This window comes from Prinia subflava, chromosome 13 (genome assembly GCF_021018805.1).
Source record: "Prinia subflava isolate CZ2003 ecotype Zambia chromosome 13, Cam_Psub_1.2, whole genome shotgun sequence".
Lineage (NCBI taxonomy): Eukaryota > Metazoa > Chordata > Aves > Passeriformes > Cisticolidae > Prinia > Prinia subflava.
The window spans coordinates 106,766-178,854 of NC_086259.1; the positions used below are offsets into that span (position 1 = coordinate 106,766).

A 72,089-nucleotide genomic window follows, 5' to 3' on the forward strand; every position below is an offset into this window, starting at 1 on the left:
AAATCCCCACAACTCCCTCCACCACCACCGGGTTTGGGAGGAATTTCCTCAGAGGAAAAGTGGAAAAAACTTGTTTATTGAGAAACAACGAAGAAACACTCCCCAACACAAGAAAAACAGTCCGAGATGACAACAAATGTTTTCACCAGTCCAAGAGAGGGTGAGCAGTCTCTGCTGGGGAGGGTGCCAAAGCTTCTTTCAGGTGCTGACTCCAGGGGGTTTTCCCTTGATGTTCCCGAATCAGGGCCCGAAGCAGGTCCGATGTCTTCAGGGAAGGGAGGGATGAAAAAAAGGGGAAACACAAAAGCAGAAAAATGGCAAAAAAGCAAGCAAAAAGTAGAAAGCAAGAGAGCAAAGCCAGCAAAAAAGCAGCCTAAAGCTAGCAGCAAGCAAGCCAAAAGCAAGCAGCTGGGGGAGGGGCTCAGCTATAGACAAAACAGACTGAGAACATGGGAACAGAAAAAAACACAATTTGGGATACAAAGCATGAAAATGTCCTGTCACCCCAGGACATTCCACCCCTTATCCCATATCGTGAACATGTTACTGAACACCATGAAAAAAAAAACAGAAAACAAACAACTTTCTTCTCACTTGGCAAACCTTCCACACTTACACATTTCCTTCCATCTTACTTGCTCAGACCTTTGACACTTTCACGTTTCCTTTTGTCTCATATCTGTATGATCTAACATACAGATAATGGTGGTAACGCTCAGCGAACAATGATATCATCCCACAATCAGATCTCCGTGAGGTACACAACGGGTTGCCCCATCTTTCTGCTTTATCCACCAGGTATAACCTGGTCCTTGAGCAAAGACATTCCCACGAATGGGTTTGCCTGTACTCAAGGCAGGATTAATCCATACTGTCTTCCCCAACAAACCTCTGACATGGGCCACTGGGACTTTTATCTCCATCTACTATATTAAGGGGCTCAGACTGGGCAGGACCTGCTCGGTTGGTGGAACCTCGAGTGTTAACTAACCAGGTGGCTCTTGCTAAATGCTGCTCCCAGTTCTTGAAAGACCCCCCACCCAAAGCTTTCAAAGTGGTTTTTAACAATCCATTGTACCTCTCCACTTTACCTGCAGGTGGTGCATGGTAGGGGATGTGGTACACCCACTCGATGCCATGTTCCCTAGCCCAGTTCTTAATAAGATCATTTTTAAAATGAGTCCCATTGTCTGACTCAATCCTCTCAGGAGTACCATGCCTCCAAAGGACCTGCTTTTCAAGGCCCAGGATGGTGTTGCGGGCTGTAGCATGAGACACGGGGTAGGTTTCCAACCATCCCGTAGTGGCTTCTACCATGGTTAGCACATGGCGCTTGCCTTGGCGGGTTTGAGGCAGCGTGATGTAATCAATCTGCCAAGCCTCCCCATACTTGTACTTGGACCACCGCCCCCCATACCAGAGGGGCTTCACCCGCTTAGCCTGTTTAATGGCAGCACATGTCTCACAGTTATGAATAACCTGAGAAATGGTATCCATGGTTAGATCCACCCCTCGATCTTGTGCCCACTTATAGGTGGCATCTCTACCCTGGTGGCCTGAGGCATCATGGGCCCATCGTGCTAGGAACAGCTCTCCTTTGTGCTCCCAGTCAAGATCTATCTTCAACTCCCCTATCTTTGCAGCCTGATCTACCTGCTGATTGTTCTGCTGCTCCTCATTAGCTCTGCTTCTAGGGACATGGGCATCTACATGGTGAACCTTCACAGGTAGTTTCTCTAACCGGGTAGCGATGTCTTTCCATTCTTCAGCAGCCCAAATTGGTTTTCCTCTGCGCTGCCAGTTCGCCTCCTTCCATCTCTTCAGCCATCCCCACAGAGCATTGGCTACCATCCAGGAATCAGTATAAAGATAAAGTTTTGGTCACTTCTCTGCTTCAGCAATGTCCAGGGCCAACTGAACGGCTTTGAGCTCCGCGAGTTGACTCGATCCACCTTCTCCTTCGATAGCTTGTGCAACTTGTCATGTGGGGCTCCACACGGCTGCTTTCCACTTCCGGTTCATCCCCACGAGGCGACAGGAACCATCAGTAAAAAGAGCGTAGCGTGTGTCTTCTGCCGGCAGTTGGTTATATGGTGGAGCTTCTTCAGCACAGGTCACTTGCTCTTCTCCCTCCTCACCAGTGAGACTGAAGCTTTCACCCTCAGGCCAATTTGTAATTACCTCCAAAATCCCAGGACGATTTAGTTTCCCAATTTGGGCGCGCTGTGTAATGAGGGCAATCCACTTGCTCCATGTAGCATTGGTGGCATGGTGGGTAGAGGGAACCTTTCCTTTGAACATCCACCCCAGTACAGGTAGTCGAGGTGCCAGGAAGAGTTGTACCTCGGTACCAATCACTTCTGAAGCAGCTTGGACTCCTTCATACGCGGCCAGGATTTCTTTCTCTGTTGGGGTGTAGTTGGCTTCAGACCCTCTGTAGCTCCGACTCCAGAATCCCAATGGTCGGCCTTGGGTCTCACCAGGCACCTTCTGCCAAAGGCTCCAGGACAGGCCATGGTTCCCAGCTGCAGAGTAGAGCACGTTCTTCACCTCTGGTCCTGTCCTGATGGGGCCAAGGGCTACCGCATGAGCAATCTCCTGCTTGATCTGGGCAAAGGCTTGCTGCTGTTCAGGGCCCCAATAGAAATCATTCTTCTTACGGGTAACCAAATAAAGACGGCTCACAATCTGACTATATTCAGGAATGTGCATCCTCCAGAAACCTATAGCACCCAAGAAAGCTTGTGTTTCCTTCTTGTTGGTTGGTGGGGACATAGCTGTGATTTTGTTGATGACATCAGTAGGAATCTGGCACCGTCCATCTTGCCACTTCACTCCCAGGAACTGGATCTCCCGAGCAGGTCCCTTAACTTTACTTTTCTTAATGGCAAAGCCAGCTTCCAGGAGAATTTGGATGATTTTCTCTCCTTTCTCAAACACTTCTGCTGCTGTGTTTCCCCACACAATGATATCATCAATGTATTGTAAATGTTCTGGAGCCTCACCCTTTTCTAGTGTAGTCTGGATCAGTCCATGACAGATGGTAGGACTGTGCTTCCACCCCTGGGGCAGTCGGTTCCAGGTGTACTGCACGCCCCTCCAGGTGAAAGCAAACTGAGGCCTGCATTCTGCAGCCAGAGGAATGGAGAAAAACGCATTAGCGATGTCGATTGTGGTGTACCACTTCGCTGCCTTGGACTCCAGCTCGTACTGGAGTTCCAGCATGTCTGGCACAGCGGCGCTCAGCGGTGGCGTCACTTCATTTAAAGCACAGTAATCCACGGTCAATCTCCATTCTCCTTCAGATTTACGCACAGGCCAGATGGGACTGTTGAAGGGTGAGTGGGTTTTACTAACCACCCCTTGGCTCTCTAACTCTCGGATCATCTTGTGAATGGGGATCACAGCATCTCGATTCGTTCGATACTGCTGGCGATGCACTGTCGAGGTGGCAACAGGTACTCGTTGCTCTTCTACCTTCAGGAGTCCTACTGCAGATGGGTTCTCTGACAGTCCAGGCAAGGTGTTCAATTTCTTAATGCCCTCTGCCTCCACGGCAGCTATTCCAAAAGCCCATCTGAACCCCTTAGGGTCTTTGTAATAGCCATTCCTGAGATAGTCTATGCCCAGAATACTCGGAGCCTCTGGGCCAGTCACAATCGGATGTTCCTGCCACTCCTTCCCAGTCAGGCTCACCTTGGCTTCCAACAGGGTCAATTCTTGTGATCCCCCCGTCACACCGGCAATGGAAATAGGTTCTGTTCCCTCATGTTCTGATGGCATTAGGGTACACTGAGAACCGGTATCAACCAAAGCTTTATATTTCTGTGGCTCTGATGTGCCAGGCCATAGAACCCATACTGTCCAAAAAACTCGGTTTTCCCTAACCTCTACCTGGCTAGAGGCAGGGCCCCTCTAAGCCTGGTTATCCTTCTTTCCTGAGACATATGTCTTGGAGGTTCCTTCAAGGGGATCGGACAAGTCATCATCATCATTATGCCTGACAGTTCGACTACGGCCAACTGGAGCTGCTTCCCTTTTCCTACCTTCCTTCAATACATGCACCCATTGTGCCAGAGCAGCAGTAGGCTTCCCATCCCATCTCCTCATGTTTTCTCCAGACTCACATAGGAAGAACCACAACTCAGCTCGTGGGGTGTACCTTCTCTCCCCAACAGAGGAACGTCTGTTGGATACTAGGACCTCTAATTTGTACAGCTGAGATTTGGAGGAGGTCCTCCTTAATCTCTTCCCTGAGTTTCTTACGACTTTCCTCTATTTTATCTTCTAATTTCTGCAGTCGTGTTTCCACAGCTGCAATTCTGGCATGAGTCGGGCCATGTACAGCATCTGCATATGCCCGAAGCTTCTTTGCCATATCGAGCACAGTCTCATATACCTCATCCCGCTTCATTATTGCTAGAGCAGAAGCGTATTCAGGTGGCCCAAGGCGCACAAGTTTCCTCCACATTACAGGTGTGCACGGTACGAAGTCTGGATTCCTAGTTGTTATATGTAGCAGGAACAGGATAACTTAGATCATAAGGCAGAGCTATCCACAGCTGGGCCTCAGACCAGGCCTCAGGCCAGGGCCTAGTAGGCCTAGTACGTCCAGCATACATAGTACCAGATAAAGTTATCTGTTACTGGGAATGTGTTAAGGTAGGGGTGCTACTAGCATAGAACAGTTACTGGGAGGACACGGTGGCTACCTTAAACTGCAATAGCTTACATACTTCTGTATGTCCACTGCCTATCACAGTGCACCTGCTAAATGTAAACGACTCACTCTGTATATAACCCACGATCTGGGTGAATAAATCGGAGTACGTGCTTAATCACCATATTGGTCTGGACTCACATTTCTCTAGTCCCCGATCTTTATCTGATCCCAGCTTTCAGTTATATCATCTGAAAAAATGATCTCTACCACTGCCATCTCCCTCAGGCGTTGGATCCCCTGTTCTATGGTCTTCCACCGTGTCTGCTGAATATAAAGGTCATCTGCACACAGGTATCTTTGTGCTACGCTGTCCAGGACCTGTTCCCAGAGGCTGTGAGGGCTAGCCCTCCTCATCATGCCTTGGTTGATGACAGGATCATGTGACAGGGATCCTAAATGCCTCGCTTCAGTGCCATCCAGAATGGTAGCCTCCCCTGCTGCATCCCAAAGGCAGACTAGCCAACTAATTATAGACTCATCGGGCTGTCGCCTATAATCCTTCCTTAGGCCTCGAAGGTCCTTCAGGGAGAAGGAATCAATATTGGCTCCGGAATCTATGCCACTTGCTGTGGTCTCTGATTTTGGTGATGGTCCTTCTCTTGGATCATCATCATCCTCCACCCTTTGGTCAGTCTTGCTTGTACACTTTCCACCTTTTGTATTTGCAGCAACAGCCATTGGTTGGGGCTTACTCTCTGGTTTAACTACTGGCCTGGAGCCTGGGATGTTTACTGCAGCCTGAGTGACTGGGACAGTAACTAATTTATCTCCCTGTTCCCTTTCCTCTATCTGCTGCCCTACAGTATCTAGCAGGGTGCGATAGGCATGTGCCAGGGCCCAGCTCACAGCAATGATCCTTTCCTCCTTAGTGTTACCATGGCACCTCTCTTTCAGATACTTTACCACCTCAGCTGGGTTCTGAATTTGTTCAGATGGGAAGTCCCAGACTACAGGGTCAGAAAACTCCTTTAAAATTTGGCACATATCCTCCCATTTCCCACGCCACTCAGAATTCTTCACCCTTGGTTTTACTCCTAAATCAGGAGTCTCACCAGCCCCTCTAGAAATCTCAGCCTTCATCTTATATAAACTGCAGACAGTATAAAGAAAGCTTACTAAATTAAATGCCAGAAAGATGGTGTCCTTGGCAGTCAGGGAGGACCAAACATTTTCTAATAGAGATGTAAACAATTCGGAGGAGAAGAAGGAAAGCAAAGGCTGAAAAGCCTCCTCCCCTGCTTCTCCCCTAACAAACTGAGTACACAACCACAACCATGAACCATACATTCCTGGAACCGATAGCAACATTTTTATAAACCTCTTGCAAATCATCACAACCAAGCCCAGCCTGATAAATATTCTGGTTAGTGCCCCACGGTTACAAAAGCTATGCATCAAGGACAATATCGGAGCTATTGCTGGATAAGAGAATAAATCTAGGGACCACAAAGGTATTAAAACTTCAAAGAACCCTAATGACCAGAAATAGAGGCAGGCTTTACTCCAAATGACATTATAGCTTCAAAAAGAGACATACCAATATGCCCACAAAACAACAGAAACCAAAATATTATTAGAATAAAGTTTTTTCCACTTTGTATGATCGTCTCTCCCCATACGGGCCACCAATCATGTTTGTGCTAGTTTAGGACAAATTTAGGGGAAAATCCCCACAACTCCCTCCACCACCACCGGGTTTGGGAGGAATTTCCTCAGAGGAAAAGTGGAAAAAACTTGTTTATTGAGAAACAACGAAGAAACACTCCCCAACACAAGAAAAACAGTCCGAGATGACAACAAATGTTTTCACCAGTCCAAGAGAGGGTGAGCAGTCTCTGCTGGGGAGGGTGCCAAAGCTTCTTTCAGGTGCTGACTCCAGGGGGTTTTCCCTTGATGTTCCCGAATCAGGGCCCGAAGCAGGTCCGATGTCTTCAGGGAAGGGAGGGATGAAAAAAGATGAAACACAAAAGCAGAAAAATGGCAAAAAAGCAAGCAAAAAGTAGAAAGCAAGAGAGCAAAGCCAGCAAAAAAGCAGCCTAAAGCTAGCAGCAAGCAAGCCAAAAGCAAGCAGCTGGGGGAGGGGGCTCAGCTATAGACAAAACAGATTGAGAACATGGGAACAGAAAAAACACAATTTGGGATACAAAGCATGAAAATGTCCTGTCACCCCAGGACACCTTGTCATCTCTGGGAAATCTGTTCTTGTGTTTAGTAAGAACCACTCTCTTTATTCATGTTCTGCCTTTAAATTTTGTTTTCATTTTAATCCAGATATTTTTGTGTTTAGAGCTGCGATGTCATGGCGGCTTGATGGGTTCCATGTTGATATTTCTCAAAGATTATTCAATATAATTGTGCTTGTGTCAATTAGTAAGTGGTATTATCATGTTTGAACACACAGAACTTACAGAGCATTAAAGTAAATTAGCATTTCACAACCCTTATAAGGTGACCAGGATATTAATAATTTGAAATGCTCATGTGGTTTGCTTTAATTTTTTTAATATAAACTTTCAAATAATCTACTTTTTTAAAATTAAAAGGAGTTGGTAAACACTGAATAAAGCGAGTATTTAAGGACTCTTTATTCTAAAGTAAGTTAACAAAATTCTTATATTTTAATGTATACTGATGTATGTTTAGGGGCAAAAAATGACGGTTTACATGGAACAACACAAAAATTAGATTTAAGGTTTTTTTCTTCCAACAGTACCTCCAAGAGCTGCCTGATAATTTCCCAGGCTGAAATTTCTGAATAGGAATGAGGAGAAGTATCAAAAACTGAGGAAAATCCTGGATAAAATATCACCAGAGGGATCCCAGCAGGATGTGAGGACAGGGGACTGGGCATGCAGCTGAGACAAAAATTCACATATTCTAGATCATAATTTCTCTACTGTTGTTTTATTGTTAAGGAATTGGGATTGTGTGGTCATTCAATCTTTCCACCCTCTTCTCTTAACTAATGCCAAAGGAATCCTTGGGCCAAGTTCAAGTACCTTAAAAATCCATATGGATTTTGAGTATCCATTAATGAACATTTAACATGGATAAAAGGAAACTAGGATCATGTAACCAAAAGATTGTAAATTTATCCTTATAGTATCATGACTTATTTCTGCTAAGAAAATATAAAAAATAAAGCAAAATATAAAAATAGTGTTATAAACTACTCAAAACCTGGGTGGGAACAAATAAATAAAATTTATTTAGAACCCATTAAATTACAAAGCAAAAGGGGAACAGCGCGGGGAGCTTGATGGGACTCCTGCTCACCAGGGGCTCAGGCTCACAACATGGCATCTCTGCTTTTTATCCTCTGAGACTGCACCAGCCTCATTAATATTCATAACAGTCCTAATATGTCCTTCTGGCCCCTCCCACAGCCTGTAGCTTTGCCCACATGTGGATACTTGTTTCCTCCAAGGCCTGTCAGTCAGTCCTTCCGTGCCTTTCACTGGTGGAGCTCTTCCTGGTTGGTGGTGCCATGTTACCTTGCCAGGCTTTCCAGCAGCAAGTGTCCCCTCTCCCTGCTGCCTCTCACAAGGGTAAGTATATGTTCCCCCCCAACATCGTTTTACAGCTGTGTCAGCCAGAGCTGCCTGGCAGTAACCACAAAAAGGGAGGGGAGGATTGAAAAGAGAACAGAAAAAGGTTCAAGCCTATACTGGAACACCAAAAGTACATGTCAAAAGAACTGCAAACCACAACAAAACTTCTCCCCACCGTACTTCACAAATCCTCCTCATTTACATGAGCCAATCACCACACCTTATTCGTAACAATTAGAAAGAAAATGATATGCAAAGAGTCTGTTCTGTTACTGTCATTTTTGCAACCTCTTGACCATTGGACAGCGTAGGTTGCACAAAAATTGAGCCTCTCAGGGATCATTGATTTGAAGACTGCTATCATTAACAGTTAAAGAATCTTTTCCCTTTAAAAACATGCCCTTGAAATTTGAAAAATAGTCACAAAGTAATGTAATTTGTATTTTTTGTAAGGTGTGGTGGTTTTTTTGGTTTTGTTTTTGGTTTTTTGTGGGTTTTTTTGGGTTTTTTTGTTTGTTTGGTTGGGTTTTTTTGTGAGGTAAGAGTGAAAAAATTTCTCTGAAAGACATGTACACTTTTAATTTGATCTACTAACAGCTACAGTAATGAAATTAAAAGCAATGTGGTTACTGCTTTCTTTTTTTGTAAAAACTGTTGCTAATGATAAATACATATTTATATAAGTTCTTATTTCTATAAATAAATAAAATATTAAGCTTTGTAGTGGAGAAAGTTCAGCATGTTTAGACAGGGTAAGGTAAACTGATCAGCCAGTAGGAAGAAAATATCTCTAGCTTATTTCTGAAAATAGGAGTCTGGATTTTAGAATTTTTTTCTTTTCATTCTTTTTCATCAACATTTTTAGTGAAGTTTTCTTATGTTATGGTCCTTTGGCTGCACCCCTGAACTCAGCTTTGAGGTCTTTGCTCTGTGGTTTATTCTGCTGCTTCTTCAGATTAAAAGATATTATTCAGTGTGATTAACGAAAACCAACAAATAGTAGGAATGCTACCATTCAAATTATATTTTCATGAGGGTGTGGAAGGGTGATAAACAATAACATCATATTCAAATTCTGTCTAATATTGATGTGTTGATGTGACTGTGTGATTGTTTGCTTCTGTTCGTTATGATGGAAGAAATCAATGTATTTTTCCATGAAATGGTGACAAAAAGAGAAGAAAACAGGAGATGGAGCAAAGGAAGGCCTAAAACAACTAAAACTAAGATAATTAAACTTAACTAAAGCAAACTAATTTTAAACCAATTAAGCAAAGTTTAGCTTAACTAAATCAAACTAATTATCTTCCTGGATATACAGAAATTGCTTATTAGCAGTTACTCAATTTGATCCTTTAAAAATAACCCATCTGAGAGGAAACTCAAAACAAGAAATACTTGAGATTTTTTCCTTTTTTTTTTTTCTTTTTTTTTTTTTTTTTTTTTTTTTTAAAGACTCACCTTATAAGTGAAACTGTGTGAATTGCTTTGATTTTTAAATAACCAACTGATGGTTGACTAATGCCCTGAAAGAGGAAAATGCTCAGAGGAATTTGAGGTGCAGTGGCTTTGGTTAGAAAATGAGTTTTGGTATCATTTTAAACAAATCCTTCAGTATTCTCCCCAGTTTCATGAACTGGGATGATTTTACTCCCTAATGCATTCACATGTTTGGACTCTGTTGTTAGAATGAACTGAAAAAATAATATTCTGTCTCCACAAATAGTACAGTATTTCAGCAGCTGTTTTTATCGTAAATTTTAACAAATGCTGTAGTTAAAATATTTTTATGAGTGAAAATAGTTGAATGTAATTTGAGAAATCTCAGGTTTGTTGAACCAATAAATCAAATTAATAAAAATAAACTTTGCTGTCTGTTATTATTGTAGTGCTGATTAATGTGTGCCTTTGCTCTTTTTACTTTTTTAATTATTATGAAAGTGTCACTCTTTGTGAAAGACTGAAGGGTGGCTTCAGGTTTGGGGAGACCTGCCATGACTCTCCTTTGACAAAAGGTGGTCTTGTGATCAGCCAAGATGATTTCAGTGTTTCAGATCAGCATTCCCTGGCTCCTTCAGCGCCTGACCCCTGTGACTTGCCTGGGAATGCTTGAGTAGCCATATGGTGCCATTTTATATAATCAGCTAAGAGCAGGCTGGCAGAGTGTCCAGCTGTTTAATTTATGATATTTGAATAATTTAGAAGAAACTCCTAGCAGTTCTAGAGTTGCAGGTGCTTCGATCAGCAGTGCCTTAGAATTTGAGCCCTTTTTTGGTGGAAAACTGTCAGAATTCAATTCTTGTACCATAGAAAGTTGTGGTCAAAAGTTTCTGTCTGACTGGTTCATCTCAACAATTCCTCTCTGATTTATATGACATGTTTAAGCAGCCCTTCTTCCACATATGATTAAGTCTGATGAGTTGCTATTGATCAAAGACTGACATTTACTCAGAGCAGTGTATTCACAGTTCCAATTCTCTAAACATAAATAACAGTGTTAATGATTGTGCAGCCAAGTCTTTAAAGATACCTAAGAAAGCAGCCACTTCAGGGATCACTCTGAAGGGACATTTGCTGATTAGTAGATGAGATGCTGCTGAGATGGAATTCCAAAATTCTGCACTTCAAATAAAAATTGAACTCATTGATATAGATACTGCTGTTAAAATTCATACGATGACAGGATATCCTGAGTTGTGAGGGACTCACAAGAATTACTGAAGTCCTGCATGGAGTAGTGCAAGTCCTAAACCTGCTGAGAAAAAGGAATGATTCTTAAAAACACGGAGCAGAATTTCTCCCTCTGGAGTCGCCACTTCCTTTAGTGCTGGGGCTTTCTATCTAGATTCTTCTTCTATTACTTGTTTTTTGCTACATGAATTGATGACAATTCTTGGACCCTAAGTTATGTTGTAGTTATTTTTCTCTCAGTGTAATTTAATCCCACCCTTAGTTGTTTGGATTACCCGGTCTTTGCTTTGGCTGTGAGCTTGCTAGGTTTCTCTGGGCAGCAGTGTAAGCTTGCTGTGAGACAGCAGGCATTCCCTCCTTCATGAAGTCAGGACACTCCTCATTCCCATGACTAAAGCCAGAAATATTTTTGCCCCTTGCTTATTTTCTGGGAGTTACATGAATTGTTTGTACACTGACTTTTCCTTTTTCTCCCCTCCATATGAATTTGGTAGTTCTTTCTGGTCCATCTGAATATTCTTTTGAATCAATACTGCTTCCCGTCTTTGCTGTGCTTACTCTACTGTTGGTCCTGAAAATGAGGCTAAACCAGCACCAGAATGGCTTTTCTTGAATGTCAGAATGGCAATATTTGCTATAGTGTAGCTTTGAAAGGATCAAAGGATCTTTGGCACTTAAGCTTCATTCTGCCGTAGGTAACTTCATGTATTTAAAAATCTCTGATTGAGTTGTCAAGGATTTGTTTTGGGGCTTGTAGTTCTCTTACGTTTTGTCACAGATCTTGGTTAGGGGTTAGTCCTTTCAAGACTCTCAAGTGTCCAAAAGATGAACCAAGTGATTATGTTTTGTTGTAAATAATTCTCTACCTTTTAAGATCGGGGCTGCAAATTTGTGTGTGTGTGTTTCTGTCACTGGGGGTTTATAATTTGGATTTGTAATTCTCCAACTTTGCCTCAAGTTTACTTAGCAGTAAGGGTTTAGTATTTGCTTAGTCAGTGACAAGGAACTGTTTTCACAATTTTATCTTTCTTTCCCTGGTATTTAACCCTCAGTACAGTGTGGTAGTCAAACTTTTCAGCTGTTCAGTGTGCCACAGCTTAAAATGAGGTATAACTTTATGTTGTAATTCCTTTCTTGTGCTTGGTTGTAATTTAGTTTTTTGGCAGTATTTTGTGGTTCAGCTCCACCCAGCACTATGGAATCAGAGGTTTGTACTTTCCCTAATAGCATCATGGTATGTGGAATTTCATAGTTCTTCCACAGCAAAGAAAAGCTTTTGGTCTTGTTATTTTTCTATAGAATATCCACATCTGACTGAAATATATGGTTCTCACTCCCAAGTTACGCAAACTTCACTAAATGCACCTGTGTTTTATTTGCCATTGCTTGATGAGTTTTGTGCTGAAAGAACAGACCTGTGCAAGCTGCATCCATTTTCTTCTCTCAGGTACTCCTCACAGAGGAGCAAAAGAAAAAGAAATGGGTATTGGGGAGTGAAGAATGTGTGAAATTACTGGAACCATTTTCATCCTAATTGCTTCCTAGCAACACTGACACATCTCTAATGATACATCTCATACAACTGGGTAGAACAACAATAAAACAAGTAATTCCAGTCATACAAGCCTGGCAGCAGTTTTGAGGTAATTTTATGCAAGTTGGTCAATAAGAAGTTCACATCCTATAACCCATGTTGAATTTTTTCTGTAATACATCTTAACTTCTAGAGGAGCAGTGGTTAATTGCTAATCCATATTCATTGAAGAGAACAAATGAGGACAGCAAGGGTAGATATCCATGCACCATCACATCAAATGTGCAACTTCTGAGTGCAGTTTTTCACTCAGATCTCTGTTTGTGTAACTTCTGAGCCCATGACTTCACAATGTCTTTGGAGATTATCAAGGAATTTGTCCAGCTGCAGCTGGTGCTTTTGTTGACAATGTCTGGTATTTGCATAGATGTTAATTAGATATTTCAAGTTGTAAAAGTCTTCTGGAGTGCAGCTATTGTTGATCACCAGCATGCATTTGCATTTTATATGATTGATTGTACTTAGGTAATTATTCTTCAGAGTCTCCTTTCAAATCTACATTTCTTTCATCTGCAATGTATTAACCTTGCAGTGGGAGCTGCTGGGTTGTTCTTGGCATAGCAGACATTTTATTTTAAGGTTCACCTTTGAGCACAGCATGCTAAGTTCATCATTCAGTTTTTAGGGTTTAATCAAAAGCCCATTGAGGCTGACATTAAAAAAAAAAAAATCCCTTCTTTGACTCAGCTTTGGATTATGTCCTGGTCTTGTCCCTTATGAGTACAGCTCTCAGATTGATCCCAGATGGGCAGGGTTTTATCAAGTATTTGCCAAGGAGTTTATGCATTTCAGCAGATAAATTACTTGCCATGTATGGGGATGCATGAATCACTTTCTGAATTTTTTTCTGTTCACTCTCACTGTTGCTTGATTTGTAACAGAACAGGAAAAGTTTTCTTTTTGGTAATGATCAGAGCTTTTAATAGATGAGGAAGAAGAAATCATTCACAGTAAGCCATAAGCAAACAATAGCCGTGTAGAAATATTTTTCCTCTGAAGAAAACACAGGTATCAATATGAAGAACTGATTAAAAAATGAAATTAATTTATGTGAATTTATGGAGGACTCCAATAGTGATCGTGTTTGTGGTTCATTCCTTATAAAATTCAGTTTCCATTTTATCACAAAATAAAATGAATAAAAAAGTAAATGAAATAAATGAATAAATAAAAATAAATGAATAAAAAAGAAATGAATGAATGAATGAATAAATAAATAAATAATAATAATAATAATATAAATGAATAAAAAATAAATTAATAAAAATGGAATTAAATGGAATTCTGTTCATATAATTAAATCCATGAAATACATGTAAAATGAATCCAATTGAATAAACTTACAATAAAATATGACCTAAACTGATATTTATATTTTAAATATTCAACACTTGATTCCCAAAATCCCAGTAGAAAAAGAGACTTCTTATTTGGACAAAGAAATGAAGAAGAGCTTATTTGTTATGGACAGATAAACAAGAAATACAGATAAATAATAAATAAAATAGACAGTTTTGGCTATGGGATTAGCAGAGGCTTTGAGGATTACATTTTTTAAAAATAAACAATGCATTCCCCTCTGAGTTTAAAGGAGCAAATATTTTTGTTGGAAGTGTTTCTCAGATTGCCCCTCTCCTGGTACTCCAAGTTTAGGAAGAAGTTCTTACTTTCTGACCAGAAAGTATAAAATATCTTCAATGATCACAGTAGAGTTGTATAAGTCTGATGAAGAATTAATCCTACTGCCATCACAAGGGGAAATTGCCATATCCTATGCCATGGCTCAGTGTCTAATACGCAGTTTTGTTTCTGAGTCTCACTTGAACAGGATATAAAGCAAATCTGGAAACAAAAATTAACCAGATGTCTTGGGTTGAAACAAAAAATAATCAAAAATGTGTATGCTATTTTCATCTGTTGAAACCAGCTGGGAGGTATTGTTCTTTATCTCTTGTAACTCTAGGGGTCGTGGGGGGGGGGGGAGGGGGGGCGGGGAAGATGGTGGATGCCTTCTGTTAATGGGACAACTGATAACACCAGATAAGGCACTGCCTTCTTATCTCTTCCTCCTCCAAGGGACATCACCTGTGAATGGGCCATTGAAGGCCTCTCACATGACTGATAACATCATCTCATTCCATTGTGAGATGCTCCACCCAGTGGGAGGAGCCAAAGCCTTTCCACCAGCATAAAACCTGCAATCCCAAATACCAAGGGAGCCTGTTTCCACTGGATTCCCAGAGGGACACTGGGTGCTTTCTTGAGGATCATCTCTACTCCAATGGAGCCACATCTGTCACTCCAGGAGGACTTTCTTCGGGCTGCTTCCAACACCCTGGCCAACAGGGTGTCAGGTTTGCATTCTGACTCTGTCATTAGTCCTTTGTACTATTGCATTTATTTTTATTTTATTTTATTTTTACCTTTTTTGTTGTTTGTTTCTTCTTTCTCTATTAAATTGTATTTCTGACTTGAAGTCTCACTGGTTTTGCTTTCAAACCAGTACCCCAGACTTCACTTGGACTAATCTAATAGGAAGTGTAACTGTATAACTTTTCCTCTACATCTGTGAGGAGACACCTGAGTTGAGGAATGATAACAGGAGAGAGGGGGGCAGGGCACTCTACGGGCAGTGTGCAAATGGCCAGGTTGTAGGGAAGGAGGTATCCTACAGAAGGTAATCCTCTTTGAAAGGTTGCAAAAGATCTTGAAGGCAATCCTCTTTGAAAGGCTGTAAAAGATCTTGGAGAAGTAAGAGGAGGCCCACAGGCACACTGTAAGGAAGACTTTGCATGGTTAAAATGGGTTACAAAGAAATATTTAAAATACTGATTTGAGATGTTGAACACCCAAATTGCATAAGAGGAAATGTAGGTCAGATGGACAAAAATTTTTTCCTGTGAGGGTCGGGAGGCCCTGGCACAAGGTGCCTAGAGAAACTCTGGCTGTCCCTGGATCCCTGGAATTTTCCAAGACAAGGATTGGATGGGGCTTGGAGCAGCCTGGGACAGTGGAAGGTGTCCCTGCCCATGGCAGGAGATGATATAAGATGAATTTTTAAGTTCCCTTCCAACCCAAACCATGCTGTAATTCAGTGATTCTGATACAAGAATCCCTTGATTCCATAAGAATGGATTTGACAAATTGGGAGCTGAGCTTTCATTGCCTGTGTCTCTGAGCACTTTCGGACTACAGGAGGAGCAGAAAATTTGTAAAACAAAATTATTGTGTATTTTCATTTGAAATGCTGATTCTGAGTAAAATTTCCATGACTCATGGATTCTGATGATTGTTCATTTCCCCTGTTTTTGTCATAAAAAGCTTTTAATTATTCACTAGGTGTCTCGAGTTTCCTGACCTGATGGATATCTGAACATGTGCTGTGGTTCAAGCAATAAGCAGCACCACAGAGCAAACCACAGAAAGCAAACAACATGATTAAAAAGGTTCCTGTGCCTTCAGATCTGTAAAAAGGTTAATGTATTTGTCATAATACAATGTTCTGACAGGACTTGTGTTGGCATAACTTGAATTTAGCAAATGAGAAAAGCTTACATCCATCTTTCTTTGAAACAGTGAGGTTATTGCTCACATGGCGCACTTTGCCTCAAAACTGTGCACATAAATATTCTCAGAGCATAAAATGTACCTTGCCTAGGGATGAAGTGTTGGATAGAACAATATTTTCTGTTTCAAAAGGTTATAAGTGTTTAGAGTCATTATGATCAAGTGGATTCATTGCATGACAAAAGTTCTAACTTTTGTTAGTTATAATTTCCTGCTTCGTGGGGCAAGCCAACTCTGCCAATATTTATAAGAATGGAGCTGGTGTTGAGAAATTGGTTTTAAGTGAAGGGTACTTTTAATGTTTACAGAATTTCAAATTTCTTCTTCTTTCTCTGATTTATGAAGCTCAGTAAAAAACTTTGATTAGAGTTTTGCCTTGCTGCAAAGCAAATCATTGTAAACTTCAAAAATTATTATTTAGACTTTAAAAAATCCCAGTTAATTTTAATTGACTGTGTTTGGTTTTGACTGGAAAGACAGAAGAACATGTTTTATAATTCACAAATAAAACAATATGTTTTTATATTTTAAGTAGAAGTAATTTGGGCGGTGGGTAGGAAACTGAAGACATGTAGGAATAATTGGAAGGGCAGTCTCTTTTTCACTTGTTTGAAAAGGACCCTGAATTTTCACTTCCACTATGGTACATGAAACTGGACTCACACACAAAGTTTTTCATTCCAATATTCCTTTTTTTTTTGATGATTATCTATACTCTTGTAAGATACTGAGTATATAAACAAAGCAAAAGTAAATAAATGAAATCACATAACACTAAAAATGTCAATATAAGTAACTTGCTCTTAACTTTATCAGCATAGATGCAGCCTATTGCCTTGTCTGATTTTTGGTGCTGTGCGATGAACTTTTCCATGGGAAACAATGCAATATAAACTAATTTTTATAGAAATTATCATGAGAATAAGAATGTATTACTAAACTTGGTCATATTTCCACAAAACTACCATCTAGCGTAACAATTGACAAAACGATACAGTTGTTGTAGTCTATTGAAAGATGTGTTATGTATCTTCTGAGTGAGAAAATCATGGAATATCCTGAGTTGGAAGGATCTCCCAAGGATCATTGAACCAGCAATCCTGTCCCTGCCCGGACCCCACAACAATCCTCCACTGTGCATCCCTGTTAGTGCTGTCCAAAGCTCCCTGGAGCTCTGGCAGCCTTTGGGCTGTGCCCATTTCCTGGGGAGCCTGGGCAGTGCCCAGCACCCTCTGGGAGGAGCAGAACCTTTCCCTGCTGTGCAGCCCATTCCTGCCTTGGGCCAGCTCCAGCCCTTCACACATAATCCTTTTAGATTATTAAAGTAGATACTTTTATTGCTACCATTAGGATCACTGCTGAACAGTGCTACACTGACTTGGTATTTTTCTGAAGTGATAGTTTTTATACTACACTAGTGTTTTTTTTCAAAATAAGAAAAAAATTAACTTTCAGATTTCAAACCTGCTACATTCTCTCTGTCCTTTTCTTTACATTGAGATGTAACGAGTGCTTTCAGTCTAGCAGAGAGACATAATTTGTTGCCAGGCTCTGCTATTGTGAAATCCTGGTGGCTTTATTTTCTGAACCTAACCTGTGCTCTGTGCTCCAGGGAACAGTGGAAATGACCAAGTTTGTGCTTTTATAATATCCTTAGTGACATGATAGTATTAATAATACAATGATAGAGGCCCATGTGTTTTGTTTTGCCCTTTCTTGCATTCATCAGTGCCAAAAATATATTCTTTCCCTTACCAGCATTTCTGGTTTGTTTCTAATATGTTCTTTTAAAGTAAAGATAAAAATTGATTACTGGGCCTATCAGACTTTGTTTTCTGCTGCCAAAATGGAATATATCCTCAATTCTTGTCTTTCTCAGAAGACACTTTCATAATGGCATTAAACCCAGCACACTCAACACAGTGTGTGACCTGCATGTAAATAATCCAGTATGAATTAAGAATACAATTAACAGTTTGGAGAATCTGCAAATTTAAAAGTGTAAACTGTCTTCAGATCTTGACAAAACATCTGTAATGAATTCGGCCTCTGAATTTACTTTGAGGAGACACTTCTACATAAACGAGAGGATTTATTTATAGCTACTCAGTCTAGCACAGTGAGGTGATGAGCTAAAATTCTGCTAAAGAGGAAATAAGGTTTAGTGACTTACTAAATATTTACAATGAGATTTGAAAACAAGGGATTTTTAGCTTAATTTTGTAGGTAGGAACAAGAAATTCAGATTTTGGATTTTGGTATGAATCTCTATCTCTGGTGAATGAAATTAAAAACAATTGGCAAAATGATTGGCAATTGGGGTAAAGAGCAGCTTTTATGAATTATGGATTTCTGTTGGCCAAGAAAGTCTTTATATGAGATTCACTTGTGTCCTGGTTTAGGGCAAATTTGGGAGAAAACCTCCAAAGGGGCCCTCTCTTCCCACCCCAGAGAGCAAACCCATGTGGCCCCTCTCCCAGCTGGTTCGGGAAAGACTTCCTCTGAGAGAAGTGGAAAGAAACCTGTTTATTGATAGGCAGAGCGCTCCCCAGCACGATAAATTTAACTATACCAGATGACAAATTCAGAAAAGGGCTCTCCTGTAGATGGTTGTGTGGGCAGGACATTGACTTTTTTTGCACTTTTATTAAAATTTCAGCTCCAGGGTGGGGGCTCAGGGCCTGTGCACGGTGCCGCCGCTCCCACGAGGTTGCCAGGCAGGAGGTGTCTCAGTCCTGTTGACCATCCTCTGGCAGGCTTGGGGCTGCCATCCTCACGGGGATACCATGGAAGACCTACCTTTGTCTTTTGTGTGCAGGGGTGTCATCTGTGTGAGGTGCTTTTGAAGTGATGGTGAGGTCTGCAGAAGTTCCTGCACTGGTGTCCAAGAACACTTCTATTTCTTGTCTGCCATGTCTTATTAATCTCAGAGTTCTATTTTATTCAAGTTCTTTGGATTTAGGAGTTCTTATAACCCATAATCCTTTATGTTTCATTTACATATAGTCTTATTCGGGCACCATTTGGGGAGCGGCAGCAGTGTTGACCTAACACCGGGGTACATAGAACACTTAACACAGGTTACATTGGAACTGGTTAAACTTATATTGCAACTTTCTTTATAACAGTTGCTCTGTTCTCAGTCCCTCCGGCACTAAGAAAAACTGCTGTGCAGGGTCGGCCCCGGTGGGTCCCAGGTGTATGACCCTAGTACTCCCCCGGGTCTCCAGTCCAGAGCAGGTTTGAACAGTTCCAGGAAAAGCAAAGAAAAACAGTCCAGCAAAGCTTTTCTGCCCCAGCTAGCTAAACTGACTAAGGAAAAAAGGAAAACAAACAAACAAAAACTCTCTGTGCCTGCTGCCACTGTGTTGCAGACAACACTCCAGGCCAGAATGTGTAGGAGGGACTACAGTCGCTGAAAACAAACTGTGCACTTCTTCCCCCGCAACGCAATCTTAAAGCACAGAATGCAATATCCAGCACAAACCCAACAGACGACGGGGATACAAACATCATAATGTCATGTTGTGGTTAGGATACGTTAAACTAGTGTTTTTGAAATCATCCATTTTATCAAGAGAAGAAGAATAAGGAAGTTAGTATGATCCAAAACCTATTCCTGGTTCATCAGGGGTATTTTATTCTTTCCCCATTCTGCCTTATTTTTCTGCCTGGGCCTTGCTGGAGAAGAAAGAAACAATCAGTTTTAGTCTTTCATGGAAACCTAAGGAACCTGAATTGTTCTTACACCACAAAACATGACCCGAAGAACACAGCTGGGACACTTTTAACTATGGTTACTGCAAGGCAAATATTCATTCAGTTTATTTGGAACTACATTGCCCAAAAAAAGATTTCTAAAACATACTATCTCAATGTATCAGAAGGAAAAGTCTTGCTGATCTTTCACAAGAAGAAATATTTGCCATCTCTCTCTCTCAGTCGAGAAAAGACTATTCTACTCACTTTGTTACAGCAAGATTTGAAATGTCAGCCCTCATAGAAGATTTCTGTGGCATTGCCCAAAATAACTTCTTTTCTTCTCCTGAAAGATAACAAATGTAATGGTCCAATAGAATATAATGGAAAAAAGACTTGTTTGTGTATTTAGAGACCAAGATGTTCTTTCCTGTTGAGAGGGGGTTCCTGTTTAGACCATTTTCAAATGGAGGCACACAAAAAGTGGGAATGCAGATATTGTAAGCAGCTGATGTAGTGATGTATCCAAATATGTCCATCTGTGCAGCTACATTTTCACATGGGCTCCTTCCAAAATTCTCTATATGTTTGCAGGGAAGTAAATTCTTTTTAGAAAAAAAAGTCAATCAAACAAACTAAAAAAACACAAAAAAAGGTCTTGACATAAGTGGGAAAAAGATTCTACAACAGCAAAGGCTAAACCTGATAATATATTTACTCACCTAAATAAATATTAAATGTACATAAAGAAATTATGCATAAATTATGTTATCATTAACAAGCACAACATTTTCTACTTCAATTTTTAAGGGGAAAATAGGTACACTGGAGAATTTGGTGGGACTGTTTCCCCTTATCAGTTAAAAGGTGTCCTGAAGTTCCTTTCTGTGATAAAAGAACTTTTGCTCAGAGATTCTTGTTGTCCAGCTTTTTATGAGCTAGTTTAGTACAAGACAATGTGTCTACTTTTCCAGATTAGATATTAGCATGAAATTCATTGTGACAGAATTTTCTTTTCACTGAAAAATTTAATATACTTTTTATCTACTGTTTTTCAAACAGAAGTGCCATTTAATTAGAGCTGTTGAATTCTGCATGACCTTGGCTTCACTTCTTCTAAATATTTGATGCATTTTTAATAACAATCTTCAAAATGTTCTTAATAGAACACTGCAATCTGAGTAGCAATATAACATCCTTTGGTTTATATTTGGGCTTTTATTTGCTGTAAGTCTTTTGCAGTCATGCTTTTGCACACTATAATGCTTTTACTCCAGTTGAGCTCTGTGTCAAGAGTCTTAGGTTGCTTCTCTACCAGCAAAATACAAGCATAAGACGTAGGAGTCAAAGTAGCTTCATTACATAATGTAGCAGATTTATTCCTTATGCAGTGTCAGCCATAAACACACATTCCTGGCAGGTGTTTGCAGAGGTTCTGTACCAAAGGATGCACATGATCTCCTCAGGTAGTCTGGTCTGGTACTGCATGGAAAACTGCAGTCAGAACCCTTCTCTCTACTACTTTAGTATCAGAAATTTTATTGGTGTTTAAAAACAAACAACCCCCAATTTCTTGTTGCACCTTGTTTTTTGCATTTTTTTTCACCCATAAGTGCTGGAAAAGTGTGTGAGCTTCTCCTCCATATCTTTGGTCAGTTTTGCTTTTATACAGTCAAAACCACAATAAGAAGCTACGATAGCCACAAAACTGCAAAATGGAAGCATCACTTCAACCTCTGTATGAAGTGATTGAAGTCAGTGTTTTATAGATTGTCCATTCCTTGCTGTGGATCCCCAGGACTGGTACCTGTTCTTTTCCTGACCCTTTACCCTCAGCCATTTGTGCTGAGCTCTCTCCATGTTTCCTCTGTCCCTTTTCCACCCTCCCTGCTGCCCGGCCTCTGTTTCCCACAACCAGCAGATTTTCTTCCCCCTTGCTTGTTCTCTGGGGTCACTGATTAAATAAATCACACAAAAGCGGCCTGGTATTGATCTTTAGAGCAAGCTGTTAGTGTTTTCCCTCTGCTCTGAAATGAATTATTTTATAAGCACTTGTCTTTAATAACTGAGCTGGTCTGTTATCCACAGCAGCAGCTCAGCAGTGCTGATATTATAATTGTTCTCCTTACAACACCATTGTATCAGATTTCTCCAAGATCAAGCGAAACATGTCTGTGATTTCCTTCTCTAAGTGCTTTTGTCCTTGTTGTGTGACCCAGAGAAAAGTCCCCTCTCAAACAAATCCTTGAAGTCACTGCTCTGGGCTTTCTTCATGGCTTTGGTTTTAAATTCAGAATAAGAAAATTAAGTATTTGTTCCTTTTATTTAGCACTGCTTGAAGTTTTATTTCCTTTTATTGCAAGTGATATTTTGCTTAATGTAAAGGAAGAAGAATAAAAAGGGTTTGTTTATTCATTCTTTGAAAGAGTCAAAACCTCAGGTGAGAAGTAGCAGTTTCCCTGTACACCTATTCTTTAGTATAATGGTTTAGAGGCTGTAGGGAGGAAATAAAAATTATTGATGGGGAATTTGTTTTTCAAAAGCACCTTTTTGGGATGTAATGCTTCTGCCCACAGGAGAAGGAATAGAAAGCCTGTAGGAATTCTTATTCATGACCTGGGGAGACTCAGGTTGTGTGTTCACAATAACCATGCAATGTATTATGTTTGTATAATGCCACTGTTAGTGTAGGCTCTGAATTTAGGTGAAAACATTGCATCTTAATATCTGATAATCTGTCCACTTAAATTAATTCCTTAATCAATCAAAGAGCAGAACTGAGCCTGACATTTCCAAAATAAAATCAAGCAAATGCTGAAACAAAGAGATTAAACAAAATGCCCCTCAACCAATACCACTTCAGTACAGGCACAGGTGTGAATCACATTTCAAGGGGAAAAAATGCTTTTTGATTCATCTTAACGTGTAGTCTAAATTTTTGTGTGCTACTGGTGACTAAATGATGTTCCAGTCTGAGATCTCATGATAATTTTTAGGAAATGTTGTCCTTACTTTCTGAAATCAAGCTACTTTTCTAGTGGAAAAAAGATTTGGCTTCAAACATGTGTTGCCCAGTGAACAGAATATTCTGGTGATGTATTTGATTGTATGTTTCTATGGTTGTTTTATAGCTCAGTATTGAGCTGGATTACAATAAACAGACTGGGAAACAAAAACTAGATGCCAGTATGTTGAGCATTAACATTGCTAAAATAATTTAACAGTGCAAGTTTAGCTTATTAAAAGATGAAGGGTAGTATAGACAAGGCAAGAATAGTCTTAAATTATTTTCCATAGCCAGCTTTCTGTGTTCCTTTTCTTTCACTGCAATTGATTCTGTGAAATGAAGACATTTTCTATGTACTGTACAAGCCAAATCATATTACAGAAAGCAGAATGCAGTTAAATGAGAGTTAAATTACTCTCAAATGACAAGGAAATGTTCAGCTATGAAATGTGTTGTGGAATTAATGTGCTCTTCCAAGTCAGATTGGTCAGGAAAAGGGAATTAAAATAAAAATCTGGGCTTGTAAAATAGAAAAAAAGAGGTCTCTTCTAGGACAATCTGGGAGAGGGCCTGCTTGGCAGGATTTGGATGAGGGATGCTCTAATGGAAATGATCAGAATTAAATGAACAAAAAGGTTGATGGTCAGAATTTCTAAGTCCTGGTGTTCCATGTGTTGTGTCCTGGTTCCAGGCTGAGGCTCTGCTCCCACAGCTCCTCAATTCCAGTGGCTTCACTGGGCTCTGGGCAGAGCCCTGATGTGGCCATGTGTGGGCTGTGAGCAGGGCTTGGGAAAGCTCCAGGGTTCTGACAGGTTGCTGAAATCAAGTTTTATAATTGAAATCACAGATGGAAAATCATGACTCTCTTTAGTTTAAAACTGCCAAATTTAAATGGCATTTAATGGGACCAGCAAAACACATTTGTTCAGTGACCCCAAAAATTACCTTTAAGACAGAGTCCAAAGCTTTGTTGGAAACATTCAGTTTTAAAAATCATACTGGATAAAATGAAATTTATTCATTCTGTGATGAGAAGCATTAGGTGACTTTGATTTGAACTGTTACCACTTCTCAGGCTCCCAATTGCATTTTTATTCCTCTCAGCACCAGTTTGATATCTTTGGCATCCTAAGACAGGTGAGTATTAAGAAAAGGCTGCATTGGAGATGCAGTGCTTTGCAGAATCTTCCTACTACACGTTTCAGGAGAGCTGGAGGAAGTCCCAGGTGAGGAGGGGTGATTTTGAAGCAAGTGCAGAGGTGGAAGGAGCTGCCTAAGTGCCCCTGCTGGGAGGACAGGAGGACAGAGGTTGTGCAGCAGCCATGGAGAGAGAAGGCACGTTAGCAAGCAGGAGCACCTCTGGGTTTGCCTTGGAAGAACTGACACCTGATGATGAAGTGGGAAAAAGGAAGTCAGGAGAATTACTGAAGGAGAAGCAGTGATGAAAGCCAAGAGGGCAGGAATTGGGCACGAGTCTGGAGATCATATTCTGTCTTGTTTCAGACTGTTACGAATGAATTCAGCAGAATGGTAAATTTAAAACAAAGACACAATCGAGATGATTACTGAGCATTTTTACCTGAGAAAATTTGCTGGGAGAACGCATCAAAACTAAGTCAATCCCTAGTTCTATAGGAAGAGTCAGGGATGCATCAGGTAGTACAGACGTAGGTAGTAAATTTCAGTAATAAGGTCAGCAATGAAACTGGTAAAGTGTGGAGGCGAGAGAAGACTCGGTTTCCTCTGGAGTTCACCTCTGCCTGTGTTTAAGTTGATGGAAAGGTATGCCAGAGCAGGATACACTATATCTACACAACATAACTAATTTTGTATCTTTCTGCTGTTAATATATCAATATTTATATTTCTTATTAAAGCAATATGGATATTCTTTTACTTGGGACAGTTATTATATTTAATAAGTTTGATCACTGATTAGCAAAACACAGGTCTCATGAATCAATAATACATATTTAATCTAGCTGATTCTGATAAATATTAGTAGACTTACCATTTGATGCTTCAAGATCTGTAATAGCTACATATATTTATTTATACATAAATCAAAAAATCATAGAATGGTTTGGGTTGGAAGGGATCTTCGAGCTCATCCAGTGCCTCCCCTGCCATGGCAGGGACACCTTCCACTGTCCCAGGCTGCTCCAAGCTCCAGAGTCCAACCTGGCCTTGGGCACTGCCAGGGCTCCAGGGGCAGCCACAGCTGCTCTGGGCACCCTGTGCCAGGGCCGGGCCTTCCCACCCTCCCAGGGAACAACTCCTTCCCAATATCCCATCCAGCCCTGCCCTCTGGCACTGGGAGCCATTCCCTGTGTCCTGTCCCTCCAGCCCTTGCCAATTGTCTCTCTCCATCTCTCCTGCAGCTCCTTCAGGCCCTTCAAGGCCACCTTGAGGTCACCCCAAAGCTTCTCCTGTGCAGGTGAACAATCCCAGCTGTGCCAGCCTTTCCTCCCAGCAGAGCTGCTCCATCCCTCTGCTCATCCTGGTGCCTCCTCTGGGCTCTCTCCAGCAGCTCCAGGTCCTTGCTGTGCTGGCCCAGCTCTGCAGGTGGGGTCTCACCCGAGGGGTCAGAGGGGCAGAATCCCCTCCCCTGCTGCCCACACTGGGGCTCAGCCCAGGGCCTGGGGGAGGTTCTCAGATTGGGCATATTCTATTCTCACCTACCAGCTCCTGCAAATCCTTCTGCCAGGGCTGCTCTTGATCTGCAAATCTTTTTACATTACGAAGCTAAACCAGCAGCTTTTAATAGTAATCAGTTAAAAAGGAATTAATTCTTAGGAGGAACATATTTCTTATCCCTAAAATACCCTCTCTGAATTTCTCTGGAATCCCTGGTTCAACCTTTGATACTTAATACTGTCAATCAACACCCATTATCTTGTGGCCAACCTGGCTGACAAGCAGTTGTGCTCCATCTGACACAGTGTGACCCACTTCTATTTGGCTTATTTGAAAAGAATACATTAGACATCTGCTCACCCATTTGATTGATTTAGCGTGCACTGTGAAAGTGCTGATAACATGGTGAAACCCTTGGTAATGCACTGGGAAGTTAAACTTAGATCACCATTCTTCCCACCTTTCTAAATTACTTATTGGAAACAAACCCAACTGATTCAAGATATAAATTTTAAAGATATCTTGAAAAGGAATTATTTCATTATGTGCTTTATTACTCATTATTAATTTATAAAGGCTTGAATAGGAACATCGTGGTGTAAGATGTTAACTTTTTGGTGCAAGGCATAAAACAAGGTTTGACAGAACCATTCGGCTTTTAAGGCAGTATTAGAAATTATATCACCTACCCCATTAATTCTTATGTAAGAAAGCACAGCTCTGGTGCTCTCAATATAAGAAGGACATGGAACTGTTGGAGCAAATCCAGAGCAAGCCATGGATAAATGAACTAGATAAATGAAATGGATGTGGAGCCAGGCTGAGAGAGCTGGGATTGCTCAGCCTGGGGAGGAGAAGGTTGTGTGGAGACCTCACAGCTCCTTCCGGGGTCTGAGGGCCTGGGAAACCAGAAGGGGACAATTCTTCAGGAGTGATGGGACAAACGGAAATGGCTTCAAACTGAAACAGAGGAAATTTAATCTAGGGATAATTTTGCTTGCACTATTAGGCTAAAAAGAAAAAAGGTAATGTAGAAAGATGTGCTAAACCAACAGTCTGGGTTCCGATAAGCAGTATCTGTCCACTTTGCACTTCTGTAAATGAGATATCTAGAAAGCTAAATTAGTGTCAACACTGTAATTTTTATACAGTTTTTAACTGTCAGTACAACAAATGAAAGGCATTAACATACTTCATATTTCCTGACGGATGAAAATGCAAGCAAATAAAGGAATAGTTTCTTTAATGATCTGTTAGAATTAAGAATGAATGGGTTTTTCAAGAGGTTTTTTTTTCCATGTCTGTTGTTTTGCACAGCGATTTGCTTTCCTCCTATTTCTACTGTAAGTATGTCATCAGTGATGTGATTTTAAAGTAGAGAATTTGGAAGAGTGTTAGTAGTCTTTGCTAAGAACATTATTCAGCTGCTAATTCTCAGGGTTGTTGTTTCCCTGAGATTCTCCTTGGGGTTGCTGACCCCCAAGGTAATAAGGGTTCCCCCAAGGTTGCTGTTCCCTGAGAGTTTCCCCTGGGTTGCTGTTCCCAGAGGTAATAAGGTTTTCAGTCTTCTCTTCGCCCTGGGTGTTTCACACCGAAGCCAGAGACGACAAGTTGAGTCCAGTAGTTCGTGTTATCAAGCTGTTTATTCTTAATTATCTATCAGTTCTTGTCCAGCTTTGCAAGGCATCCCCAGCAAAGCAAGACACGCGGATGGACTGGGCGGATCAGAGAGCCCTGCACCTTAAGTACGGTATCTTTGACCCAACCACTGTCCGAGACATATTTTTTATTTACAAAATTTTACCAATACCTATTACCTATACTAACATGTCAGTTCTACTCTAAGCCAATCTCTAAAACCCAACTCAGCACAAGATGGGGAACGAGAGCAAGAACTAGGAGGACAGGGGCCACTCCCCAATTCCTCCATCTTGCCTCTTCAGCCCCATATACTAAGAATCCTATTTTCTATATTTATATTCTATAATAAACCATCCACTACTTATTCTAAATTCTTAGGATTCGTGATTCTTCCTGCATGTGAGTGTTCACTCCCATGCACAGCAATCAGAATCAGTGTCCTCCTGGGATCTGTGTGGGTCTAACTGAGCCCCCTGTACAGATCCCAGACCCCCCTGTACAGTCTTCAAATCCTCCAGGGCGGCCAGAGGAATATCCTGGACTCCAACACTAATACTTTTGCCAAATGGCTGCTTCTATGTTGATGCTTTACATGAGTCACTAAAATAAGAGCAATTAACTTGTCTCTGAAACTATTTCCTATCAACATTTACATATCTTTTTTGCTAAATAATAAGCAATAAAACTACCCCTTGGTTTCTTTTGTCACCACAGATGGGATGCTAGGATTTGGTCCAGCCAAAGGAGCTACTGCTTTCTGGCACTCAAAGGGGAACATGTAGATGTCATTGACAAGGCACATGATGGTGCAGTAGCATGTTGTTTTTCTCCTCCATTTGGAGTGAAGAAATATGCTGCTGATCATTTTCAGGGGTTGACTTCTGGACATCAACTTTTTTCTGATGAGAGATATAAAAGAGAAAGATATAGTCTGGTGGCTAATTATTCCTCAGGAGATTTCAGTTTAAGAACTTCTCTAGAATTCACTAATAACATTTTGATAAATAGTTGAGATACTTTTTGTTTTTAAATACATCATCCTGTATTTGCCCAGTGATGTCAAAATGTGAGATCACTTTTAATGGCTATAAATATCTGGGTCACTTTTAGAGTACACTTATAACGCAGCTCATTGGTGGGAAGCTGACAGTCTGATCTGCCGACAGATTGTGTTGGAAGAACAAATGGACCCTTGTGCAGAGTTCCATGCTGTAAGGGCACATAGAAGAGTGTGACAGCCCATAAATCACAAGCCTCCCAAGAAGGATTAGCAAGCTCTTACACCTGACTTTTGGTGATATGTTTAATCTCAAAGATCTTTTTGACATATTTGAACATAGTGAGTTGTTGATGAGAATTTGGAGTTTAGGGAATAGAAACTGAGATGTGGAAGCATGGTAGATCCTGCTCCATGTACTCTCTGTGGCAGAGAAAAAATAGGAGAAATATACTCTGTAGAATGCAGCACATAAACTCTATTTCTTAGCTGCAGTCTGTTTTTTTTATGTTGATTAATGTCATCTCTGCAATACTTGCATTGCATTTGGTGAATCCAAGCCTCCCGTTCATTAAATGCTGCTCCTGGATCTGCAGAGTTGGATTTTCTTCACTTGGGAGAAAGGGCCTGTTTCCATTATCTTCCAAGAGCTGTTGCAGGGACACTTTATCAGGAGCCTTTGGCACTGCAGCTCCCTCCCCAGGTGGGCTCCAGAGAGCTGGAGGTTTTTTGGGGTGGGTGCTGAGCTTGGAGCTCTCCTGTGTTCCTGCAGTCTGAGAGGATTGGGCCTGCTGGTTTATATGAGGGAAGGGAAGATTAATTTGATTTCTGCTACCTTTTATTGAGTAGTGCTTCATGTGCACCTGGTACACATGAGGGGAAAATATGGGCTGATTTGTTTCTGAAATGATTTTTCTTTAAGTGCTAGCAAGTGTACTCAGAAGCTTAGAGTTTTTATTGTCTTTAAATCAAAAGTAGGTAAATATTTCTGGACTGGACTTTACTAAATGAAGGGTGCTGAGATTTAAAGCAAACTAACAAAGCCACAAATATTCTGTATAGCTTCAGTGTTCTATTTCATTTCCAGTCAACATCAAATGATAAATCTTTCAGGCTCCATCCAAAACCAACAGCAAACAAACAGCTGCTCATTGTGGCTGTCTTTTCAAATGCTTCATCTCCTGTAACAGGCACAGACTGATCCTTAATTCCTGCCCTTATTTCATCAGTGGGCTTTACAAATGTTTCTAGAGCACATCTGGCCTAAATACTTAACCACCAAAAAGCCAAAAAAAAGAAAATATTAGCAAATTACCCTACATTGAACTTGTCGTTTGTGCCAGCAAAAGGATAATCCTGACCTGAAGTGGAAGGAGATGGAAAGAGTGGGTGAAAATATATATACACCACCTCTTATTGCTCTGTGTTGGAGACTTTCTCTCTATAGAGTTGACTATTCAATAAATGTCCATGAATATTTGAAGGAATGAAATATAACTTACATGTAAAACTCAAATCCAAAAGTTTCATATTATCTTTTAAGAATTCTGTTAAAAAGTTATTTGCATGCTTCAAATAACTTCTCATGAAGAAATTGATTCTGATTTAATTTTAGTAATACCTGCCTGTATCACTGTATTGCTGCTTTCTTTTGCAGAAAATTTAGGGAGCACAGTAAAATCTTGTGCTAGCACAATCCTTAAAGCATTTTTAAAGCAGTTTTGAAAACTTTAATGAACTATAGGGTTGACATACATCTACATTAGAAATAGTAATATGGCAATTTGTTACTTTTAAATCTGTCAGGGTATTGTTGTTGGGGTTTTTTTGTTGTTACAGATTAGAGAAAAAATCCTGAGTTCTGTGGGAAACAGATTACTTGTCAAGGTCATAATATGAGGCAGGTAAACACAAGGCATAGATTGAAAAAATATCATCAGAGAGAGGTAAAGAGAGATGCTGTCTCTTTAAACACATGATTTTTAGCCAGGTTAAAATAATTTACTTGACCTCTGTATGCATATCCTTTCATTTATAATTTTGTGTCTTATAAAATGACAGAAACCTGCTTGTATTTTACAACAAAAAGCCATTAAGTACTCCTGACTGAGACATTATAGCCATGATTGTTTCTGAACCTGTTTCCTTTTCTTTTTTACTTTTTCAGGCGATGCTATAACAAAGACCTAAAAATTGCACTAAAAATGCTATTGAGCTGTAATCAACATTTCATTTAGAATATCAAACATTTCATTTAAAAAAAAATTATTTAAGAGGAATGCCAGGGAGGACTGTAGTATCATCAGAAATGTGATCAAAGGGCCTGTGCAAAAATGTTACTGACATAATATTTATCTGTGGGATATGAAAATGATAATTTTTTTTTAAATTAGCAGTTGCAGTATCTTAAATTGTCAAGGCTGAGGAAGTTGATTTCATTGCAAAAAAACCTATAAAGTGCCTCAATTCTTTGAGATATAGTTTGAATTTGAAATTGTATGCAGGACAAAGCAAATTAAGCTGTCCCTCAAATGCACTCAGATGCAACACTAAAGGAAGATTATTTAGGAGTAAACACTAAGGCAGTGTAGAGGAGGTAGAGGAAGTCAGGACATGGAAAGCTAATTAGTTTCCTTTAATCCAGCCCCAACAACTCTTTCAGTCTTGGGTTCTGACACTTGGAAGAGAGGAATATGAAACTCTCAGAAGAACTGCAGGAGCTAAAGTGCATTAGCAGGCTCAGGAACATCCTGCCTGAGGAATGAGGGAGGCTGGCATGGCCAATTTGGGATCATTGCATTGCTGTTCTGCTGTGCCATATTCCAGGGACTGCATGCAGGGATTTCCTGAGCTCAGGAGTTGTTTTCCCCACGGTTCTCCTCCCGACAGTGTTGGAGCATAGGATTGCTCTGAGTAGGTAAACACTGCCAGCAATCAATACATGGCAGAGGAGCCACAAAGGCACTGAAGAGGAAGATTGCCAGGCTGTGTTCCAAGAGCATACCAGGGAGCACAATTAAACATTGGCAACTGTCCTGTGTGTAAGTTTATCTATTTATTTATTTGTTTATTTTAGATGCAGATTATCAATTGTATGAGTAGCAAAATTAAAGCCAAAATATCCAGAGGTTTGCATAGATATATAAAGGCAGTGATTTTCCACTGTGCAGTACGACACTCAACACCACTGCAGTAACAGCTTTTCCAAAGGCTTTTCTCACCAGTTATGAATTAATTTTGGTTTTCCTCCAAATGCATGCAAACCAAGGGGATATGCCTCTCTAACAGATGATGTTTCCTGATTATTTTCGTTGACGGGACAATACTTTTGGCTCTTTAGTAAGAGTTGTGTGGGATTTTTTCCCCTCTTCTTTGCATGTTGACACCAATGTTACTGATAGGCTCGGTCCTGGTCTTCGAGCCAGCTGGGATAGGCTCTGTTGCACATGGGTGAAGGGGATTCTGGCAGTTTCTCACAGAAGCCATCCCTGCAGCCCCACCACTATCAAAACCTTGCCCCAGCAATACAATGCAGTCAGAATAATTACAAATGTGGAAGGAAGGAAAAGCCTCTGAGAATATGTGGATATTCTCAACATCAAAAAATTATTTACAAATGAATAATTCAGATTGTTAGTTTGCTAATTGGTGTCAGTGGAGAAACTTGGGTGATTCCATGCTGTACTTTTTGTGCCCTTTTCAGGTTCTATTCTTCATTTACCTTTATCTTTGGGGACTCTTTATGAGCATTTGTGACTTCCTAACTTTTCTTTAGTACTAGGGGCATTCAACAAATCCCCAGGACTGCTTCAGTGTCATTTAACTAAAACATCTTTATTCAGTTGATGGTTTTGGCAGCAGCATCATCAAGATACTCAGTTGTCCCTACATATTCACTTAGAATATGCTATATGTGAGAAAAAGATACTTGTATATTTGTCAGTACTGATATAATAGAAAAATTAGAGTATCAGTCTTCTATTGCCAATAAAATCAGTTATAAAAAGCTAAATCTTTAAAAGCAGCACATATTTTCCTTTATTAAATATTGGAAAGAAAGCCTGTACTTGCTTTTTAGCTGTTTTGTTTAGCAATGCCAAGTTATAGGTCCATGTGAAGCTTTCCAAGGACAAGGAGTGTAAATGTTGCATAAGCAATATATCGGTTTCTGGGTGATTTTTCAAATAGATTTTTTTCCTCAAAAATATTTTCTTTTCTTACCGTGAGATTTTAGTGCTTCTGCTAATCTGTCTGGTTTTGTTTTGAAAAACTCTCATCTGTCCAACAGACAAGGCGCTGCTGAGAGAATCAGGCATTAGGGATTGGCAGCTCACTCCAGAGCATTCAGACAGAATCCTTATTTAGGACAGCATTTACTATGAAAAGTTAGAATCTTTCCAAGGCAGAAGTCAAGTGTGTTTAACTTGAAACACAAAGTGAAGCACAACTGATTCTGAAGAAAATTTGCTATCTGGCAACAGAGAAATTGGGCCACTAAGAGGTATCCAAATAAACTACATTTTGAGATTGTTTTAAGAAGAATCTATTAAACAAGAAAACAACAACAACAAAACCGAATGAATGAAACAATCACACACCTCAAAAACTATAAAACACAGAAAAATAAAACCTCAAACCCACCATAAAAAAAAATCCAAACAAAACAAAAAATGGCCCCCCAACAACAGAAGAGTGCTAAAATAAAGAGAGAACAGGTAGAAATTCTGTCACTGCAACCAAGTATATGATTGGAGGGTTTTAGAAAAATCTTCTGCAATTGGAAATGCAGATCTGGTTGAGCACGTTAAGAAGCTGCAAGTTTTACCCACTATAGTTTAAAAGCTGGAAATTAGGAGGGCTCTAATGGAATTATGTCCAAGCAGTAGTTAATAAGAAATTAAATATTTCAGACATATGCAGTCTGCAAGAGAGCTGCTGGGTCTTTGAGCTGAGCAAAGAGTGAAGGGAGCACTTAAGGTGAAGAAGGCTTCTGCTGCAAAGCTAAGTGACTTGGAACTCTTTTCAAGAAATGTAAATTAAAATGTCACAGGAGGCACTTGAAAAACATTTCACAGAAATAGAAGAGGTCCAGAAAAGGGTGACAATATAATTAGAGACCTTGGATGGCTTTGTAAGAGGATAGATTTGGAGTTATTAGAACCCTCTTTGTGGAGCAGAAAGCAGTGAAATAGGACATCAGAAGCCTGAAAATGAGGAATTATAAAACCACATTTATCCCTTTTATAGCCGAATACGTACTTTTTCACCAAAACATAAAAATAGTCTGGGGAACTTACTGCCACAAACTGTAGAATATTGGGTGGTTTCTGTTTTGGGTGTTCTGTATAATGTAGGTCTTCAGATGCAATAGAAAAAGAATCTTAGACATTTTGATGTATCAAACATATCAAGATAATGATGAAATTTATTTTTAAAATAGCTTATTTTATTACAGAATTTACAGAAATTTCCCCTAAGTACCTACAAATAACTCAGACAGAGGAACAGAACAGAAGCAATATTCTACCTAATATGTAAAATCCATATGGGAATCCAGGATTCAGCCTACCAATTCTGCTTCAGTTCGAAGAATCACTTCAAGAATGTATTTGTGTAGTTTGCTAATATATTTTCCTAAACTGGTTTTCAATATTTTATGTATTACTTTTCCCCTACAATGCAGTTCTACAACAAAAAACAAGGTTGGAATTAATTTTTTCACCGTAGATTTTTATATGTGTGCTTTATTGCATATATATTTACATATAGGCATTACTGTAAAAGAAAACAGCATCTGCATGACGGAGTTTTTTGCATTCTTCTCTTGTTGGCTTCCCTGGCATTATTGGTTTGTGGCCAAGTTTCATTAATTCATTTTGCATTCCAATGAAGTCTGAACTTTAAAGGCTAATGCTTTCCCCTCCTGTGGAATATGAGTTAAAATAGAAGCATAAATGCCTACATGTAATAACTTGTGTGAAAATTCACTTAAGAACTTAGAGGAACGTGAAATGCAGTGCACAGGATTGGTGGGACCCCTTGCACAGTCTTTGGTGCAGTGGAGGAAATACGAACTTCCACTCTTTCAGAGAATGAGGTAAGAGTTATTGATATAAATAATGATGTTAAAATAATCAAACATTGCTTGCCAGAGATAGGGAACAGAGACATTTATAGCTTTGTTGGTTTTGGGGGGGATGTTCTCTAATTGGATTAAAATCAGACAGGAACCTAAAACCTTGTGGCTCCTGGAATGATGAGAGCTTTTAATCTAACAACCTATTATCTATTTCTAATCTATTTTGGCTGGAATGTGCACTTTTTACAGCTGGCTAAAGATTTAGGCAGGGGATTCCATTTGTGTATATTAGCACTTCCACATAAAAGCCATCAACTTTTCCATCAGATCTTTCTGCCAAACCTTGTGCTCAACGGCTGCTATCCATGTTCTGTTTCGAATTTAGTGCTGACTCTAGCAGGGCATAAAATACTTCCGAAGACAATGAGATACGAATCCCTTTATTTCCCTAAGGTATATGCTATATATAGCTCCACCTAAAGCTAGTTTTATAAGTAGAGAGAAACAAAATGTTGAACTTCAACTTTTTTTTTTTTAATTATTTTTCTAAGAATTGATTTCCTGTCTTTTAGTAGATGCCCTCCATATATTTATATATGGGGGCCATTTTCTTTCTCATGAAAGAAAAAAGTAGCATCAGAGTGTTCTATATGATCCTGTAATTAGCCTCACCCTAGAAAACAATTTGAAACAATTTTGCATAGAGCAGTTGAAATAAAAAAAGTGTAGGCAAATTCAGCTTTAGGGAGTCTCCAACATGTATGAAATTGCATCTCATAAGTGCCCTTAAATCTGAGAATTTTCTGTAATAACCCGGTATAAGTTTTGGTTCATGCCTGACCCCAGCTCAGTTGCTAATGCGTAGTGGTGTTTTTTGGTGTTGGTGGTGGTTTTGGGTGTTTTGTTTTTGTTTTGTTTTTTTGGGTTTTGTTTGTTTGTTTTTGTTTTGTTTTGTTTCAGTTAATATAAAAGGTGAGTTCAGCCAGTTTGCCTTCCAGGTCACCTCCATTTCTTCTATTTGTTCTGGCTAAATCCACTTAGTAATTCGTGTAAACTAAACTGTTACATTTTACAAATCACTGCCAGGCCTCACTTGTTTCTTTGTCTCGTGCACTTCGTACATTTCTAATCACACATAATGTGCCAAGACAGTTCATGCTCTCAAACTCCACTTACATATTTTTCTACTTCCATGGATCAGAAAGCACAGCTGTGAGTGGCACAAGAAGGTGGGTTTTAATTCCTGCTCTTGTTCTGAGTTCATGAAACAGAGGTTGGCACTGGGTTCAGTGAACGAGGAGCTGTCGTGGCGGTCCCCCCTCTTGCGTTCCACCTTGTGTTTCCTGAGGGAAACAACACCTGAGATGGAAGGGATGGTGTTGCAGTCTGTTCAAGTTAGAGTTTATTCGAGTTTCAGGGTTGCTAGACAGTTCTGTGCTTTTTGTTTAGTCTTAGTCGAGGTTTCTCCCCAACAGCTGTTTTCTTCCGCAGAGCTGCCAGTCAAGTAAACCCCAACTTTTTTCCTCAAGGTTCTAAGTCATTCTCTCTCCAAACCGATTTTCGTTTGTCTGTATAATTTGTTTTCCCTTCACTAGTACCCCATTAGCCCCTAAAAAACTTGTTTACCTTTTGTGCTTCCCCGCGATTGGCCACAAGTGACTGTTCGACCCTTGTGGTATATAGCCCGCCGCGCCCGGGGTCGGGCTGTCTGTTTGTCTCTGATTCAGAGAATAAACTCTTTGGACATAGGACTGTAGATCTCCCTTTCTTAACCTTCGCCTTCTGCCTGCGCCGAAAGAGATCTGAGTCGCTGCACCGAGAACTCACAGACACCGCACCCGCGGCTCGCCTTGGGGGAAGGGTAACTCGCCATATGCCCCGTGCGGAAAATCAGAGCTGGCACGGAGGTTCCGGCACTGTCGTTGGGATGGGACCTAAGGAACGCCAGTAATATGGAAAGTTTTCTTTCTCCTTACCTGATTTAGGAACTCCCAAGACGAGAACCTTGAGGGCAGAGATCTCCCTTCTTACTGGACAGGACATATTAGAGATATTAAAATCAAGACAGTCCTTGTTCTGCAGTTCTTGGCAGTGCTGATAACAGAGACACAAAGGAGAATGATCAGATGCCACTTTAGAAAATATTTCAGGCTCTGAAAATGAATATATTTCTTTGAAGGAACCCAAACAACATTATTTCTTGTATTTGTTTCCTGAAAAATGAAAATTGAAATACTTCTTCCGAAGGAGTTTTTCTTCAAATACCCTGGAATTCTAAATGCTTTGTGGCTTATTTGAAAGCACCTTCTTTTGCATGTCACCTATAGATTTGTATTTAATAACTTGTCAGGATTAATGAAATAGTGTTTCTATCAGATTCTGATCTGACTGTTTCTTTTGTCTGTTTATTCTCCCCCTATCGGGTGAGTTCATGATTAATTAAATCAGAGGGCACAACAGATGCTGGCAAGTCAAAATGGTTTTTCTGCCTTACAGTTTTGAGAATCTCTCTTAAACTTTGTAAGCAGCATTCATCGAGTTAATTGGGTCAGGATAGTGTTTGGCATTGTTTTTCATCTCAGTGCTTCACATGAGCAATTATTTGACCAAGAATGGTCAAATGGACCATGTTAACTTATTTTTCCAATTTGGGTTTGGATTTTTTACCTGTCTTATGAATGCTTCAGTGGACTGTTAGAACAGCCTGATATTGCTTCAGCAGCAGATACTTTTTGGATATTGCTTGTATTCTTGAATTTATTTTTTTTATTTTGTTACTGGATTCATGTTTTTTGTAAATCTCTGCTACTTGATAGGATTTTATTGCTGGTTTTTTACACTTCTGTAATTTTAGAGGTAGGTAGCTTTGTTTCTTCTTGACACAGTATTTTTGTTCACCTGACTTCATGTTAATGGAGACTTTATTTACAAGAACTTCTAGTTTTCTTTAATCTGGTGAACAAAGCATTCTTGTGAACACCACTTATTCCAAGATCAGGCCTCCCTGTTAAACATTCTGCCTTCCTTAATATCACAAGAGAAGAAAGGAGATAGCAAAGGATGCAATTCCAGGGAGCTCAAGGGAATGTGGCATGATCTGAATTAGCTGATCGCTTCCAGCTTAGATAAATCATCCCAGTCCCTGGAAGTCCAAGCATATCCAATCTGCTTCCCCTTTAGTGCTACATTTATCTCAAAAACTACCAGTGATTCCTTGACACAATCCAGGCTAAAGAACCTACTTTGCTGAGAGCTCTCTCTGCCTTCACTTGAGCTTCCCCTTAATCACCAGCCAGTGTTGGAGCACTTTTGAGGCTGTCATCACTCAGATTTCTGTGTCCCTGCTCTATAAATGCAGCACAGAATAAAAGTTTAAGACTTAAAGAATGAAAGGGGGATTACATGTTTTGTATGGGTGATGGCAAACTAAGCAAAGCAGCAACCTTCCTGAGGACACTGCAGTCATTAAGGCAACCACCAAAAAAAGCTTATAAAAAGACCTGAGATTTTCATAGTGAAAGAAGGGATATCTGTTTTCAAGGGAATAAAATCCCAATGCAGTGAATTAATTTCTCACCCATGCTGTCTTGGGTTATGTAACAAAAAAAAAACCCCACAAAAAAACCAAACCAAACCAAAACAAAAACAAAAAAGTGTGTTCTAGTTCATCTGTAGAAAGCAGTTGGGGGATGGTTTCTTTTTTTTCTTTATCTCTTGGAACTCCAGGGGAGAGGAGGGTGGATGCCTTCTGACAATAGGCCAGCTGTTAAAACCAGGTAGGGCAGTGTTTCTTATCTCTTCCACCACTGTCCACCCTCCAGAGGATATCTTCTGTTAATGGGCCATTAAAGGGTCACCAATGACACATTACATCATCCCACTGTGAGATGCACCACCCAGTAGGGAGCAGCCAACCATTCCCTACCCAGATAAAAATGGGGACACAGGGACCCCAGACTTCCTCTTTTCCACTGGATTCTCAGAGGAAGACTGGACTCATCTCACTGCCACTGAACCTGTCTACAGGATCATCTCTACTCCAACAGAGCCCTATCTGTCCCTCCAGGAGGCCTTATTTGGACTGCTTCCAACACCCTGGCTGTCAGGGTGTCAGGTCGTATTCCTGACTCCGTCAGGATTTCCTAGGACTTTTCTCTATTTGCTTGTGGGGTTTTTTTGGTTCTTTTTTAAAATTTTTTAAAAATATTTTTTATTACTGCATTTGCATTTTTAATATTCCTAGAAAAGACCTGTTATTCCTCTTCCCATCTTTTTGCCTGAAAGCTCCTAATTGCAAAATTATAATAATTTGGAGGGAGGGGGTTTTACAGTCTCCATTCCAAGGGAAACTCCTGTTTTCCCTGACAGACACCTGTCTTTCCAAACCAAGACACATGCTAAGAGGGGAAAATCTTCACAAGGTAAGCAGGAGAAGAAGTGAAATGAAAACTGCATGGTGGTGTAGAGCCTGAAACTGGTTCATGCGACAGTACAGAATTCTTCCAAATTTATTCAGGGTAAGGGGCAATCAAATGCTCTGATGGATTGTGGTTGAAAGCAGAGAAAGCATGAACACAAAACTCAACTGAGGCACCAACTGAGCTGCACTTTGTCCAAGTGCTACAGTCTTCAACTAAGTTGACAGTACCTCCAGAGATTAAGCCTTTGGAAAATTTGGCAGCTGTTCTACTAATTCCTTTATCTAGGAGTTAAAAGCCCTCCCTGAGGGAAACTGTAGTTAATAATCCTTGACATCCAAAGACATGGGCAGGAGTTACTGTGTCAGATGGAATGTGTAACACCTGTTTATGTGCACTGAAATAGGGCCATGTCAAATACCTGTTAGTTATTGATATATTTAATGTATCATCTTATGTATGTTTTGTATATATAGCATTAGTCTCCACTTAGCTGAAGAGGGAGGATGGCTTTCTTGGGCCCTATTTTTCCTGTTAAAAATGATGAAAAAGAGCAACCTAAGTGTGTCCTGGTAGCTGGTAGGCAAACATGGAAAAGAAACTGAGAACCAGAATGAACTAATGGAAAAAAATTAGATTTTTATTTAGCTTTTAATGTTATTATTTCTTGGTAGATTTTTAATGATATAGAAGAGAGAGAAAAGCCATTAAATCAATCAAGGAGACATAAATTAATCAGCAAATAGAAGTTTACTAAATCAACTAATTATTCTAAAAAGATATGTTATGTGGTAAACATTGTTAAATGAACATATATCTCTGGTTTAATTGCAATACAGTTATTTCAGCATCTAGCATACCACTAAATTGGGGACATGAATAACCTCAACATAACAAAGTGCATTGCCATATTCTTCAGCAGCTCCCATTTCCATAAAGTCCATGTTTTGTAGTCAAAGGAGTGACCTTGTTGCCAGTGAATTCATGGGACAGGACAAAAACAGTGAGAGCCATGGATAATTTACTCTGATTCTACGCCTGTTCAAATCAAAGGAGAATTTCCTCTTTCCTTTGGTGAACTTAGGACTCACAAGGATTTTAAGAATCCTTTTGATACTTTTGAGGGCATGTGATATTTTCAGTCTCATTTTCTATGAGAAAGCTTTTCTGAACTTGAGCTCTCTGTAAGCTGCATCTGCATGTTTCCATCAGACTGATGAGTCATGAAGATCTGAGAGGCAATATGTTAATAAAACTCAGATGCTTTCTTTGACAGAATGCACATGGAAGCCTTAATATCTACAGACATGTAAAGGCAAAATGCAAATGAAAAAAAGCAATATCTCTTAAAGTTAATTTAGGATTACACAATTCATGAAATAGAAAAAAAAATCAGTAACAGCAAGGGCTCTAAAATGACTTAGATTCTAGTTAAATATGTATGATATAGTGTTTTTGAGGTGCCACTAAGCAGAGACAGATTCACCACTGTGCCACTTGGGGAACAGAACCACAAGCTGAGAAATGGGGTCAGTGCCTGCAGCTGATGGGATGTGACTGCAGCAGATGCTGTTCTGCCAAGGGTGCCAGGACACAGCCCTGCCAGGAAGGGCTCTGTTCTCCCAGCTCAAAGTGCAGCTCTCCAAAGCATTTGTAATCATAGGAACTTCTTCGTTTTAGTGTTCTTTAAAGGAGTGGAGGACAGGAAGAAGTTGGGGGGAGTTGATTCAGCTGACAAACAGCTACAGGAGAAAGAAATTACTCTTCCTGGCAGGCTCTTCCCTGACTCCTCTGGTCCTTTATGATCCCTATTGCACTGCCTAAGCTCCCTTCTAAATAGAAATCTTCAGTATAACTTATCTTGGCTCTCCAATGCATGAACTGTGATCTTCTCTCATCACCCATTACTTAAAATAAATTGCTTGAAAAATAAAAAATATATACAGATACAGTTTACTTCCAAATTCTTTAAAGCAGCAACTTCTAAGGGCTAGAATTATGTTAAAGTTGATGTTTATTTAGGAAATGATATTACCTGCAGTGTAAGTCACTGTGAGCAAAGTCAGAAAACAAGACTCTAGGCTTGCAGTATATATCCTTGGATCCACAGAAAGAGGCAAACCCCCCCCCTCAATTTTTATTTCTGAAAAATAAATATATCTTGTCCACTATATGTCAATGTTATTATAATTTACCACTGAGGAGACTTAGAGGCAGTGTTTCCATATAATAATGCATCCCTGTTCTTCATGCTTACTGATCAGGTTTCCTATCAGTCACTTTAACTTCTTTTGGTGAATAAAAGGTTTCTTAACATGTGAAGGCTGAGAATTTGTTTCTAAATCCCAATGCTAAGAGTAGTGTGTTGGTTTGAAATATGAGTCTTATCATTGCATTTCTTTAGTTTCCAGAAAATTAGTTTAGGAGTCACGCAGTTGGGATGTTTTGGTCCACATCCTTACCTACTCTTGGTTAATTTTCTGCATGAGGGAGCCTTTGGACAATGTTCTCAGGGATGCATAAGGGGGGATTGTTAGGGTCTCTGTGCAGGGCCAGGAGCTGGACTGGATGATCCTGGTGGGTGCCTTCCAGCTCAGAATATTCCAGTAGTACCTTGCTAACACTCAAGGAGAATGTAGCTTTTCAATTCTGGCAGCAGCATCCTGAGAATGATACCACTTGGCTTCTCTGAAGGCTTCTTTGACAACGGAACAGTCATACAACAATGGTTTGTTTACTGAGCAATAGTGAACCTCATCCAAGCAAGCCTTGGAGAGAAGCACAGTAGGAGCAATATTTCAAGATCTAAAAGTTAGATGTGCTAGAAGTTGTCTTCAAAAGCATATTTTGATAGCATGCAAAAGGAGAAAGAATAAAAAGCAGATGTGTGAAAGTTCTTTTGTCCTCGAGTGTGGGGGCTGTGTGTGTGCAGGAATAAAGCATTTCCAGATGAGCTAATTATTTTTCTCTTCTTGCAGTTAATATTTTGCCTAAATTCATATTTAGGCAGAAATTCTTCTGTCCACATGGTGATAAATAGCAGGTTGTCAACACACAGAGCACCTTTGCCTTAATGAAAACATTAACAAAAATAGGGAAATCTCTTGACTACAGCAAATGTACTCCTTCATAATGAGTCTCCCTTGTCTATAAAATACACCCACATATTAGAGAAAGCTCATGAAGTGAGAGTCGGAAGACCAAGAATAATGTATTTTAGCTGCAGAATTCAGTGGAGTGAGTGTCGTACACAGTTGTTATCTGAGACCATTAAGCCCAGCCATTATCTGCGCTGATGCCAGAGCAATCAGACTATTGTATTTCACCATGACCACTTATGAAATCTGTCATATTACTCAGCTGCTTCAAAGATGCCTCAGGTTTTCCCCCTGCAGAAACAAACTCTTGATGTGCTGGGCTTTGAAGCTGTTTTTTAATGTCTTGATTCTCTAAGATGATTCATAACACATAATAATAACAATGCATGTAATGGTCAAAGTGGAAGTAGATTGTGATTAGGCAACCCTCTGAATTGCTTGCAGGATGAATCCAAAGCACATTGGCTTGTAGGGATATTCTCTTCACAGCACCTGCTTGGTATTTTTATTTCTAGTTCTTGAAGACAGTGCCAGAGATAAGTGGCAATGAGCTACTCATAGATAAAACATAATAACAATAAAAGTTGTACTAAGCATTATGTAAGTCAAATGTGGCACAGTACTTTAGCTTTTGTACTTTGATGCTGGAAGGTGATTTTTCCCACTGTAATCGACTTGGAGTCAATATTAATATGGCTTCTGCAAGTTAGGGCAAGAATACCCATTTGAAAGCAAGTTTATTGACGCACATCTCAGCATTGACAAGGGGGTTTAAGATGGAAATTCATGTCAGATGCCCACCAAAGGGTTAAGAAATGGAGTATTTCTGGATATTATGAATTAAACCATCTGTTCTGCTTAGATGTCCACATAAGATCCTTTGCTATCTAAAACCAGCATCTGTTGGAAGCGTGCTGTATGTATAGAGTGAAATCCAGGGGTTAGGGGAACAGTAGCTGCTCTTTCAGCTCTTAGATCTATAACATTTGCTAAGATACCACATGGATTATGGAGTGGAGAAGGGTGTCTCTCCTACAAACTTCCCTAGGCTTTGGAACAGAGAGAAGTAAATTTCACTCAGAGTGAAAGGATTGAATAAATCCTGTCTTGACGAATCCTTGCCTAAAATAAGGCCTAAGTCTGTTCACTCAAATCATCCTTCCTAGTGTTCAACATGTCTCATCCTCAAAGGTGGGAAAGGTAATTTGTCTCCTGTGGCACTCTCTTTGCATTTCTTTCCCCCTCTATCTGTGACCAGGCTGTTGCTTCCCTTGCTCTCAGCTTCACATTTGTCCCTGTTTGTTGTCCCTGGGAAGTGGGGATCTGTGGGATATGCACCATCTGGAAGTGCCAGAGGGTTGTTTTCCCCTTGTAGCATGTCTTGCTGCAGCTTCTGCCACTTGATGTTTCCAGATGACAAGTGCTTCCCAAATGGAGCCCTTTTGCTCCCAAGGCATAAGGAAATAGCCAATCCTCCCCAAGTCCTGCCCATGCTCCAGCACTTCCTTCTGGCAGTAATTTTGGGAAGTAGAATAGCTCCATACTCACAAATTCTGACTCCTACTTGAGTGGCTGATGAAAGGAGATTCCATTCTGTTTAGCTTTTGGAGGGAATTGAATATCCCACTATCCTTTTCTAGGGAAAGAGAAGGAAAAGAGCTGTTGGCTCTCTTTCTGAAATCAGTTTCTAGGAGCCATAAATGGAGGAAGCAAAACCATCAATTTTTATTCCTGACAAAAGAAAATCTCTAGTCCAGTTGTAATTATTGCTAATCATTTCTGTATTGTTTTTTGCATTTTTCTGAGGAAAAATTCAGTTGAACATGTCTATAGAATGGACTAATCAATTGGACTTTTTTTTTTTTTTTTTTTTTTTTTTTTTTTTTTTTTTTTGTGCCTATATTAAATGTAAACTCAGTTTCTTTGGCAGGGAACTGGCAGGTGGAATTGAACTTACTGTGGACATTACTATATGGGCATGGGGTATTATTCAGTAAAAAAAAAAAAAAAAAACAGGACAAAATATTCTCATTCTCACCTATCTAAAGTTTGTCCAAACATGAGAATTTCTTTGAGAAAGCAGTGCATGATCATGATCGACATTAAGGGTTATGAGACTATATGAGGGACACAATGGAAAAGGCCTTATTAAAATTCTTCATCATGGGGTAATGTTCTGCCTAGTTGCTTTTATCAAAACAGCATAATCAGTACACACATATGAGTAAATAGTGATTGAGAAGAGAGGGAATCTTCCTCTTAATTCCTTAATTGTGTCCTTAGTATAATCTAATTTATTTTAATCTATAAATATTTTAATATAAAATATGAAATATAAATACCTATATTTCAAGCATAAGGGGAAAGCAACACTGCATATGATAGAGCTGGATCAACCAGGTATTGGTGTTTTGTTCAATATTGTGAGTAACTAGTTTTTTTGTGATTAAAAAACTGATCAGACAACCCTTGTCCTTGTTTTCCATACATCATATCAAAAAACCTTTTGAGGACATTTGGTTGGCTAATGTGGCCTGGAGCTAAATGTTTGCACAATGCAAGGTCAGCAGTGAGTCATAAATCATAAATCAGCGGTAAATCAGAAGTTAAGGATTGTTACTTGACTCCATTTTAATATATTTTTAAATACAGAAAGATGGTCTCTTTATTACTTTATTTGCTTTTAGTTCACTTAATACTTATTAGTCATTCTTTTTCTCCTGAACTAAAAGGAATTGAACAATTTTCACAGAGGTCTCAAAGGGAACAGCCGCAATGACCTCAGAATGTGGGTTCACCTGGAATTTTAAATACAGCATTGTACAAGCTGATATTTTTAGTATGTTGTGCAGTATGAAGGTATTGAAGAAACAAATGGATATTATGGAAAGCAGCACATTTTTTGGGGGGAAATAGGATCTTGGCAAGAGGCTTGTATCACTACAGACAATGAATTCAGACAGCTCAGTGTACTTTTAAATCCAAAACTAAAAATTGGATAAATAAGGACATAATTCTAATTAGGGTGGTTATTAACTTGTAAAACTGAACATGAGAAGCTCACTCCAGAAGATATTCTGGCAAGTTTCATTACAACCTCATTAGATTTTCCTCAAGTTCTAATAAACTTGAATTAAATGAGACCTGGAGGTTTTAAAAGAAACCCAGAGCTTAAATCAATGCAAGAATATACTGAAACAGCTTAGAATTTGGAGGTTAAATGAATATATAACAGCCAAGGTCAAACAATTACTTTTTTTGGTGTATGCAGTGAAAGTGCAGTGTTCTGGCAATGTACTTGCAGTATCATTTCCAAAACTTCCACCTACAATCACAAGGGGGATGATGTGGTTGTTAATGACAGGGATGTGTCCTGGGTAGGAATAGTCTCACTAAAAACTCCTCTGCAAACCTAGGGCTGCCTCATTAGCAAGGGCAGCTTGTCCAGATCATTTCCCTTCCTTTTAGCCTGAGGAAAGCTGTCTGCCATGCAAGAAGCTGAACTAAATACACGTTGCACCTAACTGAGAGTTTTCAGGTGAAATAATATTTGTAATTTAAAAGATAAACAAATTTTGAAATTATTTTTATGATTTGTTTCAAAATTTTCACCAAAATTAAATCTCCAGAATCCTACTGCAGTGCAAATCAAAGTAGTATATTTCACTTTTTTTAAAAAAATATTAAAATGTTTACCAATTTTTTTGTAACAGAGCTACTTGTGGGTTTTTTTTGTAAATAAATACACTTAATGCCAAAAAAATTCTAAAAAGCTGTGAGGTCATGGCCGTCTTACTCTTTATACATTTTCCCACCTGCCAAAAAATTTACCCCTAAAATGATGAGTTTCTTCCCCATTCTTTGCCAAACAGATGTCTGATGAGCATTTTTCTGTAGGTTTCTGTAGGCTATGGAAGGTTGTTTGGTGGTTTTTTTTTTTTGGTTTTTTTTTTTTTTTTTTAGGAGGTGTTATTTCTTTAAAGGACACCTTTAAAGACAAAAGCAGATGAGGCAAATGTTAGAATTAAAGCTTTGGAAGTTCTGCTGCAGTTTTTCAAATCAAGAGAAAAGGAGTAAGGATAGGGATAGCTGGGTTCCCCTTCTGTGAGTTTTATCACAAACAGAACTATTTTCCTTCTGTGAATTAAGCTTCCAATTTCAGCCCTGTGGCTCTGCCTCATGGCAGTTTAATGTTATGGACATGCAGGCTCTTGCAAATATGTGAGAGGTGCAAAAAACTCAAACACTTTCTGTAAAAGTTCATCCATAATTCTGGAGAGCTGAGCAGGGACTGCTAAATTAAGTAGTAAACTTATTAGAAAAAGAAATAGAGGGAAAAAGGCTACCCAGACTGTCAGAATAGATCTCAGGAGAGTCTATCTCATTGTGTGATTTGGGCCCAGTCTTCAGAGAGTCACAGAACCAGTGCTCTGGGCTGAGTGGCAAGGCGGGAATTGTCACAGTTTGGATTTCACGGGCTTGGAGGGGTTTTTCAATGTTAATAATTCTGTGATTTTGTTAAAAACTGTCATTTGCAGAAGTCCATCACCTTTAATTGATATATTTATATCATTTTTTCTCCTTGTGGATTCGGTTGTGCTGCTGTTGGCAGTTTTGCAATGCAATTTCTTACTCCTGGATTTCTGTGCTGTTAATATCCACAGCACAGTGCAACTGATAAGCACACACAAAAGGAGCATATGTTTGTATATTTCAGCGTAGTTAGGGAATGCCTGATTCCATGCAATCAAAACACTGACTGCTCTTGGCAGTGGGTAACAGGGCTGGCTGTGGGTTTGAGGAGCAGTGTTTGTTTTTTCCTTCTGACATACCTATAAAACTACACTTCAGTCAGTGTTTCAAGCTCTCTATTGATCACCTACCCAGGGAAAACAATCTTGTTCATCCTGAGTTGATTCTTGCTAAAATTATGAGCACTTAGTGGGTTGGGACTGTTGTTCCCCCTTTCCTGCTCCCTGCAGAAGGGGAATTATCCTGAGTCGTGGTGGGGAGGAGAGAACATCATCCATTCCACCAGCACTCTCTTCAGCCACAGGCAGGTCCATGATCCATGATCCTTGCAGGTTGCTGGCAGCTCCTAATAACTCCTTTCACAGCAATATTCGCAGAACTCTAACAGAATCACAATGTCATGGGGAATTCCAGTTTAAGGCAGAATCACTTTAGTTGTCTAACATTTTTCCTGCCTTCAGGGTTTGTGGTTTTTTGCCCCCTTCCATGGTTTGCTGCACTCTGGTAAATGCCTTATGGAGAAGTTCCTATTGGTTATTGATGGAACACCAGGGACTATGGGTTTGTATCAATGAGATTATGGAATGTAAACCTCAGTAACAAGGAGAAGCCATGTATATAGCAGATAAAACTCTAATTTTTGCTATTTACCTGTGCATTTTTAAAACCTTAAGTCAGAAAAGAGCTCCAAACAGGAACCTAAAGGGAAAAAACCAAAACAAACCCAAACTAAAATGGGGTTTTTTTTCTGAACACTTACAGCTCATGTACTCTGAGAGGTTGTCTTGCCTTTGTCCTTCAGTCAGCTGAGATGGCCACTGAACCAGTGATTGCTGCTACTATCTGTTAAGGCCTATCTCATAAAAAAGGTCCTGGACATCATTCCAAATGAAATGGATTTAACCAGCAGGACAGAAAGATTTTGACAGTGCTGCTCTACCAGATCTGTCCTTTGCAGGGAACAATTTCTTCTTGCAGATTTATACTGTGCTGCACAGAATACACTGACATAGAAAACACTGACATCTTTTAGCCTGTTCTGTGCTGCTGCTTTGGATCTGCCATTTTGCTGTGAGATGTTGCTGATTGTAGATTTAAATGGTGCAGGGACTAAAATTTGTCCACCAGGGAGAGGAAGAGCATCACCCCTTAAAGCAAGGTTTTATCCTGAGGTATATTCCTTAAATTGAAGCAGGAAAGAGAAAAATCCCTACAAATTTGGCTAATGGTCTGAACAGACTTGTGGAAAGCAGCTGACAGCATAAAGCTGGTAATTGTTGGTTAGCAAACTTATGACACAGATGAAAGTACATTCAGAAGTTTTAGGAGCTAAAGGAAAAATATGTGGAGAAAGACATAACAGAACCTCAAATTCCAGTAACTGGGGCTGTGTCCATCCCTGTGAGAAAAAATGCAATACTGACACCTTCAATATTTCACAAAAAAAAAAAAAAAAAAGTTTTTCTTAGAAATTTGTGATAATTGGAGGTCTAATACAATACACATAACACAGATAATGATACTACATTGCAGTTTATAAGTTTCTTTCAGTTTATAAGTATCTTTCTCTTTCCCTTCATAAAAATCTCACATTTCATAGGAAGGCTAATAACCAAAACAAATCTCCCAGAGTTCTAAATTCCTTCTTCAAATATCTTGAATACATATGGCTCAAGCATTTTCCCACCCCTGCCAAGCAAAGTAGCACTTCACATAGATAGAAAGAGGCAAAGAAAAATTATTGGATTGAGTTGATCTTATTGCTACTTTGTTAAATTCATATTCTGCTCAGTCTAGCTCCATCAGAGATTCAACACAGTGGTTACCAAATGCAATACCAGTCACAAGACTAATTGTTAATTCACTAAGATTGGAATTGTTCTGTTTGTTCTTACTGAATGTATCTGAAATTTGAATAACTTATGCAAAATATTGTTGTCTTAAAACTATTTGGATTATTGAAAATGGTTTGAATAAATAGCTGAGGTTGTTTATTTGTGAGATTTTTACATTTAGCCTGTAACACTTGTCTCTTGCACAATCCACTCATCTTTTTCCTATATCATCTATTTTTTAATTACGTATTTCCAGCAACAAAAAAAGTTTCTTTTGATTTATAAGAGAGATTTGATGAATTTATAGAAAATTAATATAGAATATCAACCACCTGTGAAACTAAAATTTGTTCCCACTTGTGCATGCAGATTAAAATGCTGTGTTCAGACAGATGTGCCTTGGTGATATAGCTTAAGAGTATATCTGGAGTAGCTTAAGAAATTAAATTGTAACAAATCTTTGTTTCCATCTTCCCATCACTTATAAATTCTCTTTTCTTGTCACATCAAAATAAAATAGATTAGTGTGAAGCTACCCCCAAATAACTGTGTTGAAGTGGAAATGCTCAGATGGTTTAAAATGTCATTATTTTTGTATGTTTTTTATTAGGGAAGAGGTGAAGAAATCAGCTTACAGCTAATAAAGCTTCCAACGGGTGTATGTCTAATAGGAATGGAATATTCTGTTTGTATTGCAACACTGTCATGAAGAAATAAATTTGCAGGTACATTTTTTCAGCCTTATGCCAAAATAAAGGAAGAGTACAAAAAGTATGTCAAGATGGACTATTTATGCTGACTTCACCATCCCAACAAGAACTTGTAGTTCAAATCCCATTTACAGTGAAATGAAAAAAGTTAAAAATCTGTATTTCTTCGTGACTTTGACTTGCTGAAGAGAGGGGAAGTGTAAAACTCAAATCATATACTTTGTTTCACTTTTAAGCTAAACAGAGATAAGCAGATTTATTAACTGTTACAACCTTAAGTTTTTATTAGCGTTGAACAGCCTCACAGGGTATAAAGCAGCTCTGCAGGCAGCAGCTGCTGCAAAGCCCCACCTGGATCCTGAAGGTTGATATCTCTGATCACCTTACACATCAGGAAGAGCAGAAACATGATGACTTTTGTGTGATCACCTGCTGCTTTCTGGCTTCAGGGACCTCGGCATTGGCCAGACTATTTTCACTTTGGATGTTAATCTCTGTCTGGGGTTATCAGGGGGAAAAGGCTGAGGGTGCCAAGCTGAGGTGACAGCTAAAACCAGTCAAGTTCAGGGGTTGTCATTTTGTGACCTGAAGCTTGGTTTAGAATTAAGCAGTATGTGCACCATGTCAGAGATTTGAAATCAGACCGCAGTAAAACAGCACCAACAGCACATCTTTCTCCTTTTTTGCATTCCCTGGCCAACATCCAGTTCCTCTTTCTAGCTCCAAAAGCCAGGTTTCCCAGCCAGAAAGGAAAACTTAAGGACGTTAATTGAAAGGCAATCCGAGCTTATGATTTCACATCTTGAGACAATGTGTGCTGAAGCTGAATTAAATCAGAAGGGAATTAAACATCCAGTTTTGTAACTATGGTTTCATTCAGGCAGAAGAAAAATGCTGATATGATTTGGAAAAACACTCTTGCACTGGGGAGGAGAGCATACCTGACTTCAGATGCAAGCAACCTGTTTTTTCCAGTTCACAGCTCATGGTTTGCCGAGCAAAAACATTCTTTGGCTTTGCCTTGCTTTTAAGAGGACAAATAGCAATGCAGTGCAATTCTAGGTACTATTTATTTGCCTAGTTGAAGTTCCCCAGTCTTCTGCTAATTTGGGTATGCCTGGCTGTATTAGTAATTCCTAGATTGCCACAATTGGTCTCGAGTACATAGATCCTTTAAGATTTACAAGCAGAAAGCAAGTGTGCTGCATATTTTGAAACAGAGCTCCCAGCATCACAGAGAATAAACTGGATTCTGAAAACAGATGTTTGTAGTTCCTGAACTGGAAGAGATTAAATAGGACAGATCTCTGTCATATTCTACTGGTATCAGCCAATATTAAATTTTGTTTGAATTTTTAGTTCACCTACCTTTACTTCTGAAGACATTAGATTGGGAGGTACATCTAGAAATTGAGCAGCATTCTTTATGAAGGACTGAAGACAATATGACATGTATTTCTTTTAAACAGACATAAAAAAATATATTTTCTTTATTTTTACTGTACCTACAGTAGCTAAGGAAGCATTTACCTATTTTTAACTTATTTCAAGCAGATGCTGTTGAGTGACTCTTGCATCTTTGTGTGTAATAGACCAGTCAGATGATATCAACGCTTTTCACGTGTCTCTACACAGCCAATCCCTTTTCTTCCTGGATCTAAATTTCAGCCAGTTTTTAAGACTCTGGGATAAAAATCCTCCCCTGAACCATATTTTGATGCCAAAAGTATAACTCATAAAATGCCCTTTTATCCTGCTGTGTCAGTGTTACAGCAGGGATTGTCTGTTTGCTTTATTATATCAGGAAAATTCCATAGGCCTGAAGCTTCAAAGTCTTCTCCAGAAACATAAGGAAGAAAAGTCTGATTTTTGCCTCATTTAGACAAGTTGTGCACCAGTTAAATTAGAATTTAAATTCATTAGAGAAAGTGGAATTATCAGGAAACATGTGATATTTCAGGTTCTGTCATCCCCCTAAGTTTGGGTTTGTTTTTTTTCAGTAAACCAGGACAGCTGTACTGGTCACATCACCGTCATCCAAACATTTGTAGATTTCAACAGTTAAAGAGGATTTTTCACTCTTGTAGAAGCACAAAATAGTAAAAAATTGAAATATTAGCATCGAAGAGAAGGTGATAAGGTCAGTTTATTTATTAAGTACTAATATTTGTAACTCTGGCAGGTATTTATTTCACAAGTTTGTGTAATTTTTAGCAACTTTAATTTGATTGAGGTTTTTTGGGTTTTTGTGGGGGAAGGTTGTTTTGTTGGGTTTTTTTGTTTTTTTTTTTTTTTAAGATACAACACCTTCACAGATGAACATTTTTGCCAATATTCAGTTATCCTGACACTGATGATTTTTTCCCTAACATACACTTTTTTTCTTCCTTCTTGTAATTTATGAGCATTGCAACATCTCTGAAACTCAAAACTCGAGTTTCTATAGGTTTTTTTAAGTGTCTCAGAATTTAGATTTTCCTAATGTCTGATTTTCAGTATTTGCTTCTCTGCATTAATAGGGCTATTATTTCAGTCCTTCCTTAGGATTAACAAATCATTATTTTCTAGACCTTCAACCACTGTCTCCTCTAGATCCATTCCAGCTGATTAACTTGTCTTTTTACAGGATGGTGAGAGTGCTGAAGAAAATAAAAGGATTATTTCAATTGACTTGCAACAAATCTTACTGATCTCAAAGGATATTAACCTGTTAAAAAAAGAAAAAAAAAGGGATAATGCTGATTTTTTATTTAGTTTGTGGATTGTTGCAAGTCCACTTGTTATTCATGCTGCTTAACCAGTTTTTCCTGGTGTTCTGTGAAACAGATTATTTCTACCAAAATGTGATCCCTCACACTTTTTCGTATTATATTGTATTTTGCTGGTTTATGTCTGTTCCTTCAGTTTATCAGGATCACCTTGCCCTCTGGAATGGCTGATGTCCTTTATAATGTTACCATGTTTTAGAAGGAAAGAATGTATTTTTTTATATATATACTTGTTAAAAAACTCTACATATCCTTCATTCCAGGGTTTCTTGTTGCTCTTGGAAATGTGTCCACTCCACAAAGCAGTTCACTGGGGAAGTATTTCACATTTGATAAGTGCTCCTGCAGTTCTGCCATCCCCTCTTGATGTGTAGGGAGTGTTTTGCACAAAAGTTTCTATAACAGAGCTTCCAGTGATTTGTAGGGTGTTTCTTCACTGACCAGTTTTGTCTCATCTGTATTCCTGAAAGTACTCAAAAAATTTTACAACTTCTTTTTCAGCCTGAACAGAGATTCCTAGGCTTCACCCAGCCTTTAAATATCCCACTTTTTTATCATCTTGGAGAAGCATGATTCCTAAAGTGTTTTATGATTAATCAACAAAGTCCTAAGATTCATTTTTAATGTCTCTACTGTCAGGTCCTAAAAACTTTCTGGGAAATAATGGGGAATGAAACAGAGAGTATAATGGAACTGATAAAGGATATCTTAGCTTGATATCTTAGTTCTGATCGAGCAGAAACCATGGGAGAGACAGACACAGAAAAAGGCTCCCTGGGGTAGAAGTGATCTAGAAACATGTTGTGAAATTTTGTAACAATTACCAAGTAACTGATGTCATAAAGAATGTGTAACCAATGAGAAATCATCACCAAAACTAGAACCCTATATAAGTACTATACGAGAAAAACCCTGTATAAACGCCTTGTATGCTCAATGAATATGGCTTCTGATCAGAACTGGGAATGCTTCCCTCTCTCAATCGCTGATAAGAAGTGTGTCAGTGTTACTATATTTCCATAACCCCCCCCAAACCTAAACTGATGGTTTGTTTACGAGAAACCAGAGTGTGTTACTGATTTTTTTGAAGGAATCCTTTTAACAATTCTTTTGTCACTATTTCAAATCCTTTTAGCTTTCACTACTTTTTCCCAATGAATGTGTATTTTCATTATGAACTCATATTGAGCTGTTCCTTCTTGCGTATGTGATTGCATTGAATTTGGAATTAGACAACATTTAATTAGAAAGCTGAATGTGTTCCCATCATGACAGCAAATTATTAAAGCAATACTGCTTTTACTGCTGTGTTCCAAAGATCACAAAATCATGGATTGTGTTGGGTTGGAAAGGACCTTAAATCTCATCTCATTCCCCTGCTGCCATGGCCAGGAACTCCTTCCACTGTCCCAGGCTGCTCCCAGCCCCAGTGTCCAACCTGGCCTTGGGCACTGCCAGGGATCCAGGGGCAGCCACAGCTGCTCTGGGCACCCTGTGCCAGGGCCTGCCCACCCTCCCAGGGAACAATTCCTGATTCCCAAGACCCCATCTAACCCTGCCCTCTGGCACTGGCAGCCCTTCCCTGTGTCCCGTCACTGCAGTTCCTGAGGAATTGTCCCTCTCTGGTTTCCCTGCAGCCCCTCAGACCCTGAAGGAGCTCTGGGGTCTCCACACAAGCTTCCCCTCTCAGGCTGAGCAGTCCCAGCTCTCCCAGCCTGGCTCCACAGAGGAGATGCTTCAGTCCCCTCAGTGTATCTGAGGCCTCGTCTGGATTTGCTCCAATAGTTCCATGCCCTTCTTGTGCTGGGGGCACAAGAACTCTCCCCAGCATTCCAGGTGAGGTCTCATGAGACTCACTAAAGAGACAATTCCAAGCAGTATTGCACCAAAAAGGAGATGAATGTGCATAAGTTCCTCTATTTTTTACCACAAAAAGGTAATACTTAAAAGTCAGCCAAGCATCTTAGACATTAACACAAATACTTGATTTGCAATGAAAATGATGACATTTCCTTGTTTAAAAATCCATCTTTTTTATCCATTTCTTCTAAAATGAATGTAAATATGTTTTAAGAATAGAGGCAATATGTATGGAGCAAAACATATTTTCAACTGTGATTTTCAGTATTTTGATTATTTTATAAACAGAAACTTTATTTCAAATTTTATCTTGAGATCTACAGTGTGATAGACCTCCCTGACCAATGGATATTTACTGATGGATGGCGGGACTGATCTTTGTGTCATTCTTAATTCTTATTCTCTAGTGTTACATTGTCACTGATTTCTTTTTAGAGCATTTAAGCTCTAAATAGTAATAGCTCTTGATAGTTGATTTGTAAGGCATGGACATAATTGTGCTCGAGGTGGCTGGAGATCCACTCTCTCAGTTCAGTGATCTGTGCAGGTTATCCCTGTTAATTCAGAAGGACCAAGTACACCAATTTTTCAGATTATTAACTCTTTGTATATATGCCAAGGATGGATAGCTGGGACCTGATCCGCAGTGGAATAGCTGGCAGCATGGTAGGAGTCCTGGGCGGGAAATAACTTTGGCATGGCCTCACTTTTAGAAATCTCCATGAAAATACATTTCTTATGCTTTAGGCTGCTTTAGGTATGTTTGTATAATACTGCTATATTTGAAGAAAGTCTGAGGGTCTAAAAGCAGTGGTTAGAAAAGAATAAAGAAACAATATGCATCTCTCACTGGTGGAAAAGGGCAGGGCAAGGCAAACAGGGGCACTAAAGCCCAGGCAAATTAGGGAGGAGTAGGCAGAGCAACCAAGGCATTGGAGGTTTAGGCAAGGCAAGGCACAAAAGCAGTAGAGAAGGAAAGGCAAAGCATGAGAAGGAAATTGCTCTTTTCCAAGCTTACAGAATTTTCTTAAGAAATATTTAATAGCAATCTCTTGCTGCTTCAAGTTTTCTGCCTCCTTTTTTCAGTCAGTTTTTCTGTATTCTCAAAATCTTCTATTGAGGCTTCATTTATTTGATGACACAAATGCAGCAGTCATCGCAAATTCAAATCCTTCAGTGCCAGCTCAGTGGTGTTTAGTCTGAACTACTTGCACTGGAGGATGTAGAAAACTGATAATTGTCTTGTGTTCCTACTGATTCGTAAAGGGTAAACTCACTAGTCAATGATAATGATCAAAACACTTCTGATACTTCTGGGTTTTTTTAATGTTATATGAGACTTAAGCAGTTGAGAAAGAGTTGTTGTTAAATCAGCTTGAAAAACATTTTATAAGAAATGTTCATGTCATGGTAGGTTTGTTGTGCTGTCTGTGCAGTGACTTCTGCTTGTTCTTGTACCCAAAACCAAAGACCTTTGACAAAAATATTTCCTAAAGAAACCTGTGAAAACAGGTTAAAACAATATAGTCATCTGCTGTTTTGAAGCTGATTCCAGAATCTGCTCAGTCCTGATTATAATTTCCCATAAATATTTTAAAATCAGGCAATTAAACCCAAGGCACTACAGAGCTCAGACAGGATTGAAAATAGATACTTGCTTATGCTTCAGGATTTTGGAACATCTTTTTGAGAACTGAGATTGTGTCAGGACAGAAAAAGGCTGTGAAGGACTGGGTTATAAACTCTTCTCTTGTATTTTGATTTACTATAATGAGAGTTTTCAGTCCAACATTGTCACATTGTGTTAAGCCTAATATTATAACCAATTTACAAAAATCAAAATAGATTTGCAGTTAAACCAACCAACAGGAACAGGCAATTTTGGTAATAAAGCTGTATAATATAGAAGATATAATCTCTTGATTGTATAGAAAATGGATGGAAATATACCTTGTGGGTATGTACGTGAGATCTGAGGAAGACTGATATAAATGGATGAGTTTACTTTTTAAATTAAAGAGGCCTTGTGAAAAAAACCCAAATAATATAGTTTTAACTGAACTATTCTACTTATAATTCTCTGCCTTCTTTTAACTAAGTATTTGTTTTCCTGCCCACGTAGCTGTTATTTTACAATTTGTTTTGTGTTCTGTCAATAATAAAAGATAGAATACATTTAATAAAGCAAAACAACTTTATAAAGTTTGGCAAGCAAATGTGGCTTGCAGCATATCAATTAATCCTGTTTTGTGCAACATAAAATCAGTTGGTTCTGTGATTTTCTGAGTATATTTTAAAGCTACCACACCTCCTGAGAAGTGGAATAGGAGGAGGAAGAGGGAGGTTGGAAAATTTTCAGGGTTCTATTTACAGTCCTGTTTCTTGTGGTGGATAGACCATATCTTGTCACAGCAAATAATAAGAAAGAACCCAATTTCCTGCAAATCTTGCAAATCAGAATTACATTTAACTCTCATCTTGTGGAGAAAAGCAGTAACACTCGAAACAAAGCATATTTTTTCAGGAGAACCAGCTTCTACATGAGGAGAATCTGAGTTTAGAGCTGTCTTTGCTCCACTCTGGCATTATCCCATCACTTGTGGTACCCTCCCTGGTTTCCCATTGCTTTCACCCTCTGCTGCTGTACCAACACATCCAAAAGAGGAAATGCAGCTGTGCCAACTGGGATCCATCCCTTGGGAGGCAGGGCTTGGAGCACATGAGTAAGGATGGGGAAATTCTGCACTACCACAGTCCCTCAATCTGAGGCTACAAATCAATCCCAGCTGATGAGACACTGGTTTTTTCAGCACAAGCATAATGCTTTTAATAATATAAAAAGTACTACAGGCTTAATATTAATTTGGAAAAACCTAATGTAATTTTTTTTTTGTAATTATGACTTTCTAATAAAAAGCAGTAATATGCTGTTTAATGCTGAGCTTTTAAAATTATGAAAACTAGAACTTAGTTTAAAATTATGAAAATTAGAACTGTTCTAAGCCCAGTTATGGTGTCTGCTTAAAATGAAACTCGTAATCCATCCCACCTATTACTTGCCAAAATCTAAGGATCAGACAATTCAGTAGTAAAATAAATTGCTCTGCAGTGCCGGCATGGCTTGGAAGAAGATGAAATAAAAAATAATAAGAAAGATGGTTTTCATTTCCTCCCTTTGAGAGATAACAGCATTTGCAGTAATGTTCACAGGACTCTGTGATCCCACATACCCAAACAGGTGGAATTTACACTTGTTCCAGTGGGTCTATAGAGCATGTTGCATATTGAAAGAGGACGGGTGGGCAGGTGGGACTGATTATATGATGCTATACAGTGCAGTTATACAGCAAAATTACATGATTAAATTTCCCATTTGTAACATTTCTGCCACAGCAGGAATGTCCAGTCATCCACAAACACTTATACCCTACAGTCCCAAGCTATGGTTATGTAACGCTGCATAAATAGAAAATAAAGAAATATTCCCAGTGCCTCATGATGTGGGAGTTCAATTTGATTTCCTTTTCAATGGCCATCAAGTAGCATTGACTGAAATTGTAAGAGACCTAAGAGAGGTACTTCTTACAGCAGCTTAGGAAGAGCCACTCTTGTACTTTAGTGTCTGACTTCAGTGTATGTGGCCGTACTTAGGAAGTCTCACAAATGTGCTGATTAATGCTGCAGCTGACTGTGTGTAATTTACAATTGCCTGATTGTTTTTGTGTTGCTCTTGTTTATCTTTGAACTTTCCTTAAAGGCAGAGAGAATTGGAATTGTTCAGCCTGGAAAGGAGAAGCTTTGTGGTGATCTCATTGTGACCTCCCAGTGCCTGAAAGGGCTGCAGGAAAGCTGGAGAGAGACAATTGACAAGAGATGGAGGGACAGGACACAGGGAATGGCTCCCAGTGCCAGAGGGGAGGGTTAGATGGGATCTTGGGAATCAGGAATTGTTCCCTGGGAGGGTGGGCAGGCCCTGGCACAGGGTGCCCAGAGCAGCTGTGGCTGCCCCTGGATCCCTGGCAGTGCCCAAGGCCAGGTTGGATGGGATTTGGAGCAGTCTGGGACAGTGGAAGGTGTCCCTGCCGGTGACAGAGGGTGGCACTGGATGGGCTTTAAGAATGCTTCCAAATCAAACCAATCAGTGGTTCTATGAGATCAAAGAGATATAATTGATAGTTTTTAATTCTTAGTTTCATATCATTAACTGTGTTATTACATCAGACATCTTACAATAACAAGCAAGCTGGATGCTGCAGCTTAGCACCAAGCTAGAAGAATCATGTGCTTCCTGGAATGCTTGGAGCAGGAATCTCTGGAGCTCATCTGGGTCCTGAAATTCTGAGCCCTCACTTTATGGAAAGGCAGCTGTGTGGCCTCTGCCATTCTTTCACAATTTTGATCAATATCTCAGGAGTACCATAATTTATTCCAAATCTGAGTTACTGCTAGAGGGTCTTGGTTTACTCCATGTTGCCCACGTGCCAGTGTTTGTGTGAAAGGTGAGTGGATCCTAAAAGTTCCATTTCACATTACACTTAATTCAGAGTAGCTGTGGGTTGCACCTGTCTCCACATCCCTTATTTCCACCACATTGCATTAACTGATTGTGCAGCAAAAGGGGAAGTTGGACCTATTGGCTGGTACAGCTGTAAACTAACTTGCCAAAAAAATGGGAATGGCTTGTCATCATCTCAGCAAATCTGATCATGACTGTGAAACCAAAATTGTATTAAGGGAAGAAGCAGAATAAAGAAGGGATGGAGAACAAACAGGATGAGAGAGCTTCTGCTCCTCTGCAGCAGCCTGTCCTTGCACCACAGAAGGTACAGAGCACACTGGAAGACCATCCAGAATTTCACACATGGTCATTACTAGACCACCGCACTTCTGGTTGAACACTCCACATCTCCTGGGAATTGCATCCCAGTATCCTGGCGCACTCTGTTTTTCTGGGTCTTTTATGGAAGTGCCAGGAGCTCTGTGCTCTTCACACAAGGGGTGCCTGCAAGGAAGTAAAGTGGAGGTAGAAAGTAGGGAAAGGGTTGTGCAACCCTGTATGCAAATGACTCAGAAAGCACACTTCAGGGTAGTCAGGCTGCTGCAGCAGCTGGTGAGCAGCTTTGTAAAGTAATTTCTAACACTTTAGAGCCGGGGAGAGGAAAAGGATTTCCTTCTAATAAATGTCTTTGAGAAGTTACTGCATGAGCAGAGGGTTGTGGAAGTTTATCATCCCTGCTTCTGTCCTGCTTTTGGAAGTCATCTGAAACCATGGTTAGAAAAAAGTCAACAGAAACAAGCAGAGATGCAAATTTTGCTGTCTGCCCAAATGAAATGAGGTGCCTAATGCTGAACAGAGGTCATTAGCTGTGTAGATCACAGAGAGCACTGCAGAGCCATTATTACAAATTAAGCATGACGGAATGTAAGAACTCTGACAAGCTGAAAGCTGCATCCAACACTTACTGCCATTGCCAAAGATACTGTCTCCCTGCCATGACATTGGAAATCTGCTGGAAATGCCATCTTTACCCTCAAAATATCAGGGTAGAATAGGAAGCCCAGGCCACCAAAATGATGAATTTTCAGTATTTCCTAGTGCTTGTGCAGTCATGCTGTAGAAAAGGGCTAAGAGTTGAAATCACCTACAAATGTCAAACTATGCCTGAACACATCTAAGAATATACAAAGAGGATATTTTGATTGTGCGGGGGATGAGGCTAAGGAAGAGGATGCTCACTTCAAGGCAGCCCTATTTATTTATTTGTCTTCCATTTCTTCTACCAGGAAAGACTGTTTGAGTCAACCATGTCTAGAATGAACAGAGCTGGGAGTCTCCTGTGAAAGTGCTACTTACACAGAGGATAAATATTGCTTTAGCTTTTTCTGTACAGTATTTGAGTGGTGCTATTTGTGACATCTTCTGATGGGTTTATATATGTATTTTAACATAATATCCTTTATACACTTTAGATTTTTCAAAACAAACAAACAAATAGACAAACAAAAACAAACCTGAGGGCAGTCTTTCCATAAAGAATATATATGCTGTTGGTGTGGCCTTTTTGCTCCTTAATTGATTGATTAATTATTTCTAAAACATGAATTTCAGGCACTGTTCCCTCTGTCTCTTGGTCATCTGGGAATGCACAGGGTTCTCCCTTCAGAGTGGAGGTCAGAATATTCTGATATCATATTCTTGGAACAACATGAACATGTGGACTGAGAATTAAAGCTCTTCTTCATTTTCAGATTTTCATAGATCTTTCATAATCTTGCCTTTTATTTTATCTTCAACAACTAGTAAAATGTAGAACAATAATCCTGTCTTATGTATCAGTGTTTATTATGCTGTGAAAAAGATTACAGCCCATGGCAGTCTAGGAGAGCTCAAAGGGTCTCATTTAGGACTGCTGTTTGAAGGATCACAAAAGAGTGGGCTTTAGTCATGATAATTTTCCATCCTGGCCATGAGTTGGGGGTAATTTTCTTTTTAGGTTTGATAACAAAAACGTTGTTTTGCTGGGTTTGTTACTCAGGCAAGTTTCCAAGGCTGTTGGGAAACAGGAGCTTGTTACCAGCCCCCGTTTCTGGGAGCAGCGTCTCTGATGAGCTCAAAGAGCTCAGCCCACAAGCTCCTTGTTGAGGCCTGATGAGCATTTCTGAGCACAGGGTCTTGCCTAAGGATGAGTGGGAGGTCTAGCTTCACAACCTGCCCAGCAGCCTACAAGCCCAGACACACTGGTTACTTTGAAAGATGGAATTAAATGAAATTGTTCACTTATCTCATGTGCCAAAACTCTGTGTGCTTTTTTCTACAGTACCCTTATGTGGTCAGAGGAAAGTAATTTTTTGCTACCAGTTGTGCCTCTCTGTCTCCACCTGTTACTGCAACCATTCAGGTTTATCAAACTATTAACTTCACTCTGTAAATCTCAACTTTGTATTGAGTCCTGCAGTTGAGGATATGGTTTTTAAAGGATGATGAACAGAGAAAGGTCAGACTGTACCTCGTTGAACCATGCAGTGGTTATTTCTTTGGTGACTCTTCAAAAATGTTTAGAAGCAGCAGGGAAGTGCAGGCACATGAAATAAGCCTCTTGATGTCTTAATTCAGCAGTGACCTGACCCCTAACACCCTCTGTGTATCATAATCAACAGGGCTGACAAACAGGAGACTGTAGAAAAATTGTGGCATTGAGTTTTGTCTATTCCATAAAAAGTGTCTGGTTAAAAAACAGGAGGAGCAAAAAGTGGATTTCAGTCCAAAGCAATGAGAATTTTCTCTATACATTACATGAGAAAGTTATTGTAGACTAGCTGAAATAAATGCTAGACATAAGTAGCACCAAAGGAGCAGAAAATAGAAGAGCAGTAAAAATGGAATTTAGTATGGAAGGTCTGGTTGCAATTCCAGTGCTGATCACTGGTCATTGATCATTGATGTATTCAAAAAAAATGTCAACAGAATCTTTAAATACACCTGAGAAGGATCATTTCCTCCCCCTGTTTTGGAGAAAATCAGTGAATCAAGCCCACAATAGTGTCTCAGTTTAATAAATGTATTTATTACATATGTAATAAATATGTATTTCGCTTTCACACACAGCCAGGCATCAACACTAACACATTCTCTGGTTTTCTCTCCTGCTGCTGTATGTATAATTAAATGAATGGTGGGATTGTGAATTTAGTGGCAAGGGCAAGATATTTTCAAGTTGATTTAAATTTACTGGACAGGGAGAGAATGACAAAGATATAGAATTATATTTATTGGAATGATGCATAGGGCTACAGTGGACTCAAACAGAGCTTACAACCAGTAAAGCCAGGCAGGCTCTGGGAATGTCTTTTAAATTAAAAAGCACATTCTGGCAGCCTTTACTGTGGAATTTTTCCCTAAATTACTGGTAATTTTCAGCACTCTCAGAGAGAGCTGTATAATCATAGACAGCCAAATCATTATACTAGGAAGCCTAACAGAAAATGGATTCAGCAAAATCATGTTTGCATGAACCCAAAAATCTAGCATGAGGTCAAAAATGAAAATGGCAAATTTATGAGATAATATTTGGCTGATATTGGAAAAAGGGAAGTTTATTATTTGTATTTAAAAGTGGCTCAAAATAAACTAGTTTGCTTACTGTTTGGAAGGTGCCTGTTTTGCCATAGAGACTAAGATCTTGATCTCCTGGTTTCCTTCTTGCTCCTTTTTATATTAAAAGTAAAGAACAAACTCCTGAGAGCGCAAGAGGGGTGAACTTGCATCTGGGTTCTGCAGGTCTGTCTCCATTTTGAACAGGTGATTGCTAAATAGTCCCTTATCAGAAAGTTCTTAGCAAAGTTTTTCTGGTTCTGCAAAGGATAGCCTATCTTTAAGTCTCATTTTTGTCATTGTCATTATATCTGAGGGAAAGAAACAGACATTTTGGGATGTTTCTGTGGCTTTTTTTGATATAAGGAGAAGGGCTTATTGTTTCATTTTTTTCCCATAGATGAAATAATTATAGCTCATTTAAAAATCAGCCAAGGATCTTAAGATGTAAAGGCATTTTCTAAATGTCTTTATCTCAAATACTTACGTGCCAATGGCATTTTATAGAATTACAGTACAATGCTTTAAAACTGACAAGAGTTACAGAAAATATAATTTTACCAAAGCTAAAAAATATGAAAAATCACCTGCAGGAAACCCAGAATCTATTTACAGGATTTTAATGTGTTTTTTTTCTTTCAGAGTAGTATTACATTTCAAAAGGCATTTACTGCTTCTAAAGGTCTATACAATAGAGCAGAATTTTTGTAGAGCTATTTAATTTTGCTTCCTTCAAATCTAGAATGTCTTAACGCTGAGTATTCTTTAAGTAAAATTTATTCTTCTTGTGGTTTCATTTTTTTTGTAGCCATTATAATTGAATAATTTTCCCATTAGCCTTGGAACCTGAAAATTGAAAATATTTACAATTCATGGTGAGACCAAAAAACCCCAAATCATTGACAGTGATGCCAGTTTTATTTTAAGATGCTTAATTTTCAGTTAAGAATTGCATTTAAAGTAATGTTAAAGGTGGCCTATGGTTTGGAATGTCTGCTTTAAGCATGTTTTGTATTTCATGAAAGGCTTCTTCTGCACTTGGTAAAGTGCATCATCTAAGCACTTTTAGTGAATAAAAACAGATTAAAACATATTGAGAAGTAGCTGTTAATCTGCTGTGCTCTTGTACTCTTGTATGAGATGAGTCATGAGCTGTTGAGAAAAAAATCACAAACCATTAGAATATTAGAAGTTAATTAATTCTAGTGCTCTTTGACAGCAGATTGAGGAAAGTCCTTCAGAAATTAAAGTTTTCCATTTTCCTCCTGACTTGACAAGGTATCATTAGCATGAGAGCAATGATAGCCATGTTGAAGATTTTGATTGCTTTTAGCTAGATAAAAAAATGTAGAAACTCATAAATCACACAGTCTTTTGAATTTTCTTATCTGCTATGTTTTTCTCTGTGGCTTTTTGGTAAACAAAAATCCTTGCTTTTTAAAAATATTTTTAAACTTTTATGTTATGTAAAGTTTCAAAGACAAAAGTAGATGTATTTAGATGAGTAAGATTAAAAGAAGGTGCAAAAAGCACTCAGTGAATTGCAGGCCTGCTGGGAGAACAATTCCTACAGGTGCAGAAAGTGAAATGGCATCCCAGGATCTATGAAAATAAGGCTGACACAAGCCATTGTGGGAAAGAGATCACTCCAGTGCATTCAATTTTTGTGGCTGGGATCTGTCAGTTTATGTCTAATCTTTAAGCTTGATGCATTTTCCAATTTTCTTTGTCTTCCCTGCAGAAATATGTGGTTCAGGTTTCTGAATTCCTGTACTAGGCTGATGCACCTTTTTCAAAATATTCCACAAGTTGTTATGGATTTCATTACACATTTGGAAGTCTCACCCTGTCTAAACCTGAAGCAGATCATTGTGGAGGATGAGGTGTAACCACATTTTATCCCAAACATTGTGTTGGGACAGGAAAGTTGGGAAGGAAGGGAGGGTCCACCCTAACACTCTGCCTGGAGGGCTGAAGGGGGCTCAAAGAGCATTCAGGGGGATTCAAAGGGGTTCCAAGTGGGTTCAAAGGGGTTCAAGGGGGTTGAATTTTTGCCTAGATAACACATAAAATAGGAGTATTTAAATGTAATCCTTCTATACCACCTTTCCGAGGAGGAACAAGTAAAGATAGAGGACGTTTGTTTCCCTGCCATCTTCACAAATCACTGAGGGTTTATGATATTTTACAAAACCCATATGGAAATGGATTAAGATTTTCTTTTGTTTAAAATAAAGGCTCTTTTAGAACAACTGAAATACTGATTTATTTATTTGTTTGTTTTTTAATTTTTTTTTTTTTTTTTTGGTCAGCTTTTCTCAATAGCATCAATATAGTGAGTGAAAGAATAGTCTGAATATTAAGTGTTCCAAAATGTTTTGCCTTAATTAGTTGGAAGCAGCATCACTCCAGCTTGAATCTGTAGTATTAGTAGTGCTTTTTAAATCCAATTGAAAATATTTGCAATAGTGGTTCCTTTTTGGCATAAAAACCATAGAAGTGGTCTAGATGTGTTTGATCAATAAAGGTCTGATTTCAGTCGAATTCTGGGAAGAATTTTGTGCCACAAAATCGTGGGTATTGCTGGTCAGGCCATGATGAGTGGTTTGGGCTGTAACAGGAGCTAAAAATACCTCACCCAAAATCATGGCAGCTTTTACAAAACCCAACTGATGTGAAGCAAAATGATAATACTAGGAATCTTCAAGCATCAAGAGTAGATACTTGAATGGGGGGCAGGAACACCTGGCAGTGTGTAAGCTCTTTCTTGGACTGACGAAAAAGGGGGCATTGGATTAAGAGTTCAGTCATTAATAACTTTTACTGCTCATGAAAACAAGGGAGAGTGAGAGTGTTTGAAGTGATTGCTTCTTTGTTTGGGAAAGACTATAAGAGGGAAGGACATCAAGCTTCTAACATAATTTCTGATTGGAAAATTATGAAAAAGGGCAAGGACAAATGAGGAAAGTTTAGGTATCTTCAGCTCTAAACAAGCAAGAGGTAGTTGAATGGATGTTAATGTTTTTCACTTAATCACATATTTATAAATAATGCACTGTGTTTGCAAGTGTAATTCTCAGTCTCAGCCTGTTTGACAGTGAGGCTGGTGACGTTTGGTGTAACTGTCCCCAAATTGTCACACAAAGAGAAATAGCTTTGATTAATGAGCAGCTTGGGAGGACTGGGTCTCATTGCTGAGCAACTTCTCCAATTCAGAGCCCTAAAGACTGGGCTGGCTGAGTAACCAGGACATGGAACTTGGGATATATTCTGAAGAGTAGCAGCCTAGTGGGACAGTGGAACAAATTCCAGCTGGTGGAATAAGCCAAGCTCTCTGAAATTGTGGGAATGTGAATTAGTATTAGAATTTCTCTTTGTTTCTTCTCCTTCTTCTGTAGACTTATGTGGGATGTTTTCCCAAATTGGATCATGTGCTTAAAATTACTAAATGGATACTGTTCCCTTGATCACCTTCTCTGCTATGTATTTATTCAGGATGCAGAATTGCCTGTGAGTGACTTGGATTTTGTAAAACCTCTTGAGCTCTCCTTTTTATTTATTCAAGCATCCAAGTGTATGAGAAATGATGGTTGGCTGAAGAAATTGCCTTAGCCAGGTATAGATGTTGCATTTGGACTTGAATTCAGGAATCTAAACTCATTTCAACCTTTTGTGCATTTCTTTGGATTAGCTAACCTGCCCTTGTGTGTTATTGGCTGATTAATAATACAAAAAGGGATGGGGAATTCTTCAGTGATGCAAATTCAAGTGGGAATAATGAAGAGTAAAATCATACCACATTTTGCACTCATAGAAATATATTTACTTATGCTAGAACAACAATATATAGTTTCTGTAAAACTTCCATTAAAACAAATTGGACCTTGGAAAGAAGTCATCAACAAGCACTTACAGGCCATTCTTCAGGCTGTTACACCTGAATGTCATGGCAAAGAAATACATGCAACTGGTTTACTTACCTTCAGTGAAAAAATCAAAAAATTTTGGGGGACAAATTTGAAAACTGCTATTGAATTGCAGAAAAAATCAGTTCAGCTCTAATTGATCAGAGGCTTGATGATCTTGTTTCAAACTAGCCCACTGATGCACCCAAAGAACTCTAAGAAATCAGTAAAATTAATTAGCAGGGGTGATTAACCATTTTCTTTTGATTTTTATGTTAAACTTGAGGCCATTTTCATTGAAGGATGTCTAGAGAAGGGGGAATGTTGCTACTCTTTGTTGCAGAAGGCACAAATTTACTTCATAATTTAAATAAAACAGCTTCTCAAACTGAATAGTGAACACCAAATGTATGACATGGGACAGGGAGGGATTAACACAGTAAATGAAGAGAGATAAATATAGTAAACAACAATTTAGTCATTATAACAAAGCTGAATATCATGGTTCAGCATGTTGTGATATCTCGCAGGTCAGTAAAAGTAAGAAGAATAGAGTTTTAAAAATTTGAAATTTCAAAGCATTGCTTGAAGTTGGAAAATGATATCACCTGAACTTCCACCTTTGTAAGTGAGAGCACTCAGATTTGTGAAGGATAAATAATTGCTTAAACCAGCTTGGAAGTGTGAGATAGTCTTTGAAGGTTTCAAGGCAAATCTAAAAATTAAATGGACAGTTCTATGTGGGTTATGATAAAAATTGACAGGTATCCTCACTCACAAAATCTGGCAAGGCTTATCAGTATCCCCATGCAACCTTTTGTGTGAGAGAACACAGTGGGGTCTCTTGGCACTACTTACTACAGTCATTATTTTACATCAAGGGTTTATTTTTGGGGGCAAAAGTTGTGGCTGTCCCCATTTTACAGTTTAACTTTCTTAGAGACTCATTTTAAGACTGGATTTAATTTTTTGGAACACTTTTGATGTTCACTTTTGATGCCATGTCCATTTTTTATCACTTGTACAAATACCAAAGCCTGGAACTCAAACCTCTGGGTTGGTGCTCATTTGTGTTGTGTAATTATCTGGAAAATGTGAACTAAACTTGAGAAAGAAGTAAAAAAAAAAAAAAATTAAAAAAAGATTCATTCTATGACCTTGAAAACAGATGGAGCTGTGATTTACCTTTAAATTTTAATTATGTTTAAAAGAATCACAGAGTTTTGCAGATGCAGATAATTCTTTTCTTGGAGAGTGGAATAAATTGAAATAAATAGACATGTGAGAAAAATCAGTTCCCAAAGGAGTAACACTGAAAACAAAGAAAATTATCTCCCAGGAGCAAGGAAAGTGATGTGGAATTCTTTTATATTGATCTCGATTAAGTTTTTAAACTTGTGGGCATTGTTACATCAGTGAAGATTTTCAAAATGACCCAAAGCTCTTGGCAGAGAACAGAAGATTGGACCACCACTCATTTTCAACAGCAGACAGACAGCAAGCAGGTATTTGGGTTCCCTTAAGCCGTATGTTTCTTTCCTTTGCATTTTATTATAACATTTAATATTTTAACTTTGTTTGCTCCTATAATATGGAAAATGGTTTTGGTTAGTGCTTTATTAGATTGAGATAATACGGCTTTTGATGTACCAAAAGAAAATGTTCACTGTGGTGAAGGTGTTTCCTGAACATGAAACAAGGAGATTAAAGGTGGCATCATAAATGTAGGTCACAAGACTGATGAGGCACCATATTCTTCTCAACTTGATTCTTCTCTCCATTTTAATACAGCTATTCCCAGGTTACTGCTAGAGAGGAAGGAAGGCCACAGAACCTTTCAACAAATAGTTTAATATTTCAAATTGTTAATGGGCCAAATTAATTCTAGCTTGATTCTCTTAGAAGAAGGCCTATTAATGTTAATTTTTGATATTAACCATTACTATTAGTAATTTTCTTTCCCCATTTAAAGGCTGATACTGTCATAGTGTAGCAATATTGTCCTTAGGTATATTTTTAAATAAAAGTATTCCATTAATTTTTGGTGTATAAATATAAAAATATCAAATCACTGTACTTCGGTTTAAGAACTCATGTTCAGGGTACTTGCTAACTCAAGGCATGAATCTAGATAGCAACAGGATAATTGCTTGCTAATTGGTATGTGATTACATTTACACTGGCCTGTCACAACTGTAAAAGAGACCCTAATTGTATCTCTAAATAGTGGTGATACTCCATTGTGGTACCTCCTGCTTAACTGAATGGAACATAAAACTATTTAATTACTTTCAATATGATGTTAGGATTCGGGACATTAAAATCTTTTTGGCATGGCCAAACAGTTTTGGAAAAAACTATTCCATTCAAAACTAAGTTTGAAAAAATACTTTGTGGTGTAATGACTCTGGAAGTAAGCTCCTAATTGCAGGATATTTCTGAACACTTCATTGTATACCATCAGACTATTAAGGGTAATATCTTTTACATAATGATAGCAATTTAGGGAACATTTATCATTGAACATGTCAACTTACCATGTGTTAAGCTACACTACCAGTCAATTTCAGTCTAAAACTGGTGTTTTATAGCCCCGGGAATGCACTTGAGTTCCCCTAATGTCAGCCAGCGGCACCCTGGGGAGGCTGCAAGGTGTGCATGGCTCCAGTTGTGCCCTGCACACAAAGAGGCAACTTGGAAAGACAAATAATCCTCTGAGGAGGCTTTTTCATCCCCAAAATCTAACCTTCACAGCTACTTCCATCTGTGGACTCAAGACTAATGGACTTTTGAATTCCAAACACTGTCAGGCATTTCCTGCTTTGCAAAAAAATGGACATAGTAGTGTGGAGAGATTTTAAAGCTGAAGCTTAGACACTGCAAAAGCTCATGAAGGCTCATGTGTGGAAATAGTGGTTTTGTTTCCAGCACTGAACTGTGGCAGATGTCCAAATGGCAATAGTAAAGAAACAAATGGTAATAGTGTAGTCCTATTAAAAAAAAATTAAAGTTGCGTCAGGGAAAGACCCATGATTTTTTATATTCTTATGATGCATAAAAATGTAGAAATAATTGTCTTGTCTTTCATGTTGCTAAATCCAGTGTAGGCTGCCAAACTAGAACTGGGTCTCAGAGATCATAGAAGAAAAGCTGAAGTAGATGGGGGAGATGGGACTAACATCTGCTAGTTCCAAGAAATTTTACAGAGTATGGAATCAGGGCTGCTGTTTTAATAATCTTTTAGCCCCCATTATTGACAAAAAATATAGAAAAATCAAAAATGCCTTTTCTTTTTAATTTCTTTCAAATAATGCACTTACAGCCTGGTAGCTGCTCCATGCGCATTCTATTTGGGAATAGTCTTGCTTGGAGCAATAGAGATTATGTTTGATTAATCTCAGTAACTGAGGAAGAATGAAAGGATTAGCAGCATGTGTCTCATTTTATTTCATTCATTAGTTCATAAATCATACTTGCAATATAAATGTCTGCCATGATAATAGCTGGTGTTTATACAAACTTTACAAATTTATAGGAATTTCTAAATTACTCAAAAGTCAATTTGTTTAAAATTCATTTAGTTAAACAGAGAAGGAAGCATGTGTTCTGGTTAAAAATGTATTCAAAACAAGATTTTCATATATTTGGACCAGGTCTTATTTAGACAGGACACGTTATAAGTTTTTTATAGGCAAGCCTTGATTAGCATCAGCACTGCTTATATGATGTATCAGTTATTTTTCTCTGAGATCACAATAAGCAGTGGTTTTTCCCATCCCAATGTATTATAAACATACATAAAAATCTCATTTTATTGGAAGGAAGGCAGAGTGATTTGATGATTATTTCTGCAAATCTTGGACTGATAACCCTGTGCTCAAGAAGAGGCACAAGTTCACTAGGATTTTTGCTGCTCCCAGGGTTCACAAAGGAGAGTTTCTGTAAATTTTCCCTGTGGCCTGTGTGTGCTCCAGCTTCCTGATAATCCAGCATGTATAGGATAAAGGGAGTGCTGGAAGGGTACAGAATAACACAAAAGAACTTGGTGTAAAGCAGCCTCTGAGGTTTTCCGAAGTCTGGACTCCATCATGAGTGGATCGAGTTCCACTGAGGCATCACCTGGGATTGCAGTCAGGTTGTTGCACAGATAAATGGCCTTGTTCTCCTCTAGGACACATTCCAGTCAGAAATCCTGGAATGAATTTGCTACCTTCCTACTGGACTTCTCCTGCCAATTACCTTTGTGTTCATTTGTCTCTGCACTGCATCGCTGTTCACTTGAGGCTCTTTAGGCACTTCATCCTTTCCTACCTGTAAACATGTGGAGAAATGTTTTCACTCTTCCAGCTACAGAGAAATTGTTTCACATTGCAGGGCATTTGCAACCTTTTAGGACTGTCTGAGGTATGGTATAAGAAAACTGTCTTGATTTTTCACTGTTTTTTCACTCTTTTAATCCACTTTTCATCTTTATTAGAAAACATAAAGATGTTTTCTGATAACCTTGGATCAAACTTGGATCTAAACATCAATTAATAGCTTAAAATAGGCGTAGTGAAAAAACATATGAAATCTTATGCATCACGATGAAGTCTTGTCTATGAAAATGTTGGAATTGCTGATCTGATGCTATATTGAGGAAACCTTCACTATACTGAGGAAACTTTTTGAACAATTTAAACTTTTTCTTTTTAGATATAGCTTTAGAAGTTTTCAGCCTTTCAGCATTTTTCTCTCATCTGTTCTGATTCACCTCTTTGCAATCCCTAATGGCTTCCCTCTACCTGCCCTTAACTTATAGACCATTTCTTGCAGTGTTTTCAGAAAAGAAAAACTGGCTGTTTATCTCTCAAAAGTCCTGAAAAAGAACTTTCACTCTTTCAGTCTTAGCATTTCCATGAGGTAGAGGGTCAAGGTTGGTTTCTCATTCCATAATACCAGATAAGAAGCAGGGAAAAGTAACACAGAGAACTCTTTAATCAGGGGCCCTGATTTGGAAAGCACTAGTCTTTGCTTAGGGGACTAAATATTCTAAGTTCCCACAGAAGGCAGGATAGGCCAAGCACACTCAGATGTATTCTCAAAATCTAAAATTTATTGGTGTTTTGTCTAGACTAGATATATATCTCAAAAGCCCCTAATCACCATACAGAAATCAAATAAGCAGGAGGGTGTAGGTGATCCAGCTTGGTGACTTGAACTAATAATTAAAAACTTCCCTGATTTCTTACATGCATAACAACCAGTAGCAGATCTGGTGTGTTTTCACTGATGATTGGAAAGTCTTTGGTAACAATCTTTTCTCTGGGAAGGGAAACAATTGAATTAGTGCAACCAAGTCACCTTTGATCTTCTCAGTGTGTAAGTTCAACTCAGTGACCTGTGGAAGCCACCACTATTATGATATGTTCTATCTCCAATTTATACATTTTTACTGTCTTTGACGTGATATTTTAAAATATAGGCATTAGAAATTGCACTGTTGTAACAGTGATATTAGGTAAAGCTACCTTCCCTTCCCAAATGGTTTAGTTTAAATAGCCATGGATATTGATTTTATTATTGAGCCACGATAATATTAATTTGAGGAGTATCTTGAGAACTAGTTCTTTTCAGCTTTATCTTTTATGTGCCATTTGTTGTAAAAGTTTAAAGCGATGCCACCTTTCTGAAAGATCCTCTTGGGCGACATTCAGAGATAACACCCCTGAAGGTCCCATTCAAAATATGTGCAAAAGGACTGTTTTCCTGTTTTTCCTTTTCCAGGTTTTTCCTGTACCCACTCTTTGCCACTGAGCTTTTTAGGATTCCTACATTACCATTTTGTTGCCCACCTGTTGTCATCAAAAGGAATTCAGCACTTGGCTGGTACTAAATCTCACTCTACAGTTCTGATCTCACTGTACAAACTGTTTGCTCTGGATTAGTCTGGTCTCCCATTTATGACTTACAAACACAGGATTATTAAGGCTGGAAAGGCCCTCCAAGGCCACTGAGTCCAAGCTGTGCTGAATGCTCACCTCCAGGCCTTCCTGGGACACCTCCAGGGATGGGCACTCCAAACCTCCCTGGGCAGCGCCTGCCAAGGCCTGAGCTCCCTTTTCATGCAGAAATTCCTGCTGCTGTCCTGCTGCTGAGCCTCCCCTGGCCCAGCCTGAGGCCGTTCCCTCTCCTCCTGCCCCTACTACCTAGGAGCAGAGCCTGATGCCCCCCTGCGCCCTCCTGTCAGGGACTTGTGCAGAGCCAGAAGGTCCCCCTGAGCCTCCTTTTCACTTTTCCTTTTCAATTGTACTTTAATGAACTTAATTTTTCACAGGCCTATATTAATATCTAATTGTTCATTTACAAGTAATGACCTGTAAAGGAGTTACTTATTCCACTCTTCCCTTGAAATTTGCCATCACAGTATTATTGTAGTCTAATTTTGTGGGGAAAACATTTCAGAATGAAACTTCCACTCATTTAC

General features: G+C 39.1%; 1 long non-coding RNA gene across 1 annotated transcript; it reads right to left on the minus strand.

Moving 5' to 3' along the window:
* Nucleotides 1-27,034: 27,034 nt before the first annotated feature.
* Nucleotides 27,035-36,259, minus strand: LOC134557542 (uncharacterized). Its single transcript, XR_010082061.1, has 3 exons — nt 35,812-36,259; nt 33,404-33,462; nt 27,035-28,008 (listed from the first exon to the last, which is right to left on the minus strand). It is a non-coding gene; the product is annotated as an uncharacterized LOC134557542 (long non-coding RNA).
* Nucleotides 36,260-72,089: the final 35,830 nt, after the last annotated feature.